This window comes from Nothobranchius furzeri, chromosome 1, assembly GCF_043380555.1.
Source record: "Nothobranchius furzeri strain GRZ-AD chromosome 1, NfurGRZ-RIMD1, whole genome shotgun sequence".
In the NCBI taxonomy this organism is placed as follows: domain Eukaryota; kingdom Metazoa; phylum Chordata; class Actinopteri; order Cyprinodontiformes; family Nothobranchiidae; genus Nothobranchius; species Nothobranchius furzeri.
In genome coordinates this window covers 89900349-89972437 of record NC_091741.1, presented here as the reverse complement: position 1 = coordinate 89972437, position 72089 = coordinate 89900349, and the positions used below count along the sequence as shown (strand labels likewise).

Genomic DNA, 72089 nt, shown 5'->3' with positions numbered 1-72089 from the left:
GCCTTGAAACGGGAACAGTTCTGTTGAAAATATGTTATCCTGTGCAAAGCTGCAGAGGCCTGGACTTCAGCTGATTAAATAGCAGGATCCAGCAGATTAAAGGCACTGGATGTAGACTCATGTCTCCCTATGACCGGATACTGAAGAGGTCAAACTGTAGATAAAAAACTGACCATTTATTGACGCTAGAGTGTAAATAATACACAATATTATTAATAACAAGTCTGGATGTGGTTGGTCTGAGGTATAAAACTCTGCCCTGGGCCTAAAGCCCTGCAGATATATTTAGTTTCTATAAACAACAACAACAAATAAATAACAGCAGCTGGATTCTACTTTGTTCCTTACATTGAGTCACATAGTTTTGCAAGTTCTGCACGCTCACACATTCAGCAGTAGCTATGCAAGCTAACTGGCTACTTTGGTAAGTAGTGACATCAGTACAGGTCTGGTACTAAGCAGTAGGGATGAGCGAGTACACCGCTATCTGTATCTGTATCTGTTCAACCATCTAAATTATCTGTATGTGTACTCGGAGTGGGCGTGGTATAACACGTGTAGCGTCATGAATGGCCTCATATTTGTGACCCAAAGGTCACACGTCCCCAGCTGGGTCAAGCTAGGATGAGCTGTAACTTGTTCCACAGATTATCCATCACAGGAGACGACAGTCTGCAAAACACCATCTTTTATCTGTCTGCTGCTGCTGTTCCGTCCCAAGATGAAGGACACTTCAAGATTTTAAAATAATAATTTTAAAACAATAATTAATAAACAGTTTTTACTGTTTATTACAATCATATAATAATCATCATAAATAATCATCATGGTTCAGTATAAATGTATTTAATTACTGAAATGACCTATTATTCTTTGGGTTAATAATAATTATTGTTTATGATAATCAGTAATGTGTGATCAGTAACCATAAGGTCATTCGCACGTGTACACATCATGCAGGGGGCTGATCCAGGGTAAAAGTTAACCACCTCACATGTCTTTACTCCATAACAACGAGCTTTCTGACGCTGACAGAGCGTGTTCTGAGGTTTTGTTAAAACCAAATCTCCGCAGCTGAAGTTCAATTCTTGAACCATCTCAAAGGACGAGGGTCGGCCGCCTGACTCCTCACTAAGCATTCTGTCACGCCGATAGTATTGCTCCGAATAAATGCACCTGTAACCAGCTGACACAAAAACTCCTTCAGAGTTAAGCCAGACGCAAGCTCAACACTGTGTACCCTACGACAACTTTTGGACCAGAGAGTCGGTTTCACTCGGGTCTTCTCTACCTGACTGAGCACCCTGAGGCTGACAACGTCCTCCCTCTGACCTCCAGATCCACACAGAGGGTCGTCTAACTGGGTGAGGTAGAACACAGATTGTGTCCGATGCTGTTCTCTCTAAGAAACCATCAGTTAGCTGCAAAACAACGTTTTTCCACCCAGAACTCTTTCTCTCTCTGAAAGAAATCTTCTGAGATATAATTCACGCATCCAAACCCCGCATTTCATTTTAGCTTTCCATCCAGACACAGGTTTGTTTTTAATAACAAGTTTTAATATCAAGCTGTTACACATTGTCATTTCAAATTGTCATTTTCAAATAGTCATGTTTAATATTGTTAGTAATAAAGTTAAGAGTTAAAAAAAATTAAAAAAATAATAACCGACCGGAGCAGAGGCAGTGACTGACGCAGCACGTCAGCTCTGTCTTGTCAAATGCGCCACGTAAGTTACGAAAAAAGTAACTTAAAATATTCAACCGAAAAAGAAGCGAGCTGAGAAAAACCTAGGGAGTACTGAAGAAACGTGAGCAACAGAAAAGCAAACAGAGAGATCCGTTACTGTCTGTGTGTGTGCGTGGATGGGACGGATGGAGGCTGCAGAGTTTGTATGTAGGGAGCGGGCGCTCTATGTGACTAGCCAATCACTGAGCCTGAAGACAGTCAGTTACCCAATGAGGATTTTCCTTCAGCACAACTACAGATATTTATGAATTTTACTCATTTCATGCTCGTATTCGTCAAAAATGCTTTATCCGTACCGGATACGCATCTGAAACGAGTAGTCGATGTTCAAAATGGATTAAAGACAGGACAGGATATATAATCAGTCAAATAAAATATTATAATGCTGTGAACATGTATAGATACTTTATCATACATTGTCACCAGCCTGTTACTCAACTTTTTTTCTCAAATTGCACCAGACTGATGCTTTTAACAATAAAATATCCAAAAATTTCTACTGAGGGTGCATGCCCCCGGACCCCCAGAGTGGTATAATATTCATAATCTTTTTCCATCTCTGCTCTTTGGTGCTGGTGCACACCCTGAGGTGGAATAAGGACTAGATAAAAAAAATATATACAAATTTAAAGCTTCTTCACCCTTGCGCGCATGCATTTTCATCCTCCTCCACCCACCTGCTTTCACAGATGGAAGCGGCAGTGAAGCGATCCCAAGCGCCCCCCCCCCCCCCCCCCATGGCTGACTCACGCCACCACCCATTTCCTGTTAGAAAAATATTTGGAAAATCGGCGTCGTCTGGAGGTCCGACAGAGCAGCACCGAGGCAATGATTGACAGCACCCACTTCAACCCCCAGCATGCGCTCTCAGAGTTTCTCACTCGAAAAAAGAGTCGTTAACAAGGGTGTGCACACTCGTGCATGCACACAAGCACGCACGGGGTAGACTCACCACTCAGGAGAAGGGTAGACACAGAAACTGACTGCAGGAAGGAGGATTTCCTGATCACCTCTTTCATTAGAAAAAGGGGAGGAGGACGTCTTTATTAAGGAGGCGAGCGGCTCCAAGCGCCAACGTGTCATATCAGCAGGTGAGTGCTTGAGCCAGGTGGAGGTGCGGCGAGACTCAGCAAGAGTCCACTGCAGTGCAGCCATGTTGTACTGCACTGACAACGTCACCCTGCAGTGTGACATCAGTCAGCTCTGGCTGATTCTAAATCAATGTGGAGCAGAACTTTAACCTGAAGATGGAGATAGAATTACGGTTTTGGGCTGAAATATTACATTTTACGTAAGTTGTACTAATCTGCCAAAATAATGATTTCACTTGTCTACAGCACTATTATTAAAAAAAATTAAAAATAATAATGTCGATTTAAAATGAGAGCAAAAAGGACAAGGTCACTTTAAAGAGTAATCAGAGTTCTTCTCTTGTTCCTCCACGCCCAACGAAGACTGGAGCAAAGTTTCACTCAAACAAGGATTCTCAGTTGGAACGCTTCATGTCATTTGAGTCTTTTAACCCCTTTGTGTTGTAACCTTTGGATGCATCCTGAAAAATAGAAGGCTGCAGGGCAAGTTCCAACTTAGAAAAATATATTTAACAAATAAGAAGTTTAACACTGAATAAACAGAATTTTCTTTTCTTTTATTTCTGCTTATATGAGCCGCAAGACCTTATGAACATGAATACAAGCTTCTGATTGAAAACAGACTTTTATGCTGTTTTAAACGTAAATGTAAACCCTTGGCCATTTTAAGAGTGTGATTTAAGTACTTTTAGATTTGGAGCTTTTTGTCGTTTTAAAATCCTTTTAATAAAATCATTGTTTACAATTTTAACACCTGAAACACATGCCTCTGTGTTACTCCCTGTCCTTCTCCTTATCCACCAATAGAGGACGTAACACAATGGGGGCTCGTCCGGGAATTTCGTTGAGGTTTGAAGTGTGCAGTAACTCCTGGAACGATTCTTCGACCTTCACAGCCCGCAGTCCCGCCCAGGCTGGGATAGGAGACAGAGTTGCCATAGCAACGGCATTCCACATTTCTTCTGAGGGGGGAGTATTTGTTGGAGCCTTACAGGCTCAAGGGCACCAGATTCAGATTAGAAATAGTTTTGGGGCCAGACAGAGATAATTTCTTCTCTGTCTTAGAGTTCCTTGGTCCTCAACCTATCAAAATCCCAATAATGGCGTACATTAACCTATCCCAATCCGTGCTGATCCGTCCACTATCTCCTTGATGGCATCCATTTTTTGTGCCAAAGCATGAATCTCGGCCAAAGTTCCAAGCTTACGATTCATTTCAACAATTATGTGAGTCTGTGAATTCACAGCGCGGTGCAAACCATCTTTGAGCTCCGGGAGCAAGAATGTGGTTGAACTTCTGTTAATTTTTTCTTTCTTTCAAGGGAGGAAGTGTTACAGCTGTTGCTGTTTTGTCCCAGAAAGCTGACTCTGCAGAGGACAATCAGTGCATTGCCTCCTCCTCCTACCTGCACAGCTGCACACACTTGGGCTGATCAACTCCGGAGCAGCATAAACGGGAGAGCTGCTGTGCAGGTAGGAGGAGGAGCCAATGCACTGATTGTCCTCTGCAGAGTCAGCTTTCTGGGACAAAACAGCAACAGCTGTAACACTCTAGAACTTGAAAATCCAGACAGATCTACGCCACACTGTCTCATAGCACCTAGTCCATATCTGCAAAGTGGATTGCTCATGAAAATCATGTGCTGCCCGCTTCTCCTCTTTTCACATCAGGCGAGAATTTTTGACGAGTGCTTCTGCTCACCCCTACTGTTTTCCAATTCCCCCTACCCCACCACCCGTGCCATTGTTGTGAGTGAGTGTGAGTAACCAGTTTGCCCTCCTTGTCATCAGAAACTGTGCTGATCCTGCTGCTGTTTTGTAGACATACTCCTTTCTAAATGGTAAGTAAATAACCTAGTGTTTGTGGTAGTGTACAATGCTATTGTATAGTTACCAATGAATTAAATGTATTTGTTTCTATTCACATTTATTGAATCCATCTTAAAAACAGCATTTAAAATAATGAAAATGCTATGTTTCTCTGCAGGAGAGTGTGCTTATGTGTGTGTGTGCCTTTGTTTGTTCATTTTCATCTCTCTAATCTGTTTAGATACACAACAATGATCACATGTATCAATCACCATGTTCTATTTTGAAAATTTTCTTTATTTCGTTACACTTACCAGCCTTCCTCTTTTGTTTTGGTTTGAATTCCTACCAGAATTGACATGGCTCCCTCACAGCTCGTGAAAAAAATTGAGCACACAACAAAATGATCGCTGCAAGGTGCGAACCTTCGGCATGCTTTGCAGCTGATGTGATCAAGACCATAGGTGAAAAAGGGCGCCGAAGAGAAATGCTCTATGTTCCACGGTGCATAGCGGCACATAACCACAATTCCGCATCTGATGTGAACGACATGTCACATTCATGGACTCAACCATTTTGGGTCATGATGGGAAGGGTTGTTGCTGTTTTAACATCCAGGAATCAGCAGAGAATGTCTTGGCCAATAGAAGCTAACCATTAGCATTAGCTACTCCTCCACACAACAGAAGCTTCTTTATGCTTGTGTTATTTTTAGAGATAAAACATCCACGTTGCAAGTCAGCGACAGAGTTGGGTTGTTTTTATCCAATCTAAGGCGAGATGTCCAAATATCAGGAAATATAATGAAATTAGAGTGCAAAACCTGCCGTCTGAAGCTCAGCTGTGATGTGCCTCACTTCTAGTTCCTGGAAATGGTGCACTGCTTTTTTATTTTGCCCCCCCCCCACCCCCACCCCCCACCCCCAGTATGACTTAAAAGGTATTTATTACTTCTAGAGTTCACTGCAAATATTTTAATGACCTTCGCCCCTTTAACAACATTTCTGTCAAAAGTAAAGTTGTCATTAAATAGTGTGGTTAAATCAGCGTGTTTTATAATCGCAGGTCAGCCTGTCGTTGCTCTTAATAAAAAAAAAGAAATGTTGACATTTGCTCTAAAATATTTTTCTGAAGCTATAACTAACACCACATATTTTAGTTTATAAGCAATTAAAAGGACTGAGTAATGCAGCAAACTAAATAAATTACTTGATATTTGTCAAAGCATGATGCAGTTATAGTTCAGAACAAGCCACTATAAAACCTAGTCATTATGGATGTGTTAATCATTAATGTTTTAATTATGGATGTATCATAAACATTTTTCTGTATTTTTACGATGGCAATAGCAGAAAAATAAGGAGGAAGAGCTTTGGAAAACAATATGTTTTCTTTTGTGCATGCAGTAGGTTCACTGTGGTTTGTGGTCAAGTGTGGCTGCTTCCAGACATTCAAAGTTTGTTGACTTCAGTAATAAAATTGCATAAAGTACTTAGATATAGAATAAAAAATAGATTAAATGTAGCACCAAATTTCCCAATATGCCTCATTGTCACCAAGAATATCCTGAGGATATTGTGTGATGGATGTGGGAAGTTTTAAACAGAATTTTACCTTCAATATTACTATAAGACAACCCAAAAAAGGCGGGAGATCTTGGATTTATTTTTTCTGATTTTGTCTTAATTTAATGCAAGGTTCTTTGGAGTCTTTGCGTCTATAGGTCTTTGCTTGTTAGTAGAGAAAATAAAACATACAAGTGGGTGAAGGGCAATCAGATCAATGCTGCAGTTCACATTCAGATATTCTGCACAGATGTTTAGCATTTATTTGGAGCCTCAGATCAGTTGTTATAAAATTATCATAATCACTTAAAAGAGGGCAAAATATTTTTGCAGTTCATAAACTAAATATTTCAAAATGTAAAATAGCCATACGATTTTATGGTGTTTTCTTCCCTCTATTTCACTCTGGAAGCATCAGCAACATGGAACAGTTTACTCGCAAGCTTCAATGCGGTTACACACCAGGAGAGTCTTGGCTGCAGGATGGCTTCCTCGCTGTGCTTTTGCTTGACTTGTGAGATCAGAAAATCCCTCGCGATTCTAAAGTTCACGGTTTGTTTTTGCCATCCGCCATTTAACTCAATAGAACGAATCACGTTTGATATCGCTGTTTGATGTCATATATGATCTTCCTCTCCTTTGCAAGGATTAAAGCCATGAAAAACACATCGCTGCTAGGTCACACTTATTGATGTAATCTACATAGATATGAAATTGCATTGCTGTAATATATTATTTTGAAAATTATCAGGGGTTTTACAATGAAACTGTGTGTCATTTCCTGTCTAACTGTTAACTTAAGAAATTGACGTGTGACAGAAGTGGCACAAGGCAAAAATAAAACCCGATCATATTTTCAGTGCTTTGCTAATTCTGGGATGTGCCCCAAAACTGCAGCTGGTTTGAATCACTCCCATAAACAATAAAGGATTCTATTTGAAGCAACGACGTTCCGCTGCTGTTGTGCGCCGCTGGTGCTTCCAGTGTGAAACAGGGGTTATTTTAATAAGAAACAGGATGTCATTTTTTTTATTAGAAAATTGCTCAAGGAAACATTACAGTAAACTGTGAAACGACGAGATGGCATCAATGAGGGGAAATAAAGACATGATGTAAATGAATAATGTGATAATGGTTGTGTATTTATTTATTTGCTAGCATCCTATAATAGCTTTATTCTGTTTAGGACAACACTCTCAGATCTTTTCTTGGGATGGTTAGGTTCCTTTCTTGCATTGACCCAATTATATCATATATAACATCAAACAGCGATATCATTTAGTTAGTTAGTTAGAAACACAAAGAAATTAAACATTTTTCACCAAACCCATGGTCCAAAACAGCAATAACCCAAACACATCAGAAAAAGAAACAATGAAAACTGGAGTTATAATGGAGCACACTGACTCACATAAAAATAGTCTTTATTTGAGGGCTACCTATCATGCTGGAGTGGATGACAATATTCAGAGTTAGGGGAACAGAAAAGCATTCTTGTGCATCGACTTCTCTAATTAAGCTGTCAGGTATACAAGAGTTTATAGAAGCTGGACAAGTGAATCTGCCTGAAAGATGAAAAACAAAATTGCCTAAAAAAAGCCAAATGTGTATATGATGTTTATAGCTGTTGGTAAAGTCTTGTAAGGAAATGAAACATCCTACATTTTTAAAAGTCATTAGCTTCAGAGTGACTCATTTTCCGGTTTCCCGTTTTTCTTTGCTTTTCACAGGGTAAACACATGCTCATAGAAGGGCTTATTTGTTGTGGTTATAAACGGATAGAAGAAAACTCTCCAGTGGCTCCCTGCACAGCAATCAAGCATTGGCCCGCATGTGCAGGAAGCCATGCCACCACGAGTCTGGTCCAAGCAACTCTATTCAAATGTCTCATACCAGTCTCCCCGTGGAAATGGCTCAAATGAGCCTGTTAGCCTTTGAACGAGTCAGAGAGGAAAACAGGGCATGTCAACCAGGGAGAGACAGGGAAACAAGAGGAGCATTCATTTCTGCCTCGCGGAGTTGTACTAGCCAGTGTCTTCTTCTGCTTGCCCCTGCACTGATTTGACAGTCAATCCAGATTCCTCAAAACATTTCGTATAAGGGATGAGAGGAAACTTCAAAAAGTTTTATGTCAAGTTTGTCTCTAAGAGTGCAACTTTTATAGTGCTTTATCTTCGTTGTTGTTGCCAGATTTGGTTCTTTCTTCCTGCTGATGAAGGAGCGCACAGGGAAGACGTTTCAAGCATTACAATCGGATATTATTAGACGTAAAATCACAGCAAAAAGGTGTCATTGAAAACAAAGTCAGGATCTTAACAGTTCATCCATTCCATCTGTGTTTTCTGAAAATATACCACATTATGCATAAAAAAGCCCCGTGCAAATAGAAAATAATTAGTATTTCAGGTTCTTAGCTGGAAGTTGACTCCAGTCCAAAGCCAGTTTTTTGGCATCCTCTCAAAAGTATAGTTTGATGGCTCCGTACTCTTTTTCTCCTGGCAGCAATTCTACATTTAAACTGTCGACTTGATTGCTCTAAGCTCACTTGAATCAAGGTCTTTTTCTTTCTTTTGATGTCACCTGGTTAACAACCAAATCTGGTATCTCGTGAAAGGCATTTCCAAGCATGTCATGTTCATTCACAGCAAAACCTTTGTTTAAACGACTGCTACTGTGGTGCACTGTTTATGAAAGATATGTTTGTTTAACACAATAGAGATGAGAACTGAAGACAGTGCAATTATGAGCAGTAGAGGTGAGTGTGTTGGTGTGAAGAAAGAGACACCTCCTCCTCCCCTCCTTCTCTTCCTCCCCAAGGGATCAACAACTTTCACAGTTACCGTGGTGACCAATGAAAAACTGCTCTCTCCTTGCCACATAAACCTTATTTACTATTGCAGCTGTTCAATTTTGCAACAGCAGCCCCAACTTTTCTCTTATTTGGTGCTCACGCCTGAAGAACTGTACCTTGCTGCTTGTCTCTGGCCCTAAAGATAAATGCATATGAAAACATGCTGCAGCTATTTCCCAACAGCCTTTGAAAACTGCCCTGTAGGTGCAGAAATTTTAAATTAGCCCTTTCAAAGCAACAATTAGGATTCAGTGGGTCAGCCTGCCTTATTATTGCATTATTTTGGAATTTGCATTCAATACATATATTTTTAAAATTAATTTGCTTTTGGCAGACATTTATTTATTTATAGTTATTAATTTATGTGTTTTTGCAAGGCAATTGCACAAGTCTGTTCATTGTCTTGAGCAAACCCATTTATCAGACACAGTCACATGGTCCCAAGGTTGCTTTCACGGGTCTAGGCCTGGACATTACACTTCTAAGTGTGTCTAACAAGTTCATAGACTGAATAATGTACAATTCAGGCATTACAATCTATTTGTTTTCATCCTTAAATATGACTCATAAGGGCATTCTTAAAGGTGTGGAACACTTGTTTAGTCAATGCATTTGCAGTGGTCTAGTAAGAATTAATACCAGGGCTTAATTTGAGCCAGATCTTGCCGGAACAAGATCGGGGAACTATCTTATTTTGAAAGGACCATTCTGACAACTGTCTGCTAGGATCTGGCAACTCACGCAACAAACTGGAAGCCCTCAACACACCCAGGGGAAGGGAAGCCTGAAACAATCCTGGTTCTACTTATATTACATTAACTATGTGGACTCTCCAGGGATTATTTAGAGCTGAGAGGCTCAGAGCTCTGATCATTGACGCACTCCAGACAGATGCGTCCTGAGCACAGCCACAGTAACATTCTCAAAGAGTCGCCACCTCAAAAAGAAAGTTAACATGCGATCGTTTATGTCGGCTCATATCCTTTCATGCTTTCTGTCTTTTATTTGCGCCTGATGCATTTTACTGCTGCGGTGCAGAGCTCATCACCTGTTTCGTCCTCCGGTGAATTCACCTCACCGGTGCGGTCAACGCGCACTCCGCAATTTTCGCGGTCGGTAGATCTTTTTGAACTGCAGTTCAAAGGTAATTCATAAGGTGAAAAAATATGAAGGCAGGTAGCAGTTTTTCTTTAGGATTGAGAGGAGATGCAGGAAGATAATAAACAGACAGGACAGAAAAATGGTCACATAAAAAACAAGTTTGTTTTTGTACCTGCTGGTTGCAACAATTAGACACCATTGAAGGTAATCAGCCATTGCTAAATGACTGCATCATTAGTGTCATTTAGGTTTATAACGTAGTAGGCACAGATTAAATGGACAGCCTCAACAATGGAAGAAGCCTTTTGCAGATGCATTCATCTCTGACATCCAAATATACTGACAGACCAGTATGTATGTATGTTTTCCTCATAATATTCAGATCAACATCAATAATAATACTAGGGGCCTAAAGGCTATGAACCAAAGAAAAAATAAGCCAGAGGTGAAGATTTATGCATTTAACAAGAAATTTCACAAATGATCATCAGGGCTGATGTGAAATCCAATCCAGGTCAGTCCAGGTCAGAATTATCATCTCATCTGTCTCATGATCCGCAGCAGCTGGATGTTCATGGCCACAAAATTTCAAGTGAAGCACACTCCTTTTATGTCTTGTGTTTGCTCACGATCCATATTTCCATTTAGAAACCGTTTCTCCTCCATGGATGTACCTGCCTGTCAGAGCGTTTGACCACTAGTTGGTCAGCTGTTGCTGCTGTCAGTCACTGCGGGAATGTGTACGGTGTGGGGAAACAGTTTTAATTTCGCTCCTCTGCCTGAGCTGATGGTGACGCGCGTCGCGCCTCGCGTCAGTGATGCACCTTTTACGCAAAATGCGGCCCTTGATGGAGCTCGTGCCAGACTGTGGATGACTGATGTCAGAGGACACAGCGATATCTTTTCAAAAATCTCTGAGATTTTGACTAATGAATACCTGTAAAATTTACCGGTACGCACTGTACCCTAGAAAAAGTACTGATATGCTGAAAGGTTATATTTAGCAGCGGTGCTGGTACCAGTCCAATGCAATGCTCTCTGTCCCTAAAGGATGAGTCTGATGATCTGATCATCAGAACCTGATTATCATGATCCGTTCCTGGCAGCTGCTGTTTCTCCCTCCCCAACCCACCCCACGTGCCCGGCATTGCGCGCTGCAATCAAACTAATTAAACTGGCCCAAAAATTCCACCTTAACCTGGTTCTCCCAACATGACCATATACAGGCCAGCCTGGACATGCCTCTGTGGCCAGAGCTTTCTTCTTTTTCAATCTCTCCTTTTCTGCTCCACCTTTCCTGGTCCGTCTAGGTCCATTTTGCCTCTGGGGCCAAAGGTGCGATGGTGCTGTAGCCGCTCTGGGGTGGTGGGTGTCTGCAGCGCTTTGCCAGACCCCGACAAAGTGAGAAGAGGGGGTGTCTTTGTGCCCAGTTTGCTCTGTTTGTGCGAGCATCAGGAAAGCAGATGCCCTGATGAGCTGCATGACGGATTGCTCGTTTAGATATTACGCACGCCATGACCGGCAATCACTGAGCGGGCCTGTTTGACGGCCAGGCCACCGGGAATCCTCCCGTTTCTCCCGATTACCAGTCTGCCACTGAAGAGATGTGTGTTAACTTAGAAAATGTGGGTGCAATTTTAATTACTTGTCAAAACACCTCCCCCCCGTGCGTGTTCCGGCATCTGCTTTTCCTTTAGTGAACTTTGGTTTGACATCAGTATTTGCATTCTGGGAAAGTTTGATTTACAAATTAAGCACTGATTAATACCTTGTAAGTCGTATTTGGGAGGCAAAAACAAAAACAAAACAAAACTGGTGCTCCATTTGCAGTAACTTGAAGTGAGCTACTTAACACCTGAGCCTCAGATAACTTTGGAGTCTTATTTCCTGATAACAGTGACTATCTCACCTCTGACTGGATAACAGCAATGTGACTGTACTACTGACTTGCAGCAATGTTTTATCACCACAAATAGCTCAAACCTGGAGGAGTTCTGCTGTGTGGGGAAGCTGCTAATGCTAACGGTTAGCTTCAACTAACCGAGGCATTTTCTGCAGTTTCCTAGACGTTAAACCAACAGAAGCACCATCCACCACTAGGTCACTGAGAAGGTTGAGAGACGTTCTCTGCTGTGTCTTGGACGGTAAACCGACAACAGCCTTCCCCGTTGTGAGTCGAGATGGGTGAGTTCATGAATGTTATGAGACAGTGTGACGTAGACCTGTCAGAATTTTCTAATCCTAGAGTTTTACCATCTATTTTCTATGAGAAGCTAATGCAGGAGATAGATGTAGGAGACAATTTTCATGTTAAGCCTGCATAAAAAAACTCAGTGACCTGGCATTGCTTGGTTCTTTTAAAATACAGAAAAAGGTGTTCTTTACTTTGTTTTGCTAACATAATCATCAGAGTTGTGCCAATGTTGGTGGCGTCACTTCCTTCATCGTTAATCTCATAGTGACCAATCATAATCAGAAATACGATTCTAAAATTGTGTCCTCAGTGTTCCACACCCTTAAGAAAGCAGATTGGAGGTACAGATGGCATAATGCAAAGAATGTTCTTCAATCATGAGGACATCACTGATGAAAAACTGTTTTTGCCATTCATTATTTTTATTTTATTTTTACAAAACAGCATTTTTTTAAAGAATGCATTTTTAAGTTGCTGGTTGGTTTTATGCAGTTATTCCAGGAATCACTTGGAATTGAAAAAATAGTGATAGTAAAATAATACAGTTTTTCAGAGTGAACGTTGGTGTCACAATGTCTGAAAGCAAAATGACCTGAAATTGCAGAAACCATTCATTTAAAAAGGTTTACCATGATCAGTATTTTGCAGGTTCAATTGAGATGATGAAGAACAGCAAATTTTAAGGTTAGTTTATTTCTCTTGATGGATGTTTTATTTTATTTTATTCGTAATTGTGATGTTTGTTGTCATGTTTTCCTTTGCAGGCAGACGGACAGAATAGAAACCATTGATTTAAAGAGCCAACCATAGAGCGGCCAACCATAGAGCGGCCAACCATAGGGCGATGGACATTGAAAGGAGCTTCTTAGTTCAGTCGGGGGGTAATTGGTGGAGAGGCACTTTTCATGCACAGTTGAAGGTTTCAAGAACACACTGAACAGTTATCTAAAGGAAGATAGATGGAGACCTTTTGGAGGTTTGTCCAGATTAAGAGCCACCTGCAGGCCATACCCAATGATTTTCTGCAAAAATACCAGGAAAATACTAACAAGAGACTTGTCCAAAATGACCAACCAAGGAGACTCAATGGTCTAGTGTCAATGACTGGGTGATGGCCAGTAGAGAAACTGCCACAGCTGATGAGCAAATTGCAGACAGCTGTGAAACTGCATCTCCAGAGGAGTTAATTTCACCAGCAGAGAAAAGAAAAGAAGGAAAAAGTGGTCAAAGTAGAAGGCTGGGGAATAAATGGCAGCAGACTCTCCAAGACTCCTGAATTCCAATAGTTAATGGATATAATTTTGTAGGTTACCTAGGTAACATCAATGAAAGATCATCAGACTCCTTCTGCAGAGGGCTGACAACCTTGCCACAGTGTAAAAAAAATAAAATAAATCAGAGCATGGATGGACCTTGCAGAGTCCTAGCAAAGTCTTCAGGTGTAGTGGGCTCGATATGTCCAGCTTTTTCAAGAGCACACACAAAAACATCTGCAGTGACATTTTGTTGTTTTGTGGTCACAATAACAGGGTATCGGGTCCTGGGTTGAGAATGGTTGGCTTCCATATCTGCACTGGTGTAGTTGTGTGCAGGTGCAGATATGGTGGAATCAATCAATCAATCATCAATCAATCAATCAATCAATCAATCAATCAATCAATCATCAATCAGGGACACATTACATCAGTGAGGGTGCTTGGAGAGGTTACATTTATCAAAACAATTTCAGAAGCTGGACAGTTTTTCAAATGATCTTATGCTGCACTCATGCTGCCATCCTTCTGGGTTTGTTTTTAATGCAAGACATCGCCTGTAGCAAGTTTGAATAAGTCCACCCAAACAGTTTCAAACAGTGCAAACCCACATCGTCATTTGGCTCTTTAAAAAGCAAAATATAAAGAAATAAGCAGGGACTCAACCATTTTTCACAGCACTGTCTGTGTTTATACATATTCCATGTCTAGAAGGTTTCATATGAAATCAAGGCTTTGTAAAAATAAGATCAAGGTTATCCAATTCAACTTTCAAACTAATGTTGGAACTGATTAGTGATTAGACTGTTTTAGAGAAAGCAGAATAACAACAAAAAGGCAAGCAGCATCCCGGCACACACAGACAACAAAATGCATTACCTCCCCTCCATCTTTCCATATACAGACTCCCTGCGGAGACTGGCTTATGAGGCTAAACTAATAAAGCCAGCATGGTGGCTACTGCAGGGGCTGCTGCACTGTGGTTAGTTGCCCCCTCAGCCCCCGGCATGCTTTTTGCCTTTCTGTTTTGTTCTCAAGCATATCATGAAGGGATTATATCACACACTTGTGCAACCCCCGTGTGCAGTCGGTATCATTCTTCCAGCATTAGCATTATGACCTGAGAGGGCTGCAGGACTGGGTAAGCAGCACGTTAATGAATTACTTATTAATAGAACAAATTAATGAAAATTGTGCTGATTTGTAACATCTTTCTGGTGTATACCTGCATGGTGGTTGTCTAGCAGATGCCACTGGAAACTGTCTGGAACAAGTTTCACGTACAACATGGAGATATTTTCTGAATACATCGGAAGATCAGTGACGGGAGAACAGCTAATAATCATGACATGAACGCCATTGTCAGAATCTTCGTTGTTGTGAATAAATCTGAGCACTAATAAGGGATGAAGCCTTTGGGCAGAAGTACAGTCTACCTAGCGGGATGTGGCATCACTCAGCGAACACAAGGAAAGCTTTAGGCTAAGAGTCTCAAGGTCTTGGACAGCATTGGAGGAACGATTATTTTCCATCAGTGCTCGTATGGAAATTCCTGTTATTAAAAGTATCTAAAGTTTGAAGCAGTAAGAAAAAAGAGTGGTTATCAATCTACACCAATTATTTTTGTTTTGCAGGATGTGCTCACAGACGCTGCCCCCAGCACTGTCTACTAATGACCTTGCTTACTATTGAGTTTAATGATAAAGATGAGTTCAAAGGTGTGACAGTGATTTTTCTTTTAGAAAATAAATTGGTGAAAAAGAGAGAAAACCTTCCATCTGAAGTACCAAATCTCTCATCAAAAGCAGTGGTAGACAAGAGCATGTTGAGAATCATTAAGTGTTAATAACTTATAAAAACAAACACAGCTATTAAAGTTTGGCTTGTTTTTACTTGTGTTGTATATTTGCAAGCAAGACTAAATAAAAACAGTCATTAAATCTCCTGTTGCTTGAAAAGATGCCTTTTGAAATATTTCCTGTTGAAATGTGCTTTTAAAATAGAATTAATTAACACATGGATGCAGGAGGTACCATGCAGAGTTATTACAAACATCAAAATAATTCAGTTTAGGAAACAAGTAATTTTATCCAGGTCAAACATAACATTTTTAAGGAGAGACATACAAAACACGTGAATAAAAGATCAAATGTACCCTCGGTCATTATTGGGGTTAATAGGTAAATCCTCAGTTGTGTTTGTGCTCCAAACTTTCATAGATTTTATGATCATGAATAAAAAACAGTCACTTTTGTGCTGACTGCTCGTCATCTTGAAATGACATTTAAACCCCATAATCACCTGATCTTTATATGCTGATTTAATTATACTCCTGTTTGCTGTTTTTTCTGTTTGTCTGCTCAGAAGAAAATTATATTTGTGGAATTCCACAGTTAGAAAATCAATAAAAATGGAAGCATGTTTTCCATTGTTGCAATAGTGATTCAATTTAAAGTTTTCCTCTCTCTTTCCTGACAGAATTCCAACCAGGAAATTGCTTCACTCTAGCACTTTAAAAGCATTACAAACAACCTAGAAAAACCAAACAAACAAACTGGATGCTGGCTGTCAAACAAGAAGCTTTTGTTCATGCCACCCAAAATGACTTTTTTAGTGGCGGTAATGCCAATTTAAGTATCCAGAGTATTCCGGAGTTTTCCCCTTTAAGAAATTCGGCGTGATTTTTCTGAAATCCATAAAAGTGATAATCTTATCATGTACTGTGATATAATGTAAGCAATACGCCTTTTTTATTTGTTTATTTTTTTGCTAAGTACGCCCCCTGCCCCGCAGAGCTCCATGCAATAGGAAACTGAGTGCCGACCAGAACTAAGCAATAGCTAACATGCTTCAAATTTAAGGAAGTACCTCTGCTGATGCAGAGTTGATGAAATTTTCACAGACAAGTAAGTCTCTAAAATATAAATATATGAAAACACAACATGACATGAGAATAGTACTTTCTAGTAGACTAGGGGTCTTAGCACACCTCTGTTGTCGCTTGGCTTCCTGGGGCTCGAGGCTAGGAGGGAGATCTGGCTGTCTGGTTGGGGTCTGGGGTGGTGGGTTGCTGTGCTCAGCGTTGGGTGGGGGAGCCTGCTCATCAGCACCCCAGCAGAAAGGGTCACACACTGGTAACTGTGACGGTTGTACCCAGTGTGCAGCAGTACTGGGACCAGAGTGAATAGGGTGTGTATGGGGAGCATGAGTGGGTGTCCGGCATGCATATTTGTAAGTCTTGGGTTGTATGTGCATGTGTGAGCATGAGGGAGGGAGTGTGGGACTGTGTTTGTGTATGACTGTATAGGTCAGGTGGGGCCTTTGACTCCTCTCTTCTCCTGGGACTTCTTTTGATGATATAGATCTTCGTCTCCCCTCTCCCTGTCACACTTGGTGTGGAGTGCGGTGCCTTGGTCTGCCTGAGTGTTCGTGGCTCCCGGGTCAGAGGGTTTAAGATTTCTGGCGTCTGCCTGATCAATCCCGGTGGCTGCCTGGTGGGGTCTGGGTCCCTGGGTAGTCACCCCTGGGTCCCGGGTCGCTGGGTCCCGGGCTCGGCCGGCTAGGGGGTGGGAGGCTGCGGGCGGGCCTGTGGGCTTGCCGCTGATATCTCCCGGGACTCTGCCAGCTGCTGGTTGTGGCCCCCCCGGGGCGATCCTCTGCGCCTCTCGAGGGGGGCGGGGGCCTTTCTGGTTGCAGTCTCCTTGGGGTTCCTGTATTCTGGGGCAGCGCCTGGATCTCTGGGACTTGGAGCTCCCTCTGTCTCCTACACATCTTTGGAGGGCAGATCTGTGGCCCCTCACACTCTCTATTGGATGCTTTTATAGAGAAACCTTACATAAACAAGCGCGTGTACACACACAGGTGCTCACATGGTGCTCTGAAAAGTATGGGCTTGGGCACGTTCAACACATGTCTTAAGGCTGTCGTTGCCACTAAATGCACTGTGATTTATTATCGTGTGATTGTTCAGTTAAACAATGTTGATTGTATATTTCTGACGCAGTGATAGCTTGCTCCTGTTGTATTATTGTGTGTCCCATTTTTTCTCTCTTCTTTCTCTTTCTGCAGGTCTAGAAGCAGACTCTTGTTCATTATTGTTTATTTTTGTGGACCCCCCCTTTTTGTTTTTTCCTTTCTCTTTCACCTCTGTCTCCATGTCTGGTCGGAATTAAAAATGATTCCAAAACAATAACAATAATGTTTTAATTATCAGGCGTGACATTAAAAGCAGACGCTTTGATGCTCCACCTGAGAGTAAATCTGTAAGGCTTGTCACCAGCATTCAGACATCAATTCTGTTTGCTTCACAGCCAGACAGGACAAAGGGGGAAATAAATAAATAAAAAGAGAATAGTACTTTTAATACAACGTGTTTTAGCTCAGTTTGTCAGCTACAGAAGGACATAAATAAACAAGAAACTTGAAGTCGACATCTTAAGAAAACTGAAGGAGAAATTACTTGTGAGATATGCTCGTCAGCCACTAGAGCTTCTTAACAACGTTATTCATGATTGATGAAAGTTCTCATTATATTGTTTGAAAACATTCGTAGAACCACATACTCGGAACGTGTTCACCACATTCCCTGGGCTTGATGAACGTTCTCATAACGTTGTTAAGGAACATTTTTAGAACCACGTTCTCAGAACACGGTAACGTTATTTATGGTTGATTAAAGTTCCAATGTTAGAAAACATTCTTAGAACCACGTTTTTATAACGTCTTCACAACGTTATTTATGACTGATGAAAGATCTAATAATGTTTGTTGGAAAACATTCTAAGAAACACTTTCTTAAAATGTCTTTACATCGATTGATAAAAGTTCTAATAATTTTTGTTGGAAAAAAGTCTTAGAACCACATTATTGGAACATCTTAACTATGTTATTCGTGATTTAATTATGTTGTTTGAAAACATTCGTTGAACCACATTGTCGGAACGTGTTCACAACATTATCTGGCTTTGATGAAAGTTCTCATAACGTTGTTAAGGAACATTTTTAGAACCACGTTCTCAGAACATGGTAACAACGTTATTTATGGTTGATTAATGTTGGTGACGCGGTGAATTAAAACATTAAGAATCCTAATGTTTTAATTCACCGCTTCACCAGTGTGTTTTTCCTGTTTGTGAGACAAACCCCTCCTCCATAACTAGGTTACTTGTACAGAAGCCTGGAAAGGCCAAAATTCGTCAAATGTTTTTTTTTTCCTACTGGCTGATATGAATTAGTACAACAGAATAGAGTAAATTTTATTAGTCCCACAGTGGGGACATTCACTCATTACAGCAGCACATACACTTAAGAGGAACAGATTACAGGTAAAACTGAGATTCCAGCCATGTTTGCTTTGATAACCTCAATAACTTCATGCTGATGACCAACATGAACACAGTCCTCTGTTTAGTGGATGCAACTACATCAATGAAGTTAGCTTAACATGATAGATTTTTTTTCTTGGCAGGAAATAATAACTGGTAATATTATGAATGACATTATATTGCCCACCCCCAGATGGAATTTTAAAAATTGACATTAATTATAATTAAAAGTTCCTGTGTGACATTTGTGACAACTGTAAACTTTTACTGCTGATAGATATACAGAAAGATAGAGATAGACAGACAGACAGACAGTGAAGCTGGAGGAGAAGCGGGGTGACGTGGGTGTGTTTGGAGGACTAGATAGATAGACAGACAGACAGACAGACAGACAGACAGACAGACAGACAGATAGATAGATAGATAGATAGATAGATAGATAGATAGATAGATAGATAGATAGATAGATAGATAGATAGATAGATAGATAGATTAAAAGTCAGAATTCTGAGAAAAAAACCTCATAATTTTGAGAAAATAACTCAGAATTCTGAGAAAAAGGTAAGAATTCTCTTTCTTTTCTTTTTTCTTGTCTGTGGCTTGAATCCTCTTACGTACAGAGTAGAAATTAATAAATTAAATGTAGAGCACAGAAAGTTTCAATATATATAACCCCCCCCCCCCCCCCCCCCCCCCCCCGCTCTAAACGGTCAGCAATTTCTCTGCTCCCAACCCTATGACCCTGTCTCACTCTGAAATGTTCAGAAGTTGGCAGCCATGGGTGGAGCTGAGGCTGTTACATTTGGAACAGAGTTGAAACAAATGAACCAGTGTAGCTAGTAGCTAACTTAGCTAACCCAAGAATCTAAGAAGGCCTCCTTGGACCGGGGTATCCCATCTGCTCGACAGACTGGCTCCCGTGTGAGGCTGTAGTCATGCTGGGTGCTTGTGGTCTAATTTGGTCTAATATGGGTTGTGACTGTTAAATTACAAGCGGAGCCTCAGACTGCTGTGGTCATAGCTGGGCGCCAGGGCCTTTTACATGCTCCACGATTGGAGATAAGCAGGACATTAGCTACATGCTAACTAGGGTTGGGCATTGTTTGATTTTGATCAATTCCAATTCCTCGTTTCGATTCCGGTTCCTATCTCTTTTCACATGTCTGAACAAAACCTTCTTGAACCATCTACAGGCGGTTCAGAATACCTGTGCTCGGCTTCTGACCAAGTCCTCCAAACACACCCACAACACCCCACTTCTCCTCCAGCTTCACTGTCTGCCAGTCAACTTCAAGGTTCATTTCAAGATCCTGGTTCTGGTCTATAGGGCCTTACATGGACAAGCACCATCTTACATTGGTGATCTTCTGAGTCCCTACACCCCCAGCAGGTCCCTGAGGTCCAGTGATCAAAGCCTACTGGTTGTGCAGCACCAGGCTTAAGACCAAAGGTGACAGATCATTTTCTGCTGTGGCCCCCAGACTCTGGAACTCTCTCCCCCTGAGCCTGAGATCAGTGGACTCAGTGGTCTCCTTTAAAAAGCAGCTGAAAACTCACTTGTTCAAGCTGGCTTTTGTATGACCTTCTTCACCACTCTCTCTTTATTCTGCTCTCCCCACCTATTCCACCTTCCTCAGGATCCACTGATTTCCCTCTTTCCTATTCACCCTCTCTCTTTCTTAACTTTTTTGTTTTTGTGAAGCGCCTCATGATTTTTATCTTGAGAGGCGCTATAGAAATGATATTTTCTTCTTCTTTCTTCTTCTACATTTAAAGAAACTAAGATGGAGGTTTGATAACTCAAATAATAGATTAAACAAACACATTTCTTTATTTATTTCTATTTAAACATTGTGTTTAATACTCTGTATGCTTCCTAAGAGTCCATTCTGTTAAGGGAAGAAAATCATTTCTTTTGTGAATACTTACAGAATGATGCACAGATCTGCATTAGTAAATTGTATACACTATAGTGATTATAAATAAAGAAAAATTAAATAATTCCAGTCAGGGGATTGTTGTTTTACAAAATCTGGGGCAGCTACAATTGTGTCTCATAGATCCAAAATAAATGATGTTGGTATGAAATTCACTCCAGTAGCTCAGAGTACGTCTGACCTATAAATTCATTTGCTAGAAATTAACACTCTGTTTAATTTTTTTGCAACACTAAAAAAAATCTTAGTTGACTGAAATCTTTTTAAATTTCAGTCGACTAAAACTGACTAAAACCTTTTTGAGATTAACGCCCAGAACACACCAGCTGTAAAGTGAAGTGGATCACTCACATAATTTGCATGCTACCCATTGCTCCTCTGTTCACATCGGGTGAGAATTTTTGATGAGCACTTCTGCTCTTAATGCTTAGGATTAGCTTAGATGAGATTCTGCTGTGACGTCATACATGTAACGTCTGATTTATAGGCATTTTAAATACGAATGTTTACAAACTAATAAATCTTAAACTATGTGACAGACATAGTCAAAAAAACACACACTGTTTTTTGTTCAATGGCATTCATTCTTACAGGGCAGCCATGAGCCGACTGGAAGGAGAGGAGACTTAAGGTTCCTAGATAGGCTATTCACCATTTCTCTCTCTCTCTCTCTCTCTCTCTCTCTCTCTCTCTCTCTCTCTCTCTCTCTCTCTCTCTCTCTCTCTCTCTCTCTCTCTCTCTCTCTCTCTCTCTCTCTCTCTCTCTCTCTCTCTCTCTCTCTCTCTCTCTCTCTCTCTCTCTCTCTCTGTCTCTCTCTCTCTCTCACAATATAATAACACGTTATATGTTCACTCACCTAAAGGATTATTAGGAACACCATACTAATACTGTGTTTGACCCCCTATCACCTTCAGAACTGCCTTAATTCTATGTGGCATTGATTCAAAAAGGTGCTGAAAGCCTTCTGTAGAAATGTTGGCCCATATTGATTGGATAGCATCTTACAGTTGATGGAGATCTGTGGGATGCACATCCAGGGCACGAAGCTCCCGTTCCACTACATCCCAAAGATGCTCTATCGGGTTGAGATCTGGTGACTGTGGGGGCCGTTGTAGTACAGTGAACTCATTGTCATGTTCAACAAACCAATTTGAAATGATTGGAGCTTTATGACATGGAGCATTCTCCTGCTGGAAGTAGCCATCGGAGGATGGGTACATGGTGGTCATGAAGGGATGGACATGGCCAGAAACAATGCTCAGGTAGCCTGTGGCATTTAAACCATGCCCAATTGGCACTACGGGGCCTAAAGAGTGCCAAGAAAACATCCCCCACACCATTATACCACCACCAGCAGCCTGCACAGTGGTAACAAGGCATGATGGATCCATGTTCAAAATGGATGAAATCCCACCATCTCCAACTCAACCTCTCTAAAACTGAACTACTTGTCATCCTAGCAAAATCATCCATACAGCACAATAACTCAATCCAAAATGACTTCCTATCTCTTGCTCCTTCAAAGGCAGTTCGAAATCTGGGTGTTGTGATTGATGAACACCTGACCTTTAAAGAGCATGTTGCCTCTGTTGCTCGTTCATGCAGCTTTGCGCTGTATATCATACGAAAGATCAGACCATACCTAACACAACATGTCACCCAGCTCCTGGTGCAATCTACTGTCATCTCCCGCCTCGATTACTGCAATGCCCTTCTAACTGGTCTTCCAGCCTGTACTGTGAGACCACTTCAAATGGTCCAGAACGCAGTGGTGTGTCTGGTCCTCAATCAGCCAAAAAGAGCACACGTCACCCCTCTGTTCACTGAGCTCCACTGGCTACTGCTAGCAGCACGCATCAAATTCAAATTGCTAACACTAGCATACAAAGTCCGAGATGGTACAGCTCCCATCTACCTGAATCCTCTTGCAAAGGCTTACGTCTCAGCCCGGCCGCTCCGGTCATCACAGGATCGTCGGCTAGCAGAGCCTACACCACGCTCAGGACAATCCAGACTTTTTTCATGCATCGTTCCACAAATGTGGAATGACCTACCAAGCACTACCAGAACAGGGTCTTCCTTTTCAATTTTCAAGAAACTCCTGAAGACCCTGCTCTTCAGAGAGCATCTTCTAAACTAGCACCTTGCCTGCACCCGTCCCCCCTCTCTACTGTCCACTCCGTGTTCCCTCCTCTCCATGACTGATGTCAATGTTGTTGTTGTTGTTATTGTTGTTGTTAGCCTCAAGGGCAATATGCCGATTATCACTTGTAAGTTGCTTTGGACAAAAGCGTCTGCTAAATACATAACCATAAACATAACCATGTTCTCATTCTGTTTATGCCAGTAGTAGTGGAAATGAGTTGTACCCGGTGGGGTCTTCTGCTGTTGTAGCCCATCCGCCTCAAGGTTGTGTGTGTTGTGGCTTCACAAATGCTTTGCTGCATTCCTCAGTAGAAACAAGTGGTTATTCCAGTCAAAGTTGCTGTTCTTTCAGCTTGAATCAGTCGGCCCATTCTCCTCTCACCTCTAGCATCAACAAGGCATTTTCGCCCACAGGACTGCCGCATACTGGATGTTTTTCCCTTTTTACACCATTCTTTGTGAACCCAGATTGTGAAATACTCAAACCAGACCATCTGGCACCAACAACCATGCCACGCTCAAGATTGCTTAAATCACCTTTCTTTCCCATTTTTACATTCAGTTTGGAGTTCAGGAGATTGTCTTGACCAGGACCACACCCCTAAATGCATTGGAGCAACTGCCATGTGATTGATTGATTAGATAATTTCATTAGGGGGAAGTTGAACAGGTGTTTCTAATAACCCTTTAGTATGAGTATATATATATATATATATATATATATATATATATATATATATATATATATATATATATATATATATATATATAATTCCCCCACCCCACACACACACTCTTTCTATGCTTCTCATGACTTTGCCTCTGATTTTAATATAAAAGTAAGCACCCTCTCACCACTGCACTACCCAATCCAAGCTAACTTTTCTTATTACAGCAAAACACACCGTAATCATATAAGAATATAAGACCATTTCTGTCTCATCCTGGTGCTTTAAATCACCCTGAAATGAATCTAGTTTTTTTTCTTATCAGTAACACAGCTTTGCTCTTCAATTTAAATTAGCAAAGCTGCACTGTTGATGTTACTTTGGCCAAAAAGTAATAAAATACAAGGATACTGGCCACTTTGGTCTTGTTGAAACATGGATGCCAATCCGTCATTCAAGTTCAGACACATGATAGGCATTACCCTTTGCTCAGTGTTTGGTATAAAGGCTTGGGGGCACCTTCAATGTTGTTCAAAAAAGGACCATCGTTAAAGGTCTGGTGAGCTCTTTGAGACAGTTCAGCGCTGCAGTCCCACTACTGCAATGAGAAATCCTTTTTATGTCAGTAAGCTTGGCCTGATTGAATTCCTTTGCATATCAGCAGATGGATCAAGTAAGAAGGGGGAGCAGATTTGTGCTTGTGATAAACTGTAGCCTTTCCTGAGCCAAGGATTTACATCAGGCCATGTTGATGAAATCACTCCTGCACAACTACTGTGAAGCTACTGAGATACCTTTACTAGTAGTGCCAATGCAGATATCACTACACCTACAATAAAACAGCCAGTCAGACGGTGATTTATTTTGTTTTCCAATGTTACACTGCTCACATCTTTTCGGTGGATTGATGATATTGGTTGATTATGATGTGCAATATTCTCATTCTGAATGTTTTATAGAAAGCCTGCCCTAGACACAATATTGATAGTCCAATGTACTTTGAGTGTATTTTAAAGGTTTTCATGTTGAATTTTCCAAGAAATGCAGCTTTTTTAATGCAGTGCAGGAAATGTGAATTGGCTTTTCGAAACCTTAATTATTTAATTTTTTGAATATTAGTTGTTATTGGTGTTTATTAACATCCTCATCCTCATCAACAATAAACTAAAAACAGGAGAAAGGTGTAAAGTATTTCACTGGACTGAAAGCTGTAGTGGTGTGATGTTCACAAATCAAATCTTTTGAATGGGTTTTCAAAGTGAACGATGAGAGCTGAGTCCCTGTAGAGAGCCGTTTATCTTGTCTCCCAGTAACAAACCTCCCCGGAAGTCGATAAAGCGCACCCGCTGAAACCCCACCCACCACTTAGGAGGAACCCTAACCAACCCCATGCCCCCTCATGAACACCGCAGGAACACATTGATCTCAATACCCCCCCCCCCCCCCCCCCCACCACCACCACCACCACCACCACCGCCATTTCTTACTGTGGCGGTGCGTGCATGGCCATGGGAGAGAGGGAGACAAGTGACGTGGTAGATGTGGTGGATGTGGCAAAAGCGGCAGCACTGGAGCAAGAAAATGCAGCTGCTGCAAAATGACCAATCAGTTCTACCTATATTCACAGGACATGGACAAAGAACTCTTGGTTCCCCGAGGAAGAAATTGACTGCAGGAAGCTGCGGAAAATTGAAAATGCAATGTTCAGTGTTAAAACCAACAGAGTTTCCTTTATACAGCTCCCTTCTATTTAATGAATACAATGTAGTGAGAGATCGAGTAAATAAAGTGAATGTTTCAAACAGTCACAGTCTTGTGTATCGTCCAGCAATTGTCAGTTTTTAGGTACAGTTTGACCATTCAGCATCCGGTCAAAAAGGAGACACGAGACTGCATGTGTTCCCTTTAAATCAGCCTGCCTTCATCCCATCAGCTGGAGCTCAGAGCCTGCAGCTCTGAACACGGGTAACGAATTGTCAACAATAATGTTCTCTTCTCAAGGTCCATCCTTATCGCCCTACAGGATTCTTCATGCCTAACACTCACAGCTCAGATCAGTTGCTAAATCAAAGAATGATTTCCTAAATTAAATATGAACTTCTAAATCTTATAAGCTAGATAATCATTAAATAAACGTTGGTTTATTGCTACTCATAATAATTATAATATAATGAAATGTTTCATTAATCTGTGCTCAATGACTGAAGTTTGAAATGAATGTTATGTTATGATTGGTGAAATATGTTTCAGCATGTTTATTTGACAAGGTCATCACCATTTGCACTCGCACAAGGACAAAGTAAAGTTAATTTAAACTCATGACACATAGATAGTCCCTTACCCCAGATCACAGCCTCCGTATCAAAGAAGGCGTGTGTTTCTGAGACTCTTGGTAACATTCCTCAACTTGTCAACCTCTGGTTGGCTACACAAATCATAACATGAGAACATTAAAACCAGATCACTCTGGTGATTCAGTAGTTCAAGAGAAAGCTTCAGACCGGCCATCTGAAGCAAAATCCTCTCTAACCATCAAAGCTTTTGACAAGTCGTCAAAATCTTTTTGCACCTGCAAAGCTGATACAGCAAACAGTTCCTGCAGAACAAGCTGATATTGTTTAGACTCCTTAAGAGTCCCAGACGTGCGGTTCCATCCGTATGTTGTGACCTGGAGACAACTCTAAAACTGGTTTAGTAGCGCTGCAGTTTCTTCTACGGACCTCGGTGCCTGGAAGTCCGAGGACTTCGACATTCCAGATCTATCACGAGGGTCTTCGAGTGGGTATGTAGACACGACAGATTGCGTCTGATGTGCTTTTGATAATAATCAACTTCATGGCTTAACACAAACCAAATTCTTTTACATCCAGAACTCAGCTCTCCTAGAAACGGCAGTTCTGATAACATCACATTCACACATAGGTTTCATACATCATATCTAGTTCCATCCATCACAGTAAAATGTTAACTTGTCATGTTTTAATTATTGGTAAAATTATTTCTTACTTTTATAAACCTGACTCTTTTCTGAAGCAAAACGAAGTGTATACAATCCCTTCATACACAAAGAATCCTAGAATCTTCTGATAAACATACAAAGACCAAGCAGGGCTGATATTCTATATTTAGATAGAGTATCACAGCTTATGGGTTATAAGTAGAGGTTATATATATATATTGAGCTCTTAAAGCACTCAATTTACCAAACCCTACACTTGGACTAAATCAACTGCTTTGGACACACCAGGTATAAACACCTAGCATTACAAAAGGCCAGTTTCACAAGCAGTAAGCAAAATTATTCATTATTATCAAACAAGCTTCATTAGGTAGGTCATTCTCACCATCCGTGCTTAGAAATAAAATACCCACAATCCATATGAAGACAATTGTTAAAAAAACTATATTTAGATCATTTGTGGCATTATTTCCATTGTCAGACAGACAGACAGATAGATCCTCGATGATCTCCCTTTCATTTTAACATATCACCATATATTAGCTCTTTGTGTGTGATTGCCACTTTGTGGGCCAAAATTCTTCCATTAGTCTGAATGGGATTTTTAATAGTGCTGAGATGTTTTAGGGTATGTTTTGGACCATTTGCTGTGCAAGTGTGTCATAGGGACCTCGCCTGCAGTCAGCTGTGGCCATCGAGATGAGGTTTGCAGGAAAGTAAAGTCAGTCACAAAGAAACCAGCGAGGACAGGAAGGACAGAGGCAGCTAGTGCAGCAAAGAAAGCCCATTTAAAACAGTTGAACAGGAGCATCAGTTTTCAATCTGGAAATAAGATAATTAAAGGCTGGAAAGGAAAGAAGCACTGGCCTGCTACTGAGAGACAATTGTTAAACTGGTGAGATGTTTCCAGTGTATCAGACAGTTTCATACGCAGTAATAACTTTTTTCTTTTGTCTTTTTTATGTATTTGTGGCTCTGCACAAATAAATCTATTAGGTAAATAACTTTGATGTTGAAATATTTGAGATGTAGCTACTTTTCCTGGTGTTGAACTTTTGCTTTTCTGTTTATGTACATATTTCAGCTTGCAAACTTTTGTTCATATTGGTTTCACGCACAGATAACAGTAATTTTCACACACATTCCCAGGAAAACAGTCTGAATACCAGGTAAAGATTTCATCCACAGTTAATGCATGCACCTCACAGCAGGAGGTTCTCTGTGTTGGATGCATTCTGAAAGCTTAAAATACATTTCAGCAGCACTATAGTTAAGCACATAGGAGGCAGAGCACGACGTAAAACTGCACCATGGAAAATCACTGTCTGTTATTTCCACTGCTCTGAACACAGACAAGACTTCTTCCTTGTCTATGGTGATAGCTGTTTTTATTTTAACGCTACATTAACGTATCAGCGATATGACAAAGTTGAAAGGGAACATGAGTTAGTAAAAGATTGTGAATGAGTGACTGTTATCATCACCTGCCAATACTTCCTTTAGAGATAATCTGAACTATTTAAATATGATCTAATTCTGTCATTTCTGGGTTTAATATGTGAGGGCTGGCAGCAGGAAATTCTGCAGAAAGCTTGGTGTGTTTGACACAGACGGTTGTGTTCTCTCACAAGTAGTCTCCTCGGAAAATCTCAAGGAAATTCCAGGGCTGCAGCAAGATTTAAATTTATTTTTTTATCAATGTATTTATGGAGTCCCTTTGGTGACACTTTTGGGAACCTCCCTTCACCACAAGACATGAAAATCATGTGAATAAATCATGACCACATGTTACAGTATGAGGTAGAGATAATTTTGCTTTGTTATAAGTTAATGAGACGTGAATGAATGACAACCAAATTGTGATCACATTAGGAAATCTGTTGTGTTTAAACAAAGCCATGTTCCATGAATGGACATTATGATGGATACAGAATAGATTGATGTTGTGTCTGCCTTGCCTGCTGGTGGTGGTCGGAGGTTCCGGTGGCACCAGTGTTCATCTGTCAGTGTGCCCCAGGGTGGCTGTGGCTACATTGTAGCTCATTCCCACTAGCGTGTGAATGTGTGTGTGAATGGGTGAATGACTGATTGTGTTGTGAAGCGCCTTGGGGGGGTTGTAGAACCCTAAGAAGGTGCTACCCATATACAGGACATTTAGCATTTAGATAGATTTGATGAATTTGGAACTTTTTTATTCTTTTAAATGGTGACCTCTGAGGAAATGGTTCAAAATCCACATTCTGATAATGTGAAGCAAAGTAGTTTACCTTGTTTCTAAACATCTAAAAGTGAAGTCATGAGCTCATATCCTGGATGAGCCACTAATAAAAAAATGTTTGTGTCTGAGTAGCTAAAACATTGTTGTGATCTCATTAATATCAGTATGTATTTACAAGACCGGTTTTAAGGTGTGCTTCACCGAACAACAACAATGTAACAATACTACATTTATCCAGCCCCAAAGTCCTGTCGTACTTTAAACCTTAGTGATAAAAATGTAGGAATCAACTCATTCACTATGTGAATAGTGTTTTCAAACACCTCATTCATTCTGATGTTTGATATTGTCTGTGAAACATATTCACCTCGTTAGTTAATTCAGAGTTCAAGAGCAGGAGACCCTGGTGGTGGTGGTGGTGGTGGTGGGGGGGGGGGGGTGTCTAAGAACCCACTTGTTTTTAATGTTTTTCATCTGTACTCCTCCAAACACGGCACAGTGAACACTTTACAGAAAATGGCGGAATACTGTCAGAACTCACCCTGAGAGTCTGTTTGACACTTCATTTCTGATAAGTCATTTTCCTCTGCTGGATCATCTGCCAGTGGTTGTCCAACCTTTCAAATCCCACCTAAAACCTCTGGGAAAATATTAGCTATTGTGCCAGAGTTTCCACATTGGAGCACCAGCTTTTTCTGCAGAGTTCAACAGACAAGCTATTGATACGGTTTGAAGAGTACTGAGAGGAATGGATGAAATGGTCTTCAAAAATTCAATCAAAATGGTTTTAGCTTCCTTTTATCACCTCACAACAATGATGGCAGGTCAGTGTGCTGCACAAGATTAGCAGAAATAGAAATACAGATCATTTTAAATCATTTTTCTATAAAATATATTTGGCATATTTATAGTATAAATGATTAAAGAACTTTTATTCTAAAGCCACTTGGTTGCCACAGACACAATCATAAAGAAACTCTAACCTTTATTGAGACCATTTACGCCTCCATTGACCCTGCTGATTGCATCAAACAGTAACTGTCCTGGATTTACAGCACCTGTCCTGCACTGGTATCTGGTCCTGCACTGGCTGCCTCCCGGGAAAAATGTAGAGAATATATTTACAAGACTTTTTATTTGGTCAACGTGTTTTGTTTCTCTAACACTATGAGGCTGTAAATTTAGCCACGTGTTGTTAACTTCGAGCTGAAACAAAGCTGGACAGAATGCACTTTACATCTCTAGCCTAGATGTGGGTCTAAATGAGGAAAGTGGATAGATTACAATGATAATTATTTTAATGTGTTTTATTTAGGTTTTAATTTTCTGCCTGTTTGAGTTGAATGACCTGGAGAAAAGAATAAATCCTTGACATCTGTTGTCAATAAATAAACTGAAAGTTTAATCAGTGAAGTTTATTTTTTTGAACATGAAGGAAACAGATTACCAAACACAAATAAAACTTTAATCATTACCTGAAACATTATTCCTGTATTAAATAATGTTTGTGATTTACTGATAGATGCCTAAACCTTTTGTCACTGTGCTTTGCTGAAAATGTCATCTCGTTTGTACTACAAAGACTCATTATGCTCAGTCACTGTTGAGGTAATGGCAGAGCATGTAAGCACATAAACTCAGCTAACCTGCAGTCTGCTCTTCATGACATTTAGAAAGATGTAACTTTTAGCTGGCTGACTTGATAAAAGTTATTTAGTTGGAGATCCATTGTAGACTGCATGGTGGTGCCATTTGTGTCACTGCTACCTTGCAGCAGCAAGGCTGTGGGTTCAAATTGCAGCTGAGGCCTTTCTGCACAAAGTTGGGGTGTTCTCCCTGACGCATTTGTAAGTTTTCTTGAGCCTGTTTGTGGCATCTTTTTTTTTCTTTTCTTCTTTTTGTTTGTGTGCTTTTTTTTAAAACTTGCACAATAGCATAAAATTAATTTATACAACTGATTCCCTCAGTGATTTCCTCAGTGATTACCCTCCTTGGGTCCTCCACTCATTACACACTCACGCATTTAGCAGCAGAACACCACTGGTGTGAGAGGTTGTTTGTGGCATCTTAACACACAACATAAATGTTAAGCCAGACTTACACAACAGGAAAATCATGCCACTTTTAGACCCACTCTTCCTCTCCAGACAATATTAAGGACGCTCATGGTTGCTGTAACGGCTCTAAAGATAATCTTATCAGATAATCCTACCATGTGAGGTGTGTATCTGCAACTCATTCTGACACCCAAAGCAGCTAAAACTGACGCAGGGTCACCAAGCATTTGTTGGGGCTCCCAATGCATCGGGAGGTGACGCGCTGTGCCAGAACGTCGCTTCCTGGCGCCTGTGGTAAAATGGATATTTCACCAAATTGTGACCTTTACCCTCTGGGAATTTAACCTTCCTCTCACACTCACCCCAACCCTAACCTTAACCCACTTGCGCGTGCAAAACTTTGTTTCTAGTTGTATCACCCACCTCAAACACGGTTAACGAGAAGTTTTGAATGAGAAACTGGGTTAAGGTTAGGATGGGGGTGAGGGGAATGTTAAATAGCAAGAGGTTAGAGGTTAAATGTCGGTGAAATGTGCGTTTTACCGCGGGCATCAGAAATCAATGCTCTGTCACAGCGTATCGCCTCCCAACACGTCGGAAACAAATGCTTGGTCACCCTGCATCAGTGTTAGCCGCTTCAGGTGTAAGAATGTGTTGGTACCTGAAATCTGCACTGTAAAGTGTGAAAAGAAAGGGAGCCAGGACTGTCCCCTGGTGCATTCCCACATTTCAGGTCAGCAGTCACAGTCCCAGGCTCTCAAGGGATTGGTTTGTGAGATAGTTTGGCTGCATGGTAGCACAGCTGGTAGCACTGTTGCGTCGCAGCAAGAAGGTTGCAGGTTCGAAACTCGGCTGCAGCCTTTCTGCGTGAAGTTGCATGTTTCCTCCGGTACTCCGGTTCCACCCCCAGATCACAACATGCCCTATAGGTTAAAAATTGTACGTCGCTTTGGATAAAAGTGTCTGCCAAATAAATAAACATAAACATAGTTTAAAATCCACTCTGCAAGGTTAAGGTCCACTCCAGCCTTCTCCAGTTTAGTTTTCAGAATCCCAGGCTGGATGGTGTTAGAAGCACTGGAGAAATCAAAGATCATGATTCTCTCACTGCTGTCAGGCTTCTCCTGATGAGCCAGAGTGCGATGTAGCAGAAAGCTGACCGCATCTTCCACTCCAACACCTGGTTGGTAGGCGAACTGCAGCAGATCGATCGAGGCACCCATGGATCGGAGGTGTCCCCGGATCAGTCTAGTACCTTCATAAGGTGGGACGTGAGAGCCACCAGCCGGTCGGTACTGAGGTCTCCAGCTTGCGTTGTCTTTGGCACTGGAACCACACAGGAGGTGTTCCAGAGCTGTGGAACCACCATCAGCTTGTGGCTCAGGTTGAAGATATGCTGCATAACTCCACTCAGTTCATCTGCACAGGATTTTAGGAGCCTGCGGTTAATGCCGTCTGGAGAAGCACCTATCTTCACCTTAATCTTCATCAGCTCTCTCCTCATTTGGTCTGCTGTAAAGGCAAATGATGAGCTTTCTTCGCGGGTTTACATCACTCTCACAGAAACATTAAAAGTTTGTATTACACTTTTGCCACTGTGTTAACGCGTAGTGCAAAAGGAACAGTCTAGAGAGATGTGATGTTGCACAGAGTCTTCACATCACCCCGCTTCTCCTCCAGCTTCACTGGCTGCCAGTCAACTTCAGGGTTCATTTCAAGATCCTGGTTCTGGTCTATAGGGCCTTCCATGGACAAGCACCATCTTACATTGGTGATCTTCTTAGTCCCTACACCCCCAGCAGGTCCCTGAGGTCCAGTGATCAAAGCCTACTGGTTGTGCAGCGCACCAGGCTAAAGACCAAAGGTGACAGATCATTTGCTGCTGTGGCCCCCAGACTCTGGAACTATCTCCCCCTGAGCCTGAGTTCAGTGGACTCAGTGGTCTCCTTTAAAATACTGCTGAAAACTCACTTGTTCAGGCGGGCTTTTGTGTAACCTTCATCACCCCTCTCTCTTTATTCTGCTCTCCCCACCTATTCCACCTTCCTCAGGATCCACTGATTTCCCTCTTTCCTATTCACTCCCTTTCTTTACATTTTTAATCACAATTGTCTATTTTTTTGCTCATTTTAAATATATTTTTAATTATTTTCTAAATTATTTTTTATATTTTTACATTATTTTGTGAAGCGCCTCGTGATTTTTATCTTGAGAGGTGCTATAGAAAAGATATTTTCTTCTTCTTCTCTGAGCCGGCTACACTGTATGAGTGACAGGTTGGTGTGATCGGCTCTAAAAAGCACGGATGAGAATTGCATGAATCACTTGTTTTCATGGAAATCAACTATTTTTGATCGGTGGTTGATCAATCCAAACATCCTTACTCTTATTATTAATCATATATCTTGCACCGAAATAGGGTATTCTCCGCTTTAATGAGATAACTGCAATGCTTGAGAGTCAACATATATAAATAAAGTCAACCCATAAGTTCACATGTTATGTTTTTCAGGATTTATATAAAGTGAACGAAAAAGAACAAAGCTATTTTGCAAAACTGGACAGAATGGTTATTATAGCTATAAGTTTTATAGGACAGCTTACACTTAGCGAGGGATGGCAGGTTGCTGCAAAACGAAACAGCCAATCATAGGAGAGCCCTTCCAGCCAATCAGAGGCAAAATAGGTGGGACTTTCTTTGGACATCCAACCTTTCCAATTGTTGCATCCAGGAAACAGAAGAGAGTGTATTGGCTAGTAGAAGCTAACCATTAGCATTAGCAACTCACCAACATAGCAGAACTCCTCCAAGCTTGAGTTCTTTGTGGAGGTAAAATGTCAACGTTGCAGAGCAAGCAAAGTCAGCTATATAGCCGCATTGCTGTTAGCCAATCAGAGGAGAGATGTCCAAACATCAGGAAATAAGACTCCATATCTTGTCTTCACTTTCTCCTCTTGCTAAATCATCCATGCTGAAACATACTCACCAGAGCTTCTTTTCCCCCAGAGTACATAAATGTATTAAAATATGAGTTAAGTTCCTCTTTAACTCCTCTGCCACTGCCGCCCACTATGAAAATGATGGATAATTGTCAATGCTCCAGTTAAGCGATGTCACATAGACATAACTTGGAGTCAGAATGTCAAACAGTATTTTGCTTTCTGTAACACGGTTGTGTTAACTGTTTCAGACTGCTACCTCAGGAATAACTCCTAAACATATGAATGATTGTGTTGCTTAGTAAGTTCAACTTCAAGTTGAGCTTACAGTGGAACAAAGTGTCCTTCCTCACAGGCCCACAGTGCTAAATAAGGCACAATGAGGCAAAATACCAAAAGACGAAAGTGCAACTTATGTAAGCGATCCAGACTGCTTACTGCTTGAAATTTGTTTTGATTTTCTTATTTAGTTGTGATGTAAAAGCATCTGCAGGCCATTCCTTCTTGACTCTATAAACGCATACAAGCACCCTCATCTCAGGGAAGCAAGATTGCACTCCATTGGCCTCCATTGGGCTCTCCACCAGAGCAGTAAGTTGTGTTTTGTAGAGAGATCACTGACATTGCTTTAAAATAGGTCTTTGAATGAGCTCAATCAATCAATCAATCAATCAATCAATCAATCAATCAAAGCTTTATTTGTAAAGCGCCTTCCGCAACCCTGTCAGGAAGCCCAAAGCGCTGAGCTTTGGTTTGCTCAGTTTGGAGAAAAGTAAATCAGGGCCTTAGGGAATCCTAATCTGAGCAGGGCCAAGGCTAACACAAAATAGATATAGTAGTATTTTGCTATGTATTTACTCTACTATAACAAAAGGTAATACTATGTAGAATAATAATAAGAATGTAAAAAGGATGACATTGGGCTGCACAGTGGCAAAGGTTAGCGCTGTAGCAAGAAGGTCCCAGGTTCAAATCACAGCCTGGGGTCTTTCTGCATGGAGTTTGCTTCTTCTCCCTGTGCATGCAGGAGTTCTACCTGGGTACTCCGGTTTCCCCTTCTAATTCAAAATCATGACTGTCATGTTGGTTGGTGTCTCTAAATTGTCTTAGGTATGTGTGTGTGTGTGTGCAACACGTTCTCACACCCTAAGCGTCGGAAACAAACGCTTGGTCACTCACTTTCTGCGTCAGATACCAACGCAGAAAGTGTCCTTTTTCGTATATATGTGACAAAAAGGAGTCTCCGTTGATTCTAATGCAAATCCCAGTGCAGCGACATAGTGACGAGTTTGGATGTTCTCTTGCGCTGCACTGAACACGCATATTTCCCCATCATTTGGATAACTTTGAGTATTTTTCTGACATCTGTGGAGCCACATTTAAACACGGACTTTGCTGCAGCTTATGCTTACATTTATATAAATTGTGTGGACTTCTGAACGTAACTACGAGTCATCTACGTCATCTATTAGAATCGATTTATTTACAATACAGTTATAAAACACCGGCATGTTTATTTAACTGCTCGAGACAACAATTTTCATTTATTTGTCAGTATAAGCCGTGTTTATAAACTTATTTGTTGCGGTATGGCAAGCATAACAAACTGCGTTTCCCACAATGCTCGGCTGCGGGCAGAGAAGAAGCACTTAGTAGTAATAAGCTGGTTTTACGTCAAGAAACGAGTTTTATTGTTTCTGACAGCTCTGTAACCCACTCGGTTGTTAAATTTTAAATCTCAAATATTTGTTACAGTACAGTAATACATTTTAAAGTGATTGCAATAGTAGTTCACAATTTTTGTTTTCGTTTTTCCAGGCACCCATGGTCCGGAAGTAGATGGGCGTGACTTAGGCTCCTTTTTTAACCAAAACAATTTATTTATTGACTGTTGTAATATAGCGCTACATATAATATAATTATTTTTCATCTAAATACATTTTCAATCTAAATACACAATTATTTACAAACGTGCTTATATCACGTGATAGAATGCGACAGGTCCCGCGTAAACTGGTCTTCCGGTCTTTCCGTTTACTCTCCTTTCGGTAAGTAGAACATTTTCTAATCCGTTATGATTGATTACACAAAAACACTTTGAAATGCCGTTCTTATCATTATATGTACACTTTATAAATACGCGTGTATAATTTTCAATCACATTTTAAGAAAAAGGTATTTAAAGAAAATCCAGATAACATGTAAACTAAGCTATGCAAAATTTTACCGTGTCAGACTTTGATGTGCAACCGACATTTGTTTTCTCTTTCAACAGCTGCTGTCATTTTGATCTATCTGAACCCCAACTTTTCATCAACACAAAGGCACTTTTTAGAGCCACGTCTGTTTTTCGTAATTTGTCTTCTGTTTGTCACACTTGTTTTCCTTTGGTTTCGTCTTCTGTGTCTGACTGTTTAGTTTGTTTACTGTAATTGTTGTTCTGTCTGTGTGGGAAATATAGCCTGTGTGCATTCGTGTGTGTGTGTGTGTGTGTGTGTGTGTGTGTGTGTGTGTGTGTGTGTGTGTGTGTGTGTGAGAGAGAGAGAGAGAGAGAGAGAGAGAGAGAGAGAGGTATTCCTCATTAACAATGAGTGAGAGTGAGCTGCAGGATTTACTGCAGAGTGTTGAGGGTGAGGTCACTGAGGACCTAAAAGACGCCGATGACTTCCTCAGTCAGCTGCAAAATGAGAAAACTGCAATACCAATTGCAGCACCGATGCCAACAGTGAGGTGGAAGAAGAGAAACAGTGGTGGAAACCTCATCCACAGGAGACCACGGGCACTAAGGAACCAGTGCACTCAGGGTGAGCATTGTTCTTTCCTTAACCCTCCCACTGTCTTCATGGGTGACCCCGCCAGGAAAGTTGACCATTGAGCAGGATTGATGGTTTATCCCTTGAGGTCCACGTGGCAGGGGTGAGGTAGTGCTGATAAATACGACGTGCCGATGATAAACCATCAATACTCAATGGTCAACTTTCCTGGCGGGGTCACCCATGAAGACAGTGGGAGGGTTAAATATAACTAAACTCAACCTAACCCTATCCAAAGGCTTATAACAATGCTTTGCAAACAAAATTTTTTGTCAACCTTCTATATAATTTTATTGATCACTATAATGTGCTGGTAATGTTCAGAAAATTTTTGTTTCATTATATGAGTATCATTAGTATTTTTATTTTGATAACAGCTGGTCACAGTCTGTTGATTGACACGGTCTCAGCTCCCGTCTCAGCTCCTGTCTCAGCTCCTGATGTTGTCTTTGCTCCTGAGACATGTGGTATGTTTTTCTTTCTTTATCCACTAGTGTTATTTCATATGTTTGATTTGTGTATTAGTATATGTATAAAATCAGATCAATTTTAAACATTATCTGAACAGTGAACATCATTTGTTCTCTAATTTCATCAGACGAGTTCATGCGGGACCTCCAGCATTCATTTGCTGATGTTGAGACTGAAGAAGTATCCCCAGTGGTTCCCACTGTGACATCAGCAAACTGGGGCTTAAGGAAAATGAAAGAGCTGGAAAACTGGAGATCTGTGAGGCCTTATTTAGTCAATACCCTGATATCAAAGGAGAAGGTGGAACCCAACTTATGCCAGGAGTGTCAAAGCAATGCAGCTGCTATCCGGTGTCGGGATTGTCGTCCACGGCCGTTCCTCTGTGGAGAATGTGATTTAAATGCACACAGCCAACATCCATTCCACAATAGAGAGGCCACTATAGGAGGATTCTTTGAGCCATTGCCCCCAACCAAAGTTATTATAAATGAAGCTCTTTGTCATTGTGGTGAGTTCTTTTTGAGCATACATGCTGTTATTGTGCACACAGTTTGTTAGTATTTACATATATAACATGAACTTATTTTTTCTAGAACGAGTTGTACCTCTAGAAGTCCCTTCCAAAATCTGCAGCTGTCCAGCTGAGTACTTGAAGCTCAGTGCCGGAAAGGTTGTGGCTGTGATCACTATGAACGGTACAAGTATATTGTTGTGCATCAAAATATTTTTCTATTGTGTTTGTGATCTGACAATAGAAAATATGTGAAATTCATGTTGCATTTATGTTTTCTTAAAGGACGTCATGACCTCAATATCCCAAAGCTGACCTGTGGGATGTGCAATGCCACATGGACTGCTTTGATTGAAGACCTGATAAAAAATGACTTCTGGCCAGCTACCATGCACTATGAAACAATCTTTGCATGTGATATTTTCTTCACATTTGAAGAAATGAAAATGGTAGCGCCCGGATTGTCTTGTCAGGCATTTATAAGAATGCTGGATCTAAGAACCGTTCGCTTTGGTCGTGTGAGTATATATTTTTTTAATTATCTCAACAGTGTATGAAATAGAGTTCTTTTATGTTTTCTTAAATGTTTTTAATAGACTGGAAAGATCTCAGCAGACAGCTTCATGAGAAGTTTTTTTGAGTGGGAGGCTGTGAGATATGAAGTTGACAGCCACTGCAAATCCGAGCCCTTTGCCTGTCCTGCCTGCAGCCCAGAGATGCTTGCGGTCTCTGTTGATGGAAACCGCAAACATTATCGTTTTAATAATTCTGCCAGGTACAATAAAATGTCAGCATAAAGATCAAACACATTACAAATCACAGGTCTTAGTTAATTATAGATTTACATTTCTGCTTTTTACAGATGTGAGGAAAAGGCCATCTTTGAGGGTGTCTTTATTGCTGACGATGAGGACGTTACACAATTTGTGGACCACATTCAAAGCAAGGCAAAACATGTAAGATGGGACTGTAATTACTGTATAAATGTAAAATATCGTAACGTAGAGGTAGGCTCTAATATTTTCATCCTGTTAAATTTAGGTGTCTGGGAAAGGTAAATGTGGTGGTCAGTGGCAGGCGGCCAGAGAAACCTCCTTAAGGTCTACCAGCAAGCTTGATGAGGAGGGCCTTGAGCTTGCAGTGTGCCGGCATGGAGTGCTGCTGCGGGCCCTTAATATGTACAGGGGAGAAATTTTTGCGTATCCCCTGTACTTGCAACAAAAGCTGCCCAACAGCAGGTTTTTTTGCATGGATGTGACCTGCAAATATTGGCCTTACCTCCAGAGGCTGGCCAAAAGCTGCCCAGAGCTACAGCCTCTTCTTGATATGAAGCCATTCCTCTCTGTGTTTCATGCCAAAGCCCATAACTTCCAATGTGAAGTGAGTGAAATGATTATACTGTGTGTTTGTAAAAATCATTGTCAGAGGTGAAAAGTTTCTACATAGTTTCTTTTTGAAACAGGTGAAATGGAGTGGAGCATATCAGGAAGGGGCGGGGTTAACTCTGGGTGAAGAAGTGGAGCAGGTCAATGCCTTCCTGTCTCGCATTGCAGTCACCACGAAGCATATGTCAAAAGCAGGTATGAAAACATGGTATTTCTAATTAGGGATGCACCGATACCAGTACTGTATTGGATGTTGTTGCCGATCCAGGCTTTGTAGCTGGATTTGTGGAGAGGTGAACATGGCTGATACCGGATTATATAATTTACTTCACTTTATCCAAATAATGAGCAGAGCAATAATGTGGCGAACTACATAACTTTTTACACTGCCACTGACAAATTATTTCCACATTATGAGTTATTTTCTGTCCCAAGTTATATCATGTTAGAGGTTTATTATGTGTTATATAACAATGTTTTAATGTTTGCATTAGTATTGGTGGATATCAGGTATCAACTGATCCAAAAAGCCCAAATATCGATATCAGGACTGAAAAGGCTGGTTGGTGCATCTCTCTTTTAATATTCTTACAGTATCTCACAAAAGTGAGTACACCTCTCACGTTTTTGTAAATATGTAATTTTAACTGTTTATGGGAAATATCAGAACATATGACAATATGCAATTAGTCGGTGTACAACTTGTGTAAATTTGCTGTCCAGTGTGCCTTGTCTAACCAAAATGTAAGGGGTGTACTCACTTTTGTGAGATACTGTAGATCTAGTATAAATGTATAGTATTTCACTAGCAAGGACCACGGATGAAGGGCCTGAAATGTTCTTTATAAAAACGCACAGTGATGGATGAAGGTGTGGAAGGTGATGGCTATGAGCAGACTCAGGATGGGGGTTCCGTATCTGAATAGCATAGCCGGCTGACTGGAGACCCCCCTACTACAGTCTACTTGAGAGCAGCTGGAGACTGGAAGACAAAAACATAAACCTGAAGGGAGGGTGGTTGAGAGAACACAGACAAACAGCTGGAGATGTTTGTGAAGATAGCAAATGTGGCTGAGATGTGGTAAACCTTGAAGTAGAGGTGTTTATGAGATGTAGTTGAGTCGTGGTCCTGCTCCCGAACCTACATTTACATTTACATGTTCACTTAATGTGTGTATTTTGTTAAATGACCAAAATACTCTACTGCTTGCTACGGCCCCTGGTTTTACCACCAGTCTGACAACTCCACTACACCGTACCTGCTAGGGTTCTTCCATTCAGCACCATGAAGAGCGACATTCCCTGAACTCCCTTCAGCCGCAGCCTATTCAGGACAGGTTTTTTTGTAGCCAGATGAGGAGAAACAGGCATAGAGATAAAGCAGAGGGGCTAGAAATGTAGCAAGAGAGCTCTAAGGAAGATTTTGAGAGGTAAACAAGAAGAGTTACCTGAACCAGATAGCAGGAGTTTGCTGCACACTAAGACATAAGGCCCTGAGATAAACTTGGATTGGGATATTGCTGCAGTTGGAGATTGACTCAGTGTTAATGATCCTAAATCATTTTGTTACTTATCTCAGTCTTAAGCCTTTTTTGAGGATTTGAGTTGCAAATGTTTGGTTTAGACTCTATTTAGTCTCTCCCTTATGAACTACTGACCCTGGGTAAGATAGTTTAATTTAATTCAGAGTAGTTATGAATATTTTTTGAGTTGCTTAGTTTTTATTTTATTCTATTTTTCATTGTTTACCTTAGGTAAGTCTTCTCCCAACTAGAGAGTTTTTAATCTTGGTTGGGACACTTTTTGTAATAAACTTTTTTATTACAAAAAGGTTTATTATTGTTTTGAGCCTTCTGGTTTTTTCCCTCCCAATCTATTTGCTGTGTTCATCCCATCAGGGTTTCCTAGGCCTGTTCGGGTTGCAACAGGGCTTCCAGTACCACTGGAGGCAACGCATGCCCATGTAATCACTGCCTCCATCATGTTTCACATGTATGTTGTGCTTTAGATCCAGGGCTTTTCCAAACCTTCTTCATACTTCTCTCCAACATTCTTAAAGACTGGTACATACGAATACATAGAAGGCAATTTCAAAACTGGGCTGTCTTTTTCAAAATAATTTGTAAGGCAAATTCTAATCTGTCGGGTTTATTTGGTCTACACAAAACTGTGTATTGTATACTGCATTGTATTGAAAATGATTGCAGCCTCCCTTCTGTTGCAGGACGTTCAGACATGCTGACATTAATGGCCATGCGCTGGAATCAGCAAAAGACCTCCAATTTGGCTGTCTTCCTGTCTCACAGATATTTGAAAGTAATAATGGCATCAATTTGTCCTCTATGAATAGTTTATGTATGTTAAATTCAATATCAGTTTTTACTTGTAGACCACAAGTACTCTCGAGAGTCAGCTTGAAACACTGGAGTCCCAAAAATCCGAGTGGGGTGTAACTGACAAGCAGTTGGAGGAGTGGGTAACTGATGTGAAGGAGTGGGCAGAAGGTAGATATGATAATATTATAATTACCTAATAATTATAATGCATGGTGTACTATATATTTTTTACATACATAGGTATGTCAGTGTGCAGTTACCAACTTCCATGCTTTTTCTACAGAGACATCCAACAAGACTGATGAAGCTGCAGTTAATCTTGGAAGTAAGATTGAGGGGCTTGTGGCAAGCATCAAAAGGCGTTCACAACGTCTGTACAAAGACACAGATGGCAGTAAAGGCCGAGCCAGGGGTCGCCACAAAATCAGAGAGGAGAAAAGAATCCTGACGTCAGTGGTCGACGAGTATAACAAAATGGTTCCAAGCAATGAGTGCCTGTGCATAGAAACCATACTGTCTGAAGATACAGCATGGCCATGGCAAGAGTTTCAAAGTGGTACGTACTTGTGCATCTCCAAAAACAGCTGTGAAAACTGCTCAAATCAGCTTATTATCCAAAAACACCTGCTAAAGATTCCTTAGCCATGAAATGGGCTCTCAGTCTGTTTCAGTAGGAATCACAATCAGGCAGTTTTGAAGAAAATAATCATTGAATCCCTGCATAAGTAGTGAAAGCCTCCAAAGTTCATTGCAAATTCATTTTGATTTTATGCCAGTTATGAATCAAAGCAGATACATTGAAACCCTGGAGAGAGTTGTCTGGAAAGGCCATTGGAAAGTTGATGAGGACCTTCACAAGAACTGGACTGAGGCTAGAGTTAGTGCATCAAGAGCCACCACACACAGACAAATGCTGGACATGTGCCTCAAATGTTCTATTCCTTTTGTTAAGTTGCTCCTGAACAACAATGTCAACAGTGTTCCAAAATCCTACTTTCTGATGAGACAATTTAGCATCTCATTTGGAAGACAAGTTCCCTGAGTCTGGAAGAATTGCAGATGCTTGAAGTGCTGAGGGATTTTGGGAACCATGTCATCTGCTGGTGTTTGTCCATTGTGATTTAAGTCCAAAGTCAATGCAGTCTTCCACCAGAAAATTTTGGAGCACTTCATTCTTCCTTTTGCAGACCTTTATGGAGATGCTGACTTCATTGTCCAGCAAAGTAGCGTGACCTGTACCCCAACGCCTCCCAGCTTCACACTCAGCATTAAGGGGTTTGATTGGGGGGTTAAACCACCAAATAGTTCCTGAGCGTGGCTGTGTCTGCAGCTCACCGCTCTCCCAGGGGATGTGTCAAATGCAGAGAACAAATTTCGCACACACATCAGTGTGTGTGACAACTAATGGGACTTTAACTTGACCTTAGAGAATCTATGGGTTAGCCCTAAGAGAAAAATGAGAGTCAATGATTCAGAACAACTGAAGGCTGTTATAAATGCGTCTTGGTCCTCCATAACACCTCAGCAATAATACAGGCTGATAGCATTCATGCCACGCTGCTTTGAGTCAGTAAGTCATGCAAGTGGTGCCCCAGACAAGTACTGAGTACATATGTATAATACTTTTCTGAGGTCCAACATTTCTTTATTCAAAATCCTATATATACATTTTTTCTGCGGTTTTAAATTAGATTTAAAGAGGATTTCAGGTCGTAAAGGTTTGCTAGTCAGTTAGGCTAAGGAGTGCCATATTGTTTAACTATATTTTTCCAGTGATTTCAAATAATAGTACTGGGTGATATGCCTTAAACCTTCCTTTACAAAACTGTTGGTAATCTATTTTCAAGGAGCATGTTGTAAAGTTAGCCATGGCTTGTACAGATTGTTTGAACCCTAATGGCTTGATTGCACAAACCCATTTCAGTTCAGTTTTTTTTGTTCCTAATTTTGATTTGTATCTTTTAACTGAATGCAGGCTCTGTAGATCTCAGGACAAAAAGAAGAGCCTTTGACCTTGTCATGGCAGTGAAAAGACTGCAAGAGGAGAAGAAGATTCTCATGGCAGAGATGAACCAACACTGGAAGTACCTTCTGCATCAAATGGATTCCCTGAAGGAGCTTTCTGAGGAAGTTTCAAATGCTGCTCTCAAAAGTATGTTCTTAAGTCCAATCTGAAAATGGGTATTACTGATGACAGGGTTACTAATATGCTTTTTTTTTGCCAGGTACTGCTACTTCACTGTGGGGCCTACCAGTTGAGGTGTTAAAAGGTCTTCAAAGCCTACTTCTTAGGAAAAGGCAGAACACCAGAAAAGCTGTGGCACATGCAAGGAGCTGCTACTTAAAAGTTTTCAGTCAAGCAGAGACGAGCAATATCCTCCAAAGCTTTTCAGACAACTCTGACAGTGACTCTGACATGTCTGATGATATGTTATGAGATCGCAAAATGCGTATGTTATAAAAGCACAGCCTACTTGTATTGCACCCAGAAGTTGGCCGACAATGTTACGCAAATGTGAAGCGTTTCTCTGAAAGTGTTTTTAGCTGATACAGGGTATTCGCGGGTCCTTAAAAAGGTCTTAAAAAGTCTTAAATTTGGCTCCCTTAAACCTGCAGATTCACGAGAAAGCAAATTCACATTGAGAAATGTGGTTATACAGTACTAATTTCAGTTTGTAATGACACGTGCAGAAACACAAAAAAAAATTTATGTACAGCTTACATTTTAGCTTCTCTTCCATTTTATGTAACTTAATGCTGGGATTAATGATATAACATGGACTGTCATTCTGTAATCGGAAAGAAAAATGTAAATAAAACTATGATTTTGATTTTTTGGCTTAATTTTTTTAGTCACATTGCGTTTGTTTTGAACAATACTGTACATTTAAAATGAAGTTGCACTATAACACAATGCCTGCTAAATAAGATGTTCTGCAATAAACATTTATATAATTTCTACTTGTGTTTTTTCATTTCCAATTTTTAATTGTGGATATTTCAAATAATACTATTAGTGTGAAAGGGCTTTAGAAAAGATTATGGCAAATGCATTTTGATTGTGTGAGCTACTAAATGTTGGAGTGGCAAAGCCCCCAGTTTAATTACCAAACACTGTAAACTAAACATCTTTGCCACACCTTTATATGACTTTAAAAACTGCTTTTAGATTCATGTGGATGGAAAAGTCCCTAGTTTGGAAGATGGCTGAGGGAAAATGCGCTCTGCCAAAAGAAACATTTAACTATAAAATATACTCCCTGAAGAACCCTGTAGAGCTTTCAGAATATCTGAGGGGATTCCACAGTCAAACAAAATGGGCAAAAACAAATCAAGGACAAAATTTGGAACAGTAAAATTTGGCTCTCAATGCAAGTGTGGGTTCCCTCCAGGTGCTCTGGCTTCCTCCCACAGAACAAAAAAATGACTAATACACTGATTGGGCTAGTAAATTGTCTTTAGCCAATCACATTAACAACTGAAGTTATGTATACCAATGTGCACCTGGAAAACAACAACTCGCTCAAGCTAGATAGGCCACTTGATACTGTCATCAAAACTAACTCCTACCCTACAGCACAGTGCTGACACACAATTGTATCTGCCTATTTTGGGCACTTTTGGATTTTTTTTCTAGCAACTGAAAAAAAAGAAAAGAAAATTGAGTTCATAGCTAAGTAAGAACACTACCTACAGGAGGCTCACATATATTATACATCTTAGTGACAGCTTTCTATTGATGTATCATCCCTGCACGCCTTTCAGGGGCAGAGTTATGGGGCTGAACAAGTTGCAAAAAAAGGTTTTTAGCGCACTCCAGCCATACAATGTAAAATCGTAGAGACAATATTTAGACTGTAGTGCTCCGCTCAGCGAGACCTTTCCACAGAGCCCTCAAGCAAACCTGTACGCTTAGCAGTTCAGAAGTTCACATTTTCAGGACAAAAAATTGGATTCCCTCGACTTCGTTTGATTTTCAGACATCTGCTTGCTGAAGTATTTTTTTGGCATTTTAACATATGTCATTCATACATATATATTAGTGCTCTGGAAGGACTGTCCTGAGATGGTGGTCCAATGTCTGTAATTTACCCAGAGCTGAAGCTACGGTCCTTATCATTGTAGGTCAAGTGTTTCATTTTTGGCCATTGTTCAGCTGGGCAGAGGGCTACAGATCTGAAATGTGTTTGAGTGGAACTCTGTGTGAGCTTGTTATGTCATGTAAACCTTGATAGGCATATCTAACCATATTATGTGACTTACCTCAAACAATGCACCCTATAGGCTAGATGAAAAGCTCCAAATAAATTTTTCCATGGGAAACAGAAAGAGATGTCACTGTTTTGTGGAGGGATTAGCAGTCTTGATTATGTTTCTATTGAGAATCAAATGATCATATTTTACTGGAGGTATCATGTGTTTTTCGTGTAATGCTAAGATTTTTTTTCTTCCATGTATAACGCCCCTTGTCATGCCCAAATACCTCAATATTTGTTCCATCAGTACAGAGCTGAATTGTCCAAATGTGCTTAAGCATACCCGATGCAGCCATTTGTGCTGTGGGTGGACAAAAGGCTTCCTCTGCATCACTCTCACATACAGCATCTCCTTGTGTAAACTGTACCAAAGAGTTGAACGATGCAAACTCCATCTGCAGCAAGATGATGTTGTAGGTATTTGGTGCTGTTCTGTGGGTTGACTCTGACTGTTCTCACCCTTCTTCTCTTCTGTTTATCTGAGATTTTTCTTGGTCTGTCACTTTAACTGTGCCTGTGGTCTTCCATTTCCTCAATATGTTCTTGACTGTAGAAAGAAACAGCTGGAATCTCTGAGACAGCTTTCTGTATCCTTCCCCTAAACCATGATGGTGAACAATCTGTTTTCAGGTCATGTGAGTTGTTTAGAAACCCCATGTTGCTGCTCTTCAGACAATATTCAGAGGAGGGAAACTTACAATTGGCCCCTTAAATACTCTCTCATAACTAGATTCACTTGTGTATGGAGGTCAAGGGTCACTGAACTTACCAAACCAATGCTGAACTTCACTAATTATTTCTAAAGATTCTGTAATATACAAAATGACAACAGTGCCAACATTACTGTAGCTGCCTAATTTAGTTTAAAAAGTTACTGCATGCTTTCTGTTAATCCTATAAACCTCACTTAATATCTTAAATATGACTGCCTCCTATATGATATATATAACCAATGTAATTTTTTTTCATAACAACCATAGATTTATAAAGATAACTCAAGATGATTAATTATGCTGCCAAAACTTTCACACCCCACTGGATAGTACCTACTCTAAGCTGAAGCTCAAACTCAAAGTTACCACATGCACAGCATGAAGGAGTTTTGTTCTTATAACAGGTTAACAATATGAATCGTGTAGTTGAGATGATGCCTGTGTTGTGGATACATTATGTTTTAGTTGATGCTGAGTTAGAATTGATGAGAAACTGCATTTTTTGTTTCCTAACCAGTTTCTGCTGTATTGTTTGAAGGGTGTAATGGACCATCAGAAGCTGAATGCAAATCACAGGTTAGATTCATATCCACATCTGAAGACCTGGAAAAAAAAAACATTCTCACCTGCCTTGTACATTAGTCCCAAAAGCAACCCTGTTTTTTGTCTGTGTATGTGTGTAAAGACCTTTGTATTTTGTAAATGCATTATAAATGCTTACAGACAGCTGTGTATATATAATATATATTATATATATATATATATATATATATATATATATATATACATATACACACGTATATATTTATATATATATGTAGATACACACACACACACATATATTAATATATTTAAACGTCAATAAATCTTAGTGTATAAAACCCAAATTAACCACCATACTGTCCAAAATGACATTATTTGAATGAAAATTTTTAATATGCTTGACTTACATTCCACCTTATAAAAATAACAAGGCTCACACATCATACACATTCACTTTTTTTAAGTTTTACAAACATTTGTAGAAAAACAGAATACTGTCCACCTCTGCTCACAATACACTCATATACTGTTCAGCTGGCTCCCAGGTATCATCCCACTGTTTGCCACTAGGAGGAAAAAGAAAAAAAAGGTTAAAATTATGTTTGATTTCAACAATTTTAAATATATCCAGACATTGCTTCTACTGAATTTACCATGTAGTGCATGGTGCCCATCTGATTTTGACTTCATTTTTTCCCTGAAACACAGTTATTTGGGAATAACAATTACTCAGTGGAGCTCATACATCAACCCCAGTGCGTTTCACAAAGTTAATAAGGACTTCTGTAAAAAAAATATAAAGACATTCATTAGTTTTGGATTTTTCCGCTCATATGCAAGTATTTTAGGACAAGTGTCTGTTTTTCAACTGATGTAAGAGGATGTTCAGTCATTCCTAATACCATTGATCCCAACATCTGATCAGTAATTTGTTGCAAGCAAGCACAATCACATTACCATCTTGGTGTAAGTAATAAAATAGACCAGTCTACACTAGTATACTGAAAAAAAGAGAGACGAGACTAGTTTTTACTGATCATTGAAGCTGGTAAAGGGTGCACTTTATCTTTGTTACAAGGAAAATTGTCAAAGGAATCAAACTTGAGAAAAGCTGCACATCTGTGGTGTCATCTGCGCGACTGGCTCCCTAATGTGTCTGTGTGCAGTTGTTTTTCTTGGGAGATGCCCCTGTGTCACATTGCTGAGAGACAAGCACATAGGCATTGACTGACTCCAGTTTAGAAACCTAAATTTATGCTAATGTTAGGCCTACGTCTAGGCTGTTAGCCCCATTTTGTTCATTACTGCTGCAATAATAGAATATACTCCATTAAAAAGGACATGAGTTTTGTATCAACTCTCTTACTTTGTCACACTGCTTAATGCCTGTTATGTGAGCGATGTCAGTGGGCCGCAACGGCATCTGAGCCCTGTTCCAGTTCCCCCAGTTGCGTCATCAATATTTACACCACTACTGACGTAGCATTTTGTAGAAATAATACTGTAATACAGTCACTGCATAATATATTGTAAAACTTGGAAAATATTTCAGAAATTAGACCACTGTGCCAGTGGTTAGTCAAGCAGATTTATTTAGGAAGATTTGCCTGTGTAGGTTGCCCCTAGTTATTGAATGTGAGAGTGAATGGTTGTTTGTGTACAGTACAGACCAAAAGGTTGGACACACCTTCTCATTCAATGTGTTTTCTTTATCTTCATGACCATGAGCATTTACAAAGGGGGCAACAAGTGCTAAACACCTCTAGGAACTCCTTCAAGACTGTTGGAAAACCATTTCAGGTGACTACCTCTTGAAGCTCATCAAGAGAATGCCAAGAGTGTGCAAATCAGTAATCAGAGCAAAGGGTGGCTATTTTGGAGCAAATAGAATATTAAAAAAAAAAATCAGTTAATTCACCTTTTTTGGTTAAGTACATAACTCCACATGTGTTCATTCATAGTTTTGATGCCTTCAGTGAGAATCTCCCAATGTAAATGGTCATGAAAATAAAGACAACCAATTCAGTGTGTCCAAACTTTCAGCCTGTGCTGTATGTCAGCCGTACAAAAAACTGCCCCTTCTCCAAAGTGTTAGTTTTCTAAGGCCCATAGTATTTGGGATTGTGCCTTTGAATGTCTGGTCAAAATGTTGCTCTGGACATCTTTGCTGTATTTTTTCATCGTATTGACTTACCTTTTCATCTTATGTCTTAAGTGTTTTCTATACTTGTTGTTCAACCAACACTTTGTGGTTACTTTTTAACTGTAATTTGGAAATGCACGCTCGACACTTCATATCTTAGAAAGAAAAATGCAAAAGACTGTAAATACAATGTTTACTTTTTAACTTACATTGATAACTCTCTTGTCCACCACCTCTTCATACAAGAACACCGTTTGTCTCCTGTGTTTTCGGCACTCTAAAAAATAAAAAATAAAAAAAAATAAAATTGAAAGCTGCAACCGTTTTAACAAAGTCAAACAGGGAAACATCTTACCTTTCATTCGAGGTCTTTTATTTTTTCTTGAAGAGCCACCAGGATTAGGGGTGCAAACTGGAGTTGGAGCAGAAAGTACAAAAGAGGAGGAGGAACACAGATCAGAACCAGAACAAGAGAGGGTTGATGAGGAAGGGTGATTCAAAGATAGTACAGGCATAGTTGATAAAGGCTGAGTGTTTGTTGCAGACTGAGAGTGAGAGGATGAAGGAAGACTGTGTGGTGCAGACTGAGGGTGAGAGGATGAAGGAAGACTGTGTGGTGCAGACTGAGGGTGAGAGAATGAAGGAAGACTGTGTGGTGCAGACTGAGGGTGAGAGGATGATGGAAGAGTGTTTGTTGCAGGCTGAGGGTGAGAGGGTGAAGGAAGAGTGTGTGGTGCAGACTGAGGGTGAGAGGATGATGGAAGAGTGTTTGTTGCAGGCTGAGGGTGAGAGGATGAAGGAAGAGTGTTTGGTGCAGACTGAGAGTGAGAGGATGATGGAAGAGTGTTTGGTGCAGACTGAGGGTGAGAGGATGATGGAAGAGTGTTTGTTGCAGACAGAGAGTGAGAGGATGAAGGAAGAGTGTTTGTTGCAGGCTGAGGGTGAGAGGATGAAGGAAGAGTGTGTGGTACTGACTGAGGGTGAGAGGATGATGGAAGAGTGTTTGTTGCAGGCTGAGGGTGAGAGGATGATGGAAGAGTGTTTGTTGCAGGCTGAGGGTGAGAGGATGAAGGAAGAGTGTGTGGTGCAGACTGAGGGTGAGAGGATGATGGAAGAGTGTTTGTTGCAGGCTGAGGGTGAGAGGATGAAGGAAGAGTGTGTGGTGCAGACTGAGAGTGAGAGGATGATGGAAGAGTGTTTGGTGCAGACTGAGGGTGAGAGGATGATGGAAGAGTGTTTGTTGCAGACAGAGAGTGAGAGGATGAAGGAAGAGTGTTTGTTGCAGGCTGAGGGTGAGAGGATGAAGGAAGAGTGTTTGTTGCAGGCTGAGGGTGAGAGGATGAAGGAAGAGTGTTTGTTGCAGGCTGAGGGTGAGAGGATGATGGAAGAGTGTGTGGTGCAGACTGAGAGTGAGAGGATGATGGAAGAGTGTTTGGTGCAGACTGAGGGTGAGAGGATGATGGAAGAGTGTTTGTTGCAGACAGAGAGTGAGAGGATGAAGGAAGAGTGTTTGTTGCAGGCTGAGGGTGAGAGGATGAAGGAAGAGTGTTTGTTGCAGGCTGAGGGTGAGAGGATGAAGGAAGAGTGTGTGGTACTGAATGAGGGTGAGAGGATGATGGAAGAGTGTTTGTTGCAGGCTGAGGGTGAGAGGATGATGGAAGAGTGTTTGTTGCAGGCTGAGGGTGAGAGGATGAAGGAAGAGTGTGTGGTGCAGGCTGAGGGTGAGAGGATGATGGAAGAGTGTTTGTTGCAGGCTGAGGGTGAGAGGATGAAGGAAGAGGGTCAACAGCTGTCAGATGAAGCACAAATTCTTGCTCTGGTGCTGCGTGAACGACGGGGGGAATAAGAGCCACTGAAGTAGACGGTTGCAGCAATTGAGGAACAAATAACCCTGAAACACAAAGCAAAGAAATAAATTACGATAAGCTCTGACCAACAAAGTTACATTGTCAGAAACTTAATATTATTTCTGGGTTACTCAATATATTTATTACATAATCCTATAGTGTTGAAAAGAAAATGGAGGCGAGCACCTAATCCCATGTTTTTTATGGAAATGTATTAATATATACTATAATTTCTCCTAATAACTGGAAAAATAGCATTTGATTTAAAATAAGATTTTTGATAACAATTATACAGGTGAAAGTTCACAGATTTCAGTAATTCAACCAAAGAGGTGAAACTAATTTATGTTAGATACTTTTTACATTCAAAGTCTAAATATAACAATAATATAAAATTACAATAAATGAAGAAAACAAGGATTTGGAATAGAGAAATATTGGACCTCAGATAAGTATAATAATGAATATAACCTCAGTATTTGGGGCAGTAATTCATTTGCATGAACGAGGCCCAGACTTCCCTCTCACCAGCCACTTGGGCCGGCTTTTCCGGGGGAATCCCAAGTCGTTCCCATGCTAGGTGAGAGACAGAGTCCCTCCAGTGTGTTCTGGGTCTTTCTTTAGGTCTCCTCCCAGTTGAATGAGCCAGAAAACCTCACCAGGGAGGTGTCCAGGAAGCATCCTAATCAGATGCCCGAGCCACCTCAACTGGCTCCTCTCGATGTGGAGGAGCAGCGGGTCTACTCTGAGCCCCTCCTGGATGACCAAGCTTTTCACCCTATCTCTAAGGGAGAGCCCATCCACTCTGCGGAGAAAACTCATTTGGGCCGCTTGAATCCGCGATCTCTTTCTTTCGGTCACTACCCAAAGCTCGTGACCATAGGTGAGGGTAGGAACGTAGATCGACCGGTAAATCGAGAGCTTCGCCTTCTGACTCAGCTCTCTCTTCACCACGACAGACCGGTGCAACGCAGATGCAGCACCAATCCGCCTATCGATCTCATGCTCCAGCTTTCCCTCACAGAAATTTCGACAACGATAAATTTTCTATTTATTGCCCAGCCCTTCCCAGAACCATAGAGAGAGAGCATAGCAACCAGTAGCCAATGGGCAGTAAGTGTGCCACAGCAACAAGAACAGAGGCAGTCCCAAAATGTGGATGTAGGTACGCAGAAAAACACTATTGCAAAGGTGGGGTAAATATGTACTAACTATATGGGGTTTCAAAAATAAATAATCCCACAAAATACTGTATTGACCCAAGTATAGGACAACATTTTTTTTTGGGTTGAAAATAATGCAAAAATGTGAGATCAACCTTTGATTGGGGTCTAAACTGTGACAGATGCTGATAGTTGTTTTGGATCATTACAAGACTGCAACAGCAAACGGCGCAGGCTTTTGGTAAAGACGGAACAGTCCAGAGGTGAGCGGATCAAAAGTGGGGCAAATGATCAGACTACTGAACCAGACTTTTGACATTAATTTTAAGATGATGGCGGTCAATGCAGCAGAGCCATCAAACAGCTGTCAGGCAGCAAGGAAATACAGAGTTATAGAGTTAAATGTCCAAAGATGGTACGCCATGGCAACGACGTTCTGTAGGAGGAGAGTGGACAGCAGCATGAGCGTGACTGAGCACAGTGAGGTAGAGGATGTCTGTGAGTAAAAGCCTCATGCAGACCTTTGATTTGTCATGTCATGAGCAAAGTTCTGACAGTTTGTACAACAATGGGATTATTTTGCTCAGTTTTTGTTCAGCATCACTAGTGTCTCTCCTGACAACCCCACATGCGCTAGAACAGGGGTGGGCAAGCCTGGCCCTTGAGGGCCGTTATCCAGCACGCTTGTGATTAAGAGGCTGCTGCAGAGCCTAACTTAACTAAAACTGATCAAGCTACATTTTAATCTTGGCTTACTAAAATAGTGTTACTAAATTTTTATCATATTGTTGTCAAAGTCTAAGAAACATAGCGACTGTAACTCACATTGTACGTTTATTTAAAGTACACTTTAGTTATAGGGAAATAAATTAAAAAAAAAGACAAGTCATCTCACTTTTCAGAAGATGCTCGTAGAGCTTCTTCATTTTCCTCAGAATGTCCTGGCCCACAGAGTCCAAATCTGGGAAATGTTGGAGCAAATCCGCTGTCAACTGACCATTCCTGCCCTGCTTTCCCACAAACAGAACAGGGCACATCCCGAGCTCCTGTAGTTTTAGGACCTAAAAGAAAACAACATATTACAATTATAAAAAAATGTACTCTCACTTTTCAAAATTCCCCCTTAACTATTCTCACCGCAGTACTGTCATATAAACTCACAGAAAGCTCTGCTGAACCCAGAATTCGGCCAGCATTGCGGTTTTTTTTAACTTTTGAGGCCCATCCACAGGCCTGGATGCGGCTTTGTTGCTGTCTTATTCTGGGGGTCTGGAGGGTGGCGAGACAGTGCCCACAGGTGCGCTGCCCGACTCGATTACTCCCCCCACAGGAGAGGCAGTTGAAAAGTTTGGGCTTCGTCATTGTCTGAAAAGAATGACAACATGTGGTAAATATAAGTTATGACCAATTGTCCAAATAGGCCTACTTCTAAAGATTTACAGGAACAAAAAAAAACTCCAATATTCCAGTAAAAAAAAAAAACTGGAATGCATAAAAATATGTGAACTACACTTTTACAAGCCATTTTATAATTTAGCTTATTAAAAAAGATTAATTGAAGACTATAATAGGCTAGCTCAGTGGTTACCAAACATGCCTCCATCCTTGATTTTAAATGTTGTTTCTGTACCTCTCAACACACTCCAAACAGACAAACCTCATTTTCTAACTACATTACAGTTTATTACACACCGCAAACATTCTTGACGATTTGAACAACGAAAAGTAACAGCAATAAACTAAAGATTACAATAAAATAAACGGCAATCTTTTTTTAAAAACAAGAAACTAACCACAGCTCTAAGTAAACTAAAACATGTCTCTGTGCAAAATCGGTTTTAGTGCACATTGTCATGAAAGAAATTACAATGGTAAAGGTTTAATTAAACTAAAATGACATATTTAATATCTCATCTTCTCAATAATGACTGGTGTGAGCCTGCTTGTTACTGCAGATCTTTGTATTTTTGTGTCAGCCATGTCGAAAGCCAGTCTATTATGCTAGCAGCCTCCTAACATTTTACTTTTCAACTTTTTATTCATCCTACTGCAAATGCACCGCTTTCCTCCCATGGGGCGCGCGCCTGTTTGGGAAATAATGAGCTAGCAATAATTTTGAAAATGTATGCAATTTAAGTAATGCATATTTTAAATAAGTCTTCTTCTAAATATTTGTATTTGTATTATAGACGTTTTGACAATTTAATTGGGCAAATGTCCAGAAAGAAGGTACATTATTAAGCTACATTTTAGGGTGAGTAGCCTAGCAAGACAACTGACAGTCTAGTTTACTAGGCTACTTTGACAGTACTAGCCTTAATAATTATGCTCCGAGAAAGTGTTTGCTTTTTTTTGTCATGAAATAATGTTTGTACCATCCTCCAATAAAATCGTATCTGAATTAGCTAACTATACTACTTTTATAATACATTTTATATATGTAAATTTAATTTGACTTACCGAAAAGAGGGAAGCCACATGATATTAACCAAAAGGCCGCCAAGGAAGGACGGGCCAAGGCGTGAATGTTGTTGCTGTAATGACGTCTGACGTCATACGCACGTAAGCTACTTTCTACAGTGAAAATTATTTTTATTTTAAAACGAGGAAAATATTACTATCTTGCCAACACAGTGCGACAACACTGAATCAAATGATGAAATTACCAAAATACATAATTTCACGTTGAAGTAGTTAGAATCTGGAAGCTAGCGGTGGAGGCTAGGCGATCGGCTAGGCGTTGGTTGTCAGAAGGTACGGCTTATGGGCATCTACTATGAGCGAATTTAAGAAAAACTTACAACTCAATAAGCCTACGAATGCCTGACACAAATAAAAAAAGGAAGAATTTGTTTCCAGGAGTTAACAGAAGCACGTTATTTGTGTGATGAGACGTATGGTTGATTTTGTTGTAAAATAAACAAAGATGCTATGCTACGCTAAAAGTCTGCTACTATATGAAAACAAAGCTGTCAGTGGCAATCGGCTGACAGAAAACAGACAGAGGTGTTGTTAAGCTCTACGGCTGAGCCTGTTGCATTCCCAAAGGAAAAAAAACAGTTACGGTGTTTTTGTATTACCTTGATAAATGGAAAAACGTGGCTCTTCTGTCACATCCATGAGGAATAGTTCCATTTCAGGGACTTGAAAATAAAAATAATAACAATTTAACATTTTTGTTGCAGAGCTTTCACAGCCACGCGTACGAGATTGCTGCAGAAACAACGGAAACACACGAGTCTCGTTTCATTAGGTAAAAAAGATGCTCGTTCTCTGTCCGCAGCCGAGGATTGTGGGAAACATAGTTTGCTATGTTTGCCATAACGCAACAAAGAAGTAATAAACACGGCTTACTACTGACAAATAAATGAAAATTGTTGTCTACAGCAGTTGAATAAACATACCGGTGTTTTATAACTGTATTGTAAATAAATCGATTCTGACGTAGATGACTCGTAGTCACGTTCAGAAGTCCACACAATTTATATAAATGTAAGCATAAGCTGCCGCAAAGTCCGTGTTTAAATGTGGCTCCACAGATGTCAGAAAAATACTCAAAGTTATCCAAATGATGGGGAAATATGCGTGTTCAGTGCAGCGCAAGAGAACATCCAAACTCGTCACTATGTCGCTGCACTGGGATTTGCATTAGAATCAACGGAGACTCCTTTTTGTCACATATATACGAAAAAGGGCACTTTCTGCGTTGGTATCTGACGCAGAAAGTGAGTGACCAAGCGTTTGTTTCCGACGCTTAGGGTGTGAGAACGTGTTGGTGTGTGTGTGTGTGTGTGTGTGTGTGTGTGTGTGTGTGTGTGTGTGTGTGTGTGTGTGTGTGTGTGTGTGCATGTTTGGTTGTGTGTCTCTATGTTGGCCTGTGATAGACTGGCATCCTGTCCAGGTTGCACCCTGCCTGTTTACCCAGAGACTGCTGGAGAAAGGCACCAGCCCCATCTCTGCATGCACAAGCAGGCACAGATCATGGATGGATGAAAGGATAATGTCTAACTCTTAAGAAAAATAGCTGTTTTTGTTGAAAAAAAATGTCTGTAGTTTAGTAGTTTGGATTTAGGTTAGGTCCAATGCGTGCTTTAATTAACCCTCTCAGGCTCAAATTAAGTTTTGATAAAAGGATGAACAACTAAGTCCTTCAGGGAACTTCTGAGTTAAAAGATGCTCATGAAATACATTTGTGGAGTAACCAGGTAGGTAGGTTTGAACTGTTGCAAATCTGCAACACCTGCCTCCAGAGGGTTAAGACTAGTCCTAAAAACACTCTAAACACTTTTTCATCAAGCTGGTCAGAGGTATTCTCTGTTTCTCCAAGCTAAGGTTGTTTAATACTTGTCTACTAAAGCTATCACAGGAATCTCTTAAATGTTTCTACAGAAAATCTCTACAAAAGGACAAAGCTCACTTTAAAACCTGTTCCACAGAGCAGACCCGTGTTTGTTTCAAAACAGGAGCAGCTTACTGGTGTTGAGCAATAAAATAAACTAGCTCTATAACAAAATATTCTATTTTTCATACAGTACACTGCTTGGGGAACAGGGGCTGAATTAAAAGTATGGGAGTGTTTAAGGGCATTATTTCTCTTTTGAATTCCTGCCCCCAGAATATAAACGTGGGACTAAAAACAATACATCTGCAGCGTGAAGAGATGCAAAATAATGCCTGTGAAAGTAAAGCTGGGAAAATATACTCCATCTCTGGTGGCAGCTCAGTCCTCGTTCACTATAATCACCGATGGGCTCCACGAGCATGGAAACATCTGCATAACCCCAAAAAACTCCTCAAAAGAACCGAATATTGTCTCAGGGCAATACCAGGAAGCATAATCAGGAGCTGGAGCTTTGTTCGTGCACACAAAGTGGTGCAGTGCAAGGCCTTGCCTCTGAGCGTGTGTGAAGCCATGTCACATCACGGTAGGCTGTGGGATCCTCTGGGCTCTAATTGGGACATGGGGAAAATGAATTTTCCATCTATGACCAGTTTGAGATTTGCAGTCCGGGCAAAGTGACAACACTTCTCATTACACGTAAAGAAAGATTAGATCGCTTTCCAAAGATCGCTCACAACGAGGCCGTTTTCTTTCAATTTCAGCAATCTATAATTTATTAGTTATCATTTATTCTGACAGAATAACTGTGCAGAACATGTATTCTTCTCTTTTTTTCCTCCACTTGACTTGATTTTTGATGATCCCGCTCCCTCCTATATGAATTCATTCTCATCAGAAAGTGTCAGTTGCAGTTAAGAGATAAATAGGACCATTGTGAACTAGACTGATTATTTTTTCTACTTCTTGCACTTTATCACAGAGTTACTGTAAAAATCAACACAGATACCGCTTTTTACCCTTTTCTCACACAGAATGAAAACCCTATTATACTTATCGCATATGATACTGCTGGCTGAAAATGACTCATTACATTGTAATTTCATGCTGCCAAGATGTCACGCACCCTTCCAGAGAGCTCAAGTTTGAAGGGACTCGAATCATGATAGTCCTCTAATAACTATAACACCACAGCCCTTTGTCTGCTTTATCCGGCAGCTAAAAAGCAGCACAGCAGCAAAAAAAAAGAAAAAGAAAAGAAAAACGACCGAGACGCATTAATTTTAAATCACCTTTATATTTTCTGGAAGGGTTTTGTCGTGATCCTTTCTCTTCACATCCCACCTGTCCCATGCAGTGGTTTAACTAAGTGATTATTTATGAAACACAAGCCCCAGATTCCTTCCTGCAGCTGTGCAGGACACCTTGTCATGAAATTATAAGGAAGATGAGACGGTGAACTAAAAACGCTCGCTGCCAGGGACTATCATACTCACTGGCTGCAAAAACATCCAGCTCTGTCATGCAGATAATCATCCTTCTGCTGCAGGAAATCACAAGCCTACAAGGCGGCGGGTGCCAGGGGGGTCCAGCGGGCGACTGGACTATCCACTATGCCTGCCCCTTCCTCCGCTTTCCACGAGACGTGTCAGAAGACGCCTAGCACAAGTCCTCCAGTGTGACAAGTGTTACCCGGAGTCTGTGATCCTTACTCCCCAGCACCAGCAGCCCTCGCAGGCCTAATCTGAAAGCTGCATCGTGGTGGCAGAGTTCGGCGGCACTGCAGGCCACATGGAGAGGACAGGTCATTACTGCTGTGCCTTTCAAGGAGAGCTCTTCACAGTTCTGCTGCCCTTCTCCAATCCATCACACTTGGCTCCTCACTCCTGCTGAGTATTTTTACTGAATGAGGGGCTGAGCCTTTAGAGCGGGGCTACTGCTCCCCAGCAACACACATTTACAAAAAAAAATCAAATTAACATGTACATTTGGCACATTAATGACATTATTCACACAAATCTGGTTTTTCTACGACACTGTCACTAAAAAAAGAGAAGAAAAACCGGCTTTCACTGGTTGTTACTCCTCTGAGTGACGCCATCCTTGGAGGGAGCAGTTTTACATTCTCATTTGTACCTAATAATAAATTTCAAAGAGCATGGCAGCAAATGCAGAATATTACTTTAATTCCCCCACCCAACCCTTCCATCCCAATCTTTTCAAAACCCACCACCCCCTCCTCGCTCACTTTTTTTTTTTTTTTTTTTTTTGCTTTCTGCGTTTTAAGAGGCATGAAGTCGGCCGGGTTTGTCAGTAATGGTTGATAACTAATTCATTGGTCGACTCTCTCTTTCAGAAGCCAGCGGTTTTCATCTTATTTCCTACTTTACAAGTTTTACTTTTAATCTTTTACTTAGTTGGTCTTTCTGGATGCTGACTCCCCACGCTCACTGATTTATATATTCTTCCAACAATAAAACTGTCCCCCTGAATGCCTCTCTTCTTTTCCAACATATTATTCCCAAATGGCAAAATGCAAATCCTCAAGAACTCACAAGCAAAAAAAGAAAGTTCTTCATGTGTGTTTGTGTGTTTGGATTAGTACCTAATTAGTATGTAATCTTCAATAATTTTAACATGAGAAAGCAAAGTCGTTTCCACTTTTTTTTTAAAGCAGAGCAGCTAGCGTGCATAATTTTTCATATCAGAGAACAATATCAGCCATAACTCGAGGCTAACTGACTGGAGAGCCACCCCAGGCCAGTGTTTTTCAGACTGCAGGCAATATCTATCATAATCAAAGGCTTTTTAATGCAAATGCGTGCTGACTTACTCTTTTAGAAGTAGAAAGGCTTTTGTATTTCCGATTGAGAATCACTCTCATTAGGAAGTGGAATTTCCTCTCGTAAATGAGCTGCAAAAGCAAGTCGCAACTGCCGTGCTCCATAACGACTCAGCCACGTATGCATATTTTAAGCTTATGATTCTAACTGATAGAGGAGAAAATAGTGGATCTGATCACTGCGGACGCAGTTTCACAGCAGATCAGTGTAAATGTAAATCAGCCTGGACAAGCAGGCTCACAGTTGGTTGCCATATTAATAGAGGAATCACAACGTGTCATAGCAACTGCATAGGTCTCATATGTTTGTTTTACACTTCCTCGGTGCTGCTTTTTGAAGACAAAAACAACTAAGATCAGATCCACTCCTGATTCTTCAAGGTCACTCACTTCTTGTAGAGCAAGAGAAATCTTTTGTAAGCAGTTTAGTATCACTGAAAGGGAGAGTTTGAGCAAAATGTCACAGATGCAGCATGAATGGCCACAGGGAAAGTGCAGATGATGATTATAAAATAAAAATATGGTAATTTGTAAATATGTGGTGAGTTTTTAAATGCATTATGTAATGGACTATTGCCCTCTGTTGGGCGACAGTGCTATCTGCATTGCCTTTGAAAGAGGGGCACAGAGTAAAGTACAAGTCTCTATCACTCTAATAATCTTTTATTATTTCATTTTTCACCAAGTAATTATTTTTTTGACACTTAGGAGCAGTCATGAGATGCATTTATACTTTTTATATATTTTCAGTCTAGGACAACATGGCTTCCAGGAGTCCACACCTTTCATTTTTTATGTAGTTTTGGTGGATAATTGGATAACACAGGTTTATCCTCTGCAAGCACTTTGTATGAGCAATCCAATTTCACATCCTCCTGAAGGGAAACCATTATTCTTAACCAGGGCTTGATACTGCAGTCACCCCTGCCCAGGAACGCTGTACAAGGTTTTACCCCTGAATCCTATCAGCTGCTAACCTTGTTACCAGCCAATCTGTATTATTGTCCTATAATTCCATATTTTGTGCTGTCCTCACCGTGGCACCAAAAAGATAAAGCACTTTGCTGCCATTTTTGTCCTTGCTGGACTGTTTGTCTTTTCCGTGTGAACATTGGCACGTTCCAGTGCACTGTTCAAACCAGCGGCGTCCCCGCTGAGCATTTCTCCATTTTATTTTGGGTTTCAGATATGTGCACGGCACTTGTAGGGTTTCCATCAGATTTCGACATTGCAGTGATACATGACTTGTATTTGCTGTCTGTCATTAACCTAAAAAGTCAAAATGTAGTTTCATTCTAATGGTTGCTTTAGTGGACATGAATGTTCCAGATCTGCACTTCTATAGGCAGAGATTTCCTTGTGATGATTTAACACCAAATATATAACAGAGACAAGAGGGCAAAAATGTGTGAAATATACCTAGCACCACCTCTACTCAGATAGGTTAATTTGTAAAAATCGTTGCCTCAAGCGTTAGCTTTCGTTTTGGACAGGCGCCATTCTGCTTGATTGGGGGCTGACTCCAGTTTTGCAAGGCAGACAGGCCAAAGATTCATTTTTCTTGTAACTCTTGACATTTTTTCATGTGTTATAAGAAATGTTTTGCAAATTAACTCTTTGGCAGAACACCAATGAGTGCTTTTTCACATTAATGTCAGTGACACTAATCAAATCTCAATCAAATATGACCTCCGAAGGAGGGAAAACAGATTTAATGACATAATTTAATGTGTTTCTTACTGATGCCTACTGCAGGGTTTTTTTCTCACCACTTCGTTTTTTGTTAATGGGTGGTATCAGGATTCAGAGCCAAACTAAAACATGACCAATCCAAACTTAAGTTTTCACCACCAACGGGAGTCTGTTGTTCAACAGTGATGAGAAATTTCGACCCGTTCTGGCACCTACCACAACACATTATTGTTGATCTTCTTTGTTTATTCATAGCAGAGTAGGTGTTGTTCAGCATGATATCTGCTCATCTGGCCTAAGTATATGGTGAGAAAAATAAATAAACTGTGGAGATGGAAAGCTGAAGCACAGTTGGGTATTCACAGACAATGTTTCCTTACAAGACACATTATTTGCTGCCTAGTGTGTTCCATATCTGCATTCATGTCTAGTAAGAGAAAAAGAAAATTGGTATTTATGACACAGTGTCCTGGGGTAGGGACATGAGAGAAAATATCAGAGCGGATATTGAAGAAGCAGTCAAAAAGACCAAGATCAGGCCAATGGATAAGTGTTTGAGGTGTTTGGGAGTCAGAGAAACGTTTTTAAATAACATTTGCGGAAACAGGCTTATTCTCTTCCCGTCTGAAGGGAAAACTGGTGGAAAAAAAAACTCTATATCGGTTTAATGTCTATGTGCAAAATACAGGTGAAAGCTTGGAAGTGGTTAGCTTCCCTTGCTGTTACACAGAGACAAGGGGTTGGTTTTCTTCAGCAGGTAGATGGATGAACTGTGCTGTCTGGTGAAAAGGTGTTGTTGGTAATGAGAAGTGAGTCTGCGACCTGAACAGAGCAGGGTTCTGAATCTTCTCCCTGCTTCCCCTCATGAAGCCTCGGCAACACTCTCAGCGGGCATATCAAGGAAAGAAAACTGTATGTGGGACTGAGAAAACAAGCAGATATTTCTGAAGCAGCTCCTGAGGGTCCCCGAGGCCCCATCTCCACAACGTGAGGAATCACAGCTCAGACACGCCATACAATATCGGCAGCAATAAAGGATAAAGGAAGAAAACAGCATCTTGCATAACTTCACAGGTAGATGCAACAAAACCTGGAGCAGTTCAAAAAAGACTCGAGACATCTGTGTCCTTCTGAGATTTAAAATGTGTGTTGTTAGGCCTTTTATTTTTAGACCCGGCGCTCCCAGTGGGGGTTGTAAGCGAGTAATACTGTGTTTGGGTGCGCACATGCAGCTAAATAACTCAACTGTCAAGCGCAACCACTCTCACTTCCACTTCTGCCTGAATAATCCACACACCTAATTTTACTCTTTTCTTTAACATTTCCAGCTCTGCAGTTGGGCAGAGTCGGACTCCTTTGGGACTTATTACACTGTTGGCTTGTGAGCAACTGCTTGGGAAATTAAGGCATTTCAAAGAGCACAGATTTGTTTACAAGTTGGAGTTGTCCTATATGTCTCCTATAAACAGCCCATAATAGATGGTCTCTGTTGGCTTTGTAGTGAATGTCAGTGATATTTAAATGCTTTTTTCTAGGCAATGAAACCTTAACATTAAAAGTATTAGTTAAAGCCATTATGTAGGAATTCAGATAAAAATATAGCCTTTTATTTATATTTTTAATCAAATGGAAACATTTAGGTGGAATAATTTATAGTTTGAAACAACACAGAGCCAACGGGTTTACAAGCCTTAATGTCAAAAAGCAAACACTGATAAAGCACCATAAGGGTCAGATGTATTCAAGCAGGCTAATGGTCATTATCTAGGGTTGAGCTTGAAACAGCTGCAACAAGGAGAGCTTAAATATGCTGATGATGCAACTGGTGACCTTCCGTGATAAACCATCTTTGATTAGAATGCCATCTCTAAAATCATAATTCCACACAAATATCAAACCACCCAGTTAAATTCAGTTTGCTTTTCTGAAGTTAGTTCACAACTAAAGTCATCTTAGGGAAAATCTCAATTAATTAAAGTGGTACTTTACTCATATCTTTATTACAATTGCAGTGGTCTCTTGTAGGGATGAATGCTTTGTATGTTGTACTCTGAGGAAAAGAAGGTCCGGTGCGCCTGTTGCTGGAGCTGGAAGGGAGCCAAATCAGAGTTGAGATGAACACAGTAGGATTTTGAGACTTATTTCCTGATATTTGGACCTCTCGCCTCTGCTTGGCTAAAAACAACTTGACTCTACCACTGTCTCTGTTTGCTTTGCAACATTGATGTGTTATCTCCAAGCCTGGAGGAGTTCTGCTGTGTAGTGGAGTTGCTAATGCTAATGGTTAGCTTTGACTAGTTAAAGTCCCATTAGTCATCACACGCTGGTGAAATTCATCATCACATTTGACCCTTCCCCGTGCAGAGCAGTGAGCTGCGGCAGTGGCTGCACTCAGGAATTATTTGGTGATTTAACCCTCCAATCAAAGCCCTGTAAACCTGAGTGTCAAGTAGGGAGGCACTGGGTTCCATTTTTTAAGTCTTTGGTATGACCCGACCAGGATTTGAACCCTGATCTCCCATTCCCAGGGTGGACTCTCTGGGTGTTTCTCAATGCCAAGGAACCTTGCCTTGATGTCTTGGTCCTGCCCCAGTTGCCTAGGAGATACATAATCAAGAGCTGCCAAGGCGTGTTCCAATGTTCATGTTCTACCAAGGTGTCTGTTCTCCATTTGTTAGCCGTTTAGCTAGGTGAGCAAGGATACACGGGAGGCCAGGAGCCTTGACATTGAGAAACACCATCCACCACTAGGTCACTGAGAAGGTTGAGAGAGGTTTTCTGCTGTGTCTTGGACGGTAAACCAACAACAGCCTTCCCCTTCATGAACCAGGATGGGTGAGTCCATGAATGTTACGTGACTGTGTGTTGTTGATCTGTCAGGCATTTCAAATCCTAGAGTCTCACGGTCTATTTTCTATCAGAAGCTAATGCAGGAGATACAGTAGGTGTAGGAGACTATTTTCATATTCAGCCTGCATGAAAAACTCAGAGTGATTGATTATAATCAGAAATAATATTTAAAAAAATGTTTTTTCAGTGTTCCACACCTCTAGTATCTTATCAATGCCACAGAACCTTGTTGCACAGTGTGAAAAAGAAAAAAAGTGATTGTTGGGAAAATGAAAAAAGAAAAGCAGAAAATATACGGTGCCAACATTAATTTAGTTTGAATACTGATACAAAGTACAACAACAATTCAGTCAGTAACCATTGTAGTATTTTCAAAATGGTCTTGTAACTTGGCAGAGAATCACAATGTAGGTGTTGAAGATAAGATGGTGGTTGGAGCATGCATAAGCATTAGGTCCACCCTCCTCCTTGTAAACCAATGGGATCTTTAATTGACTAAATAATCAAAATGCCCCTCAGAATGAATATTTTTCTAAGGGTTGATTGTTCTTGCTGCTACATGTTGAAAAATGCTGGTTTTAATACATTTTGCTGTAGCTGACTGTGCAGGCGGGGCTTCTCAGTACTGTGTAGCAGTGATGGCATACGAGACTTCACTTCTAACTACTTGTTCTCTACAGTCGTCAGTTTCAACTTCCAGAATTTCCTCAAGCTTTTTACTTCCAAGAAACTATAATACATTTTTACACAAATTCTTCGTAGCAGAAATACTGTTACAATTGTTCCTGTTCGTGACAGATTACACACCATATGCACACGCTGGATCTTTAAAGTGGTCAATGTTACAATGACTTTCATGTTATATTGTACATCGCTATACCTGCACATGCAAACATTATCTGAACACATCAGCATATTGTCCAAATAAAAAAACCCAGTTTTTTATCGTTCTGTTGGTGTTATTATTACCACTGACGGTACAACTCATAACTCTTGTGTTTTACTGGTAACAAGACAAAGATAGTGGCTCACATGGTTTGATGCATCGCCATGTGCCACACTATACGTGTTCCTGGTGACTTTGAGATGATAAAGCTGTACTATATGGTTTTCCTGTGCAGCGTAATAATAGATTAAAAAGTTCTTAGAATGTAAGCCTTTTATTTTCAGAGTATTACTTCACAATTGCACCATGGGGCATACTGCTGCTGTGAGCCTCTAACAATGCCATATTTCATCACAGAATGAGCCATTTTCAGCAGTATAAATACTGCTTTTAACGCCCCACCTGAGACTGTTGTTCTCGGTCCCCTCAGCTTTATTTCTACATATGTTGCAGGATAAAATGATAAATGGATGTTTGCTGTTTATTAGGTCTGTGTTGACTCATTAATACTGCAAACATGTATATGCTTAATCCTTCCTTTCACACAAGCATCCTCAGTAGGGGGGGTGGGGTGGGGTGGGGGGGGGGGTTCAAGGGAACACCTTTTTCAATTTGCAGTCATCAAAAGTATCATGCACTTTTAAATTTTGTCAAGGGTCATATTCGTTATTAATCTGCCTTTCTGTTGGCAATGGCGTGGAAACCTGCCAGACAGGAGAAAGGTGGGATGAAACTTCTGCTCAAATAAAAGGTGGTGCGTGTGGTGCAACCCTGAAATGTAAACCCATAATTATGGCTCACACTGCCATGTGAGCCATTAACATTTGCCCATTTGCATTTTACAAGATTTCTCATTAAAATTTCATGATGATTTACCAGACTGTATATGAAAGTTTTGACACTCTGTAGGCTAGAAACATCCTGCCTGGGAATGTGAGACATGAGACTACCCGCTGCCTACACTGGACATTTTTATTTAAAACTGTTTTATAAAACTAAAGCAGGACAATAATAATTATGAGAATACATTTTGACGAAAACAATAACGAGGAATGTAAATTTGTTTATGTCAATTTGAAACTAATCTTTGAGCTTTTTCATTTTACTTGAAGTATTTTTTTTCATTAATGTTGATTACTTTGCAGTAAAGTGTGGTTGCATTGAGCCATCTACTAGTTAAAATGTCTCACCCAAACATATTTTGTGCACATTCTCCTCCAATTAATACCCAGAAAAGCTGCACTCGTTTTCATATCTAATGAAAACTCAGGGTGGTTACCAATTAGTCTGCTGTTAATTATCTCCTTCTCCTTTGATCTCAACTATGACTGCTCTGTCAGACACAATCATTTATTCATCTTCTTAGCTCGGTGAGATGAACTTTTTGGAGATTTCACAGATTGACGCACATTAAAATGGCTTCAGAAGCAAGCTGTAGTCTTGTGAGAGTGCACACATGGCTGTTACTTCTTCTTTTTTAACTAAGTCTTGCATCTTCAGCTCCCTGCTGTGTACAGCACAGTCTGCATAAGCATCATGTTGCCTATACTTTTTTTGATGCCTTTCCTTTAAGAAAATACAGCTAAAAATATCACCAGTTTTTTAAACTGCTATCAGCAAACTCAGTATCAGCACTGACTAGGGATGGGCACCTTTGACATTTGAATCGATCCGGTAATAATTACCGGTACCTACGAATCGATACCGGTACTTAACGGTACCAATTTTCGATACTTTTGAGTGTTTATTATTTTAATTCTCTTTTATAATTAAATATATATTTTTCTCAATATATAACAATATTTGATAAATATCTCGATAAAAAACATATAACTGTTTGTAATTTTACATCGTCCTTGTAGTTTTATAAGCTGATAATTAAACTGAAGCAAACATCTTTACTGTGAACTAAATTTACTGTGTATCTTCATTCCTTTTGCCATCTTTTTTCATTTGATTTTTCCTACTGGGAAGTTAGAATTTCCGAGGAGAAAGCGAACGCACCATTAGCTGATAACAATGGTGGCAATGGAAGCTAACATACCAAGCTAACGATCTCTTAAACAGTTTATTTAGCTGCTGGAGCAGATTAAAACGATGATGCCTCACACTTAGATTGTCACTGGTTTCGTCTTCACCCATCACATTTAGTAAACTGAAGCCAAACTTTAGAGCGCGTTCATGTTGTTCTAGTCGGAAATTCGGAGTTCAGAGGAGAAAGCGAACGCACCATTAGCGAAATGGAAGCTAATATATCAAGCTAATTATATTTACCTACCGGAGCAGATTAAGATGAGGATGTCTCACTTAGATCGTTGTCGCTGGTTTCCTCATCCAGTTACCCATCACATTTAGTGAAGTGGACCCAAGCTTTAGCGTGCGTTCTTTCTACCATGCTGCTCTGTTTACAACTGGTTCACAGCAAGCGACGACAAAACGCTCCTGCGCATGCGCAGCTGTCTTGGCAAGTTCTTGTTAGGATGGACGGGTACCGAAACGAGGCACCGTTTGAAATGACGTGAATCGGTGCTCGGTCGGTCCTATGGAATTCGGTCGGTACCTTAAAAAGTACCGAATTCGGTACCCATCCCTAGCACTGACTATGTTTTTCTCTGTTTACTCAGATATGTTGTAGTGAGAAATCTCAACCAAAGACCAGAGAGATGGTTCTCTTTCACAGGAAAGGGACTCACATTTTGAGTAGAGTTTGCTTCTGTGCACACCTTAGTTGTTTTCTGTGTAGAGGATAGCAAGACAATCGAGTTTGATGCCTGAGATTGACGTTAAGAAACCACCTGTAGGTGACAAATATGTTTATGAAAGATATATCATGAAGCATACAGTAATGCCCCATTACTGTTAGGTCATTTTTTCAGATATTCATACTATGTGTGGTGCATTTAGAGCAGTTTTGGGAAAGTTACTTATAAAAGTAAATTGTTATGGTTACTAATCACTAATTCCAAAAAGTAACTGAGTTAGTTGCTAAGTTACTATTTTATAAAAGTAACTAATTACCAGGAAAAGTAACTATTGTGTTACTTTATCCTGGTGGGTACCAGGATACCTTAGGCTGAGTCTCCCTGGTGAAGTCTATTCAGTGGAGGAGAGGAAGGTCCGTCGAAGAGTCAAACCTTGGATTCAGGGGAAATAATTTGGTTTTCGTCCTGGCTGTGGAACAACACTGGACCAGCTCTATACCCTTAAGCAGGGTTTCCCTCAAGCTTTGCTTGGCCCCGCCCCCTTCCCCGACCCTACCCTGTTCACTGACACGAACGGCGCAACGAAACTAGAGCCCTTCATCAGCTGAAACTGGTGAGAAACAGCAACGGAACGTGTGCAACGTCCTAACCCCCTCCTGCTCTCAACGTGACAGTCTAAGTGTGCTGCAGCTCCTCTAATGTGTAAGTGCAGCTTTTCTCAGAACTAACCATTTATCAGTGCAGAATGACTAATTTATACAGGAAAGCAGGTCAGAGAGGGCTAAGACATTCTAGTATCCTAAATCAGACACCACTACCTGTTTAAATGCATAATCACCAAGGTAAATGTGGATTTGAATTCTGGTATCCCTCTGAGGACAAAATGGGTTTCTAAAGCCTTTTGGATTATTGTCTTTTTACAATTGTGTAAAAAAGGCAGTAAAAGTAATGGCTGCTGTTTACACACTCTTTATGATTATACTTATACAGGTGTAATCCTATCTTCGGCCTGCATTTAGGTTTACTGAAGAAAAATATTAAAGGTGTAGTTCACTTGTTTAATCAATACATTTGCAGCGGTCTCAAGTATGAATGATTGCCTTGTAAGTTGTACGCTGGGTACACAAAGGACCGGTGGGCCTGTTTCAGGATCTAAAAGATTGTCGGATCAGTGGAGAGCTTCAGACGGCAGCTATTGGAGTCTTACTTCCTGATATTTGGACAACTCACCTTTGATTGGCTAACAGCAATGTAACTCTACCTCTTTACTTTGCAACATTGATGTTTTATTTCCGCAAACAACACAAGCCTGGAGGAGTTTTGCCATGTGTTGGAGTTGCTAATGCTAACGGTTAGCTTCTACTCATCAACACATTCTCTGCTTTATCCTGGATACTAAACCAACAAGAGCTTTCCCCGTCACGATTAAAGATGGATGAGACCATGACTGTTAAGTGAAAGTGTGATGTCATACTGTCAGGGATTTCAAATCCTAGCTTTTCAACGTCTATTTTCTATCAGAAGCTAATGCAAAAGATAGGTGTAGGAGACACCTATGTGTGTGTGTGTGTGTGTGTGTGTGTGTGTGTGTGTGTGTGTGTGTGTGTGTGTGTGTGAGACACAATGAAATGACCGTTTTCCACCTAAAAGTAATTTACCCCCTCTACTCTGCAAGAACTAATTTGCATCAGATATTGCTCAAGGTCTCATGCTCTGCTTCTAAACTGTCTCTTCCTTTCCAGCTCAAGAGAAGAATGAAGACAAAGGACTCTTTCTTTGAATAAATCAGAAGAACTCTATTTTTAATAAAGCTGATCAAACAAAGTGTTAGCCAATAATAAAATGTGATCCAATATGTGAAATGAAAATATTAATTACTTGATATTATAATACTATAGAATATAATAAGTAATATAACTTTAAATGTTTCCACTAGAGACAGATTACATGTAATGCTTAAAAAGTCACACGACACGTTTCCTTTTTATGATCCAATCAGAATCTTCCAGATCTGACGGAGGCGTGGTTTTGGTGGTGCTTGGTAAAGCTAGGGATGAGTACCGAATTCCGTACTTTTTAAGGTACCGACCGAATTCCATAGTACCGACCGAGCACCGATTCACGTCATTTCAAACGGTGCCTCGTTTCGGTACCCGTCCTTCATAACGAGAACTTGCCAAGACAGTAGCGCATGCGCAAGAGCGTTATGTCGCCGGTCCCTGCGAGCGAGTTGTAAACAGAGCAGCATGGGTAGAAAGAACGCACGCTAAAACTTGGGTCCACTTCACTAAATGTGATGGGTAACTGGGTGAAACCAGCGACAGACAACGATCTAAGTGAGACATCCTCATCTTAATCTTCTCCGGTAGGTAAATAAAATGTTTAAGATAACGTTACCTTGATATGTTAGCTTCCGTTTCGCTAATGGTGCATTCGCTTTCTCCTCGGAACTCCGAATTTCCGACTAGATGAACATGAACGCGCTCTAAAGTTTGGCTTTACTTTACTAAATGCGACGGGTGATTGGGTGAAGGTAAAACCAGTGACAACGATCTAAGTGTGAGGCATCATCGTTTTAATCTGCTCCAGCAGCTAAATAAACTGTTAAAGATAACGTTAGCTTGATATGTTAGCTTCCATTGCCACCATTGTTATCAGCTAATGGTGCGTTCGCTTTCTCCTCGGAAATTCTAGCTTCCCAGTAGGAAAAATCAAATGAAAAAGGATGGTAAAAGGAATGAAGATACACAGTAAATTTAGTTCACAGTAAAGATGTTTGCTTCAGTTTAATTATCAGCTTATAAAACTACAAGGACGATGCTAAAATACAAAAAGTTGTATGTTATTTATCGTGATATTTATCAAATATGGTTATATATTGAGAAAAATATATATTTTATTATAAAAGAGAATTAAAATAATAAACACTCAAAAGTATCGAAAATTGGTACCGTTAAGTACCGGTATCGACTCGTAGGTACCGGGAATTAGTACCGGATCGATTCAGATGTCAAAGGTACCCATCCCTAGGTAAAGCTGTCCCTTTTTGATTCGACCGTAAATCAAAACATCCAAATTATAAAGCTCCACCCACGTCATCTTTAACTCCAGTTCAAAGCTTTCTAGAGAAGTTGTCGGAGTGGCCAATCCGTAACTTTCCTCTTCAGCCGAAAGAACATAACAACAAGCTGGATAACATTTGTTGCAGTTCCACCTGCTGCAACGGTTCCTTTCAGAATAAAAGCTGAACCATCATGACCCTGTTTTGGGTCTTGTTAGATGCCAATAAAACTGTCGTGACTCGGAAGTATCTCAAGACTGGTTTGAGTCGGCAACTGCTGCTTTTCCTACCGGCTTCGGTTCCAGAGAGGGTCAAGCTTGACCTCGACATTCCTGATCTAACGGGGACTTCCGCAAAGGGTACATAGGCTGGCAGAATGGCATCTCAATGTGTGTTATGAATCTCCAAAACAAAAGCTTAGTGTGAAACATCATCTTCGCTCCCAACAGTACTAATCGTTTCTCCGGATTTGCTGGTTCTGAAAAACATTCCACACTACACCATTCTCCATCTCACTTCACCTTAGTTACACCATACATTTAGTGTTTAAAGTTAGTCTAGTTTTAATTTTTTAGTGATAAATCTTTAAACTTTGTCACTGTCCGTATTGCTGTCATCATCCCCTGGTGAAGCTGGCTTGAATGAGTTCTTCCCGCTGCCTTCTCCCGCGCCGAACCATGGATTCATTCAAGCCAAGCTTACGTGCAGCAGCACTGTTTCCCTCCTTTACTGCCAGATCGATGGCCTTCAACTTAAATGTGGCATCAGATGAACTCATACATAGGCGGAGATCCCAGGGGGGACCCCTCACACAAAGCTGCCCCCCCCCCCCCCCCCCACACACACACACACAAAAGTTATTGTAAATGTATAAATGCTTTCAGTAAACCTGTATTGTCTTCTAAAACTACAACGTAAAAGTTAGTCTTCAAATACAAAACAATGTGTTTTTAATTGTTGAGAAATTATAGTCCACCCCCCAAATTCCTCAAGTTGGTACGGTCGGTCCACACGCGCTGTTTCCAACGGGCGGGGCTGCCGGCTCTGCCCCGCTCACAGCTTCACCGCAGCCCGCAGGCTCACAGGAGTCGGGAATCAAAAAGCCAGCGGTTTCCAGCAGTAAGTCAATTATCACACGCTTGTTCTACAAACTTAAATATGTATGTCAAATGTGGTCATAAATGTCAAACATAGACACCGATTATCTTTAGATTTTGATCACCGGTCAGAGATCCCTTTATGACAGACCACCACCACCACATTAAAAAAAATTTGTCACTTCATGTTCTCTGGTCATTCCAGGATTATTCCGCTATTATTATTCCATTCACTAAGGTGATCAAAAGTTCCTTTTTCCGGACACGTATGCTTTCACGGTCTGCCCCTGGAATCTGCGGAGCATTTATAGATCGATGAAAATGTCCGCGTTTCATCCTATTTAGCAGATGAATATGGTAGAATCAAAACTAACTGGTCCGATGTATGGAAAACCACAGCGTTTAACCACTCTCATCCCGTCTTCCCCAGGCTCTGCAGCTGTTTACAATATGTCAAAGTGCTGGTGCACCGTGCAGCTTAGGGATGAACTGTTTGCAGCAAATGTGTGGTGGAGGCACGTTGCTCAAAGCTCTCAGTGTAAAACACAGAGCCAAAGATCCCGTTGGCCACACAGACC

The 72089-nt window shown here is 40.6% G+C and overlaps 2 protein-coding genes across 2 annotated transcripts; both read left to right on the top strand.

Moving 5' to 3' along the window:
* Positions 1-35018: 35018 nt before the first annotated feature.
* Positions 35019-44336, top strand: LOC129163642 (uncharacterized). The gene is made up of 14 exons (XM_054741632.2): positions 35019-36665; positions 37052-37141; positions 37273-37653; positions 37739-37840; positions 37942-38174; positions 38253-38431; positions 38519-38612; positions 38698-39036; positions 39119-39236; positions 41266-41357; positions 41431-41545; positions 41661-41933; positions 43353-43529; positions 43603-44336. Exons 1-14 carry the CDS (start codon positions 36449-36451, stop codon positions 43812-43814), a joined length of 2622 nt encoding a protein of 873 aa, XP_054597607.1. The 5' UTR covers positions 35019-36448; the 3' UTR covers positions 43815-44336.
* Positions 44337-49591: 5255 nt separating this feature from the next.
* Positions 49592-50878, top strand: LOC139070731 (flagellar attachment zone protein 1-like). The gene is made up of 2 exons (XM_070553474.1): positions 49592-49999; positions 50123-50878. Exons 1-2 carry the CDS (start codon positions 49592-49594, stop codon positions 50876-50878), a joined length of 1164 nt encoding a protein of 387 aa, XP_070409575.1.
* Positions 50879-72089: the final 21211 nt, after the last annotated feature.

What these genes read in the sequence shown, in the direction of transcription:
- LOC129163642 (XM_054741632.2), top strand. Translation starts at nt 36,449, where the DNA reads ATGAGTGAGAGTGAGCTGCAGGATTTACTGCAGAGTGTTGAGGGTGAG. An exon ending in CTTTGCTCCTGAGACATGTG is followed by an intron (nt 37,142 to 37,272) that starts GTATGTTTTTCT and finishes TAATTTCATCAG; the next exon opens with ACGAGTTCATGCGGGACCTC. An exon ending in GAACCGTTCGCTTTGGTCGT is followed by an intron (nt 38,175 to 38,252) that starts GTGAGTATATAT and finishes TGTTTTTAATAG; the next exon opens with ACTGGAAAGATCTCAGCAGA.
- LOC139070731 (XM_070553474.1), top strand. Translation starts at nt 49,592, where the DNA reads ATGAAGGAAGACTGTGTGGTGCAGACTGAGGGTGAGAGGATGAAGGAA. An exon ending in GGATGAAGGAAGAGTGTGTG is followed by an intron (nt 50,000 to 50,122) that starts GTACTGACTGAG and finishes TGTGTGGTGCAG; the next exon opens with ACTGAGGGTGAGAGGATGAT.